Below are 72,089 nucleotides of genomic sequence, written 5' to 3'. Positions count from 1 at the left end.
AAGGTACAAACCCCTGGGTCCACCTTTAATGTTAAGAGAATCTAAGTAAAACATGGAGAATCTATTGAAAGAACTAAAATATTTGTGTCCCCCACAGTGTGCCTGGAAAAAAGCTCACTTTTCCCTGAAATGCAGTTGTTTCTGGAATGCAATGCTGGAGAAAAGAGCACGGATACACACAGTGAAGCCAAGTCTATGTGAAACTGCGTAGATAACTTGTGATTACCCGAGTTCTGGACAAATCAGGCCTAAAGTCTGGATCAGTTTAAAAATATGTAAGGATATTTTTGGATAAAATATGGCAAAGATCTTGATTCTATAACTTACTTGAAGAATTGGCTAGCAGCCCTCAAACCTCATGATGCATTGATTCAGTGTTTCGTATGGATGAAAAAAATATGAGATGCAATAGATAAACAATTCTCTCTCCTGTCATTAGCATTGGTATGTTGAGAACAAGGACAAATGCTACAAATGCTGCAGAAGCAGGGAGAAATAGTGACAGTAGCTTCTATCGACACAGTAATGCTAATAACAGCAGTGAAGTTGTGGTCTCCCACACTGCTGTGTGTGCTAGACAGGCCCATGGGGGAGCCTGAGTAGCTACTTGAGTCACTAGACTACCCTGAAAATTGTGCTGCATCATCTTCACTGCTGCTAGCCAGCTATATTGGGTATATCTGTCTTTACTGTAGCCACACATCTTGCTACAATACTTTTGGGAGTCTCCAAGTCAAGTACTGAGGTCCTTTGCTTAAAATGTGAAATCTGCTGCTTGAAGTACAAATGGCACCTTAAAAGAGATGGCCAAGTAAACAATCAGTCAGCATCCCTTGAAAAATACAGACAAACCCATAAAAGTTTACCAGCATGGTTATGAAGATGGGGTACAGGAGGTCCCACTGGCTTCGGTCCCACTGGCTTCAGTCCCACTGACTGCATGAGACTGTCCAAGAACCACCTGTATTGGAGCTGGCATGTCTCTTTGAAATGACTAACTAAGTTTTTGCTCCAACAAAAAGTACAACTCCAGAATTTCCTCAGCCAACTTACGCTGCTTTTTACACAGCTAAACAACACTTGATAGTTCACTACAAGATTTCCGTTGAGACACCACTGAGGCTGTGATCTACGATCAATATTATTGACTGTTGCCTGGTTTCTGGCCCATGGCTAGGGTCCGTGGAAAGAAGGAAGACCCGGTGGGCAAAAGCTGTCATAAAAAGCCTATAATTTTTAAGCATTGTCAAAAGCAAAGGGTCTGAAAGCAACAAAGATATTCCTATGCTTCTTTTCTTGCCACCCTGTTGCAATAAACCGAAGCCCAGATGACCCATGGCTATCACAACTGTCTGGAGTTGTGGGGCTCCTGCAGTCTGGGGCACTCATTTCAGGGCCTGAGGCAGGAGTATATGTCAGTGCCAAATCAAAACTGGCCAGACATTGCCTTAGGCAGTGGTTCCTGCTTTGGACCAGGGACTAACACCAGGATCTTCCACTTTCCTGAGTGTCCCACACTCCCATACAACTGTGGGTCTGGGTCTCAATCCGGCTTGCTGGACATGTGTTGCACGTGCTCCCATGGGAAAAAAAAGTTCAAGTCTCCCCCCTTGGTTTACTTATTTAACACTAAGTGAAATCTCAAGAAAGACTGTCTTTTATCCCTGCAGCTACCTCGAGGTTAGGACATGCCTGCCATATGGCGGACTGAAGAGCCATCCAAGTATTTTGAGTACCATCTAATCGCTTTTAATCAGCAACTAAAAGCCAACATCAAAAGGTCTTCCTTTGAAACAGGCAACTTTGAAATCACAAATCATTTCCTACCCAGACTGAGGTCGAAGACTGCAGAGCTAGAAATTGGACTTTTTTCTCGATTGAGTTACTGTGGCACTATGCAAGCTCTAAGCAGTCGAGTTTTCTCTCAAGGTGCCTGTGCAGAGGGATCCCGACCAAGCTGTAACAGTACACACAGGCACAGAAGTTAGCAATGTGTCAGCCATTAATACTGCTTAAACCTCAGATTTACAGAAGGATTTTCTCTGTGCTTCAGTGCCAAGATTCACTGGATTCCTCTTGTGTAACCGATTATAACAGGAGTTGCTGACAGCTCTATCAGACAGATAAGGGTACTTGAAACTTTTCTGCATTATTTCTAAGGTCAAAAAGATCTTAAAATATGTACTGCTCACCCACATAGAGGATGAGGTCTTTGTATTTGAAAGGACTGTAGACTGCCGATCACCTCCCAGGGGACAGTCACAAAGCCTCATAAGGGATGCAGCTCCTTGTGAAGTTTCAGAGGTGGCATTAACTGCCAACAGAAGACATCCCAAACTCCAGATACTGCCAGCTGCCAGAACCCTTTCATCTCACCTTTAAAAAAAACAGCCGCAGTGTCATTTTGCAGAAAGGCAAAAACTACTGCCATGAGCAAACTTGTTCAGACCCAGTTTGGCATCTTGTCTGTGTGGCTGTAAAGCACAGATCATCTGCAGTAGCAATTAAAGTTGGAGGAGGAGGAAGAGGTCAACGGACCAGTCGATAATCAGTGCTCCTTTCCCCCACAGCTGGCACACAACCCTTCTGCAGCTTGTTGTTTAATTAAGGTTTGGACTTTTCTGTAGTGCACTTCTGCCATCTAGAGTCTTTCTTGCCCTTCTGCAACTCTCCTCTACCAGGAAGGATTTTTTCCCTTTTATATCCCAAACATCACTAATCAGGTATCAAACCTCTGATTAAAGGATGACAAGGCTAAGACTGACATCACATATGACTAAACTAGAATTAAGAATAGGTTGGAAATGGGAAAGAGGTGTCTTGTGGATCATAGCTTTGGTGGACTGCAAATTTTATTACACAATTGTATTTCATAATAATCTCTCTGATATCTCTCTGATATTTTTTAATGTTCTCTGAGACTGGAAAAGAACAATCTTTATGTTTATCACCATCGCCCACAAAATAATTTGACTTATAATGAAGGTTGATCCTGTGTGTAATACAAACCTTTTACAAACTGCATTGCTGGAACACTGCAGTTAAGCATCCCTAAGCACATAAAAGTACAGAGATTTACACAACGAATCCCTCCACCCATCCCTTCACACAGCAGTCCACCCCACGTGGTTAACTCTGACCCCCAAGACATACTTAGAACATCTTTCAACATCCCCAGCTCTTGATGCAAGTCTCAAATAACTTGCAAGAGGGCAGACAGTCCCACTATCTCAGCTACATACTGCCATGTAAGCTGTAAGCACCCCTGATATGCTCAGCTGTCATATTTAAAAGCCAGAGTCTCTTCTTCCTCTCCGGGTAAGGAACTACCCACTGCTCCATCAGGAGAGAGGATACACAGGAGAAAACAGACATGGGAGAGTTGAGCATGGCAGGGTGAAAGCCCGGAAGTGGGATGCAAATAGGATTTAGGATATATGTGTGCACCGCAGTGTGAAGGCTGTCTCAAGGTTGCCTTGAACACCAGACTCTCCACTGCTTTAATGGCAAGCAGGAAAGCTTAGCTCTCAGCTAAGGGCTGTCCTGTATGGTGTTTGTGTGCCAAGTACAACTGGCGGGATGTTGTCAACCATATCCAGAGAGCTCATGTTCAGGCTACGCATGAGATAGCTGCATGGTCTAAAGGCAAGCGGACCATGAGCCAATATGCTCATAGATGCTCTTGTGCATCCATCAGATCCATCCACCCATCAAATGCAATGCAGTATATTCACTCAAATGTCATCCGCCTCAGCCTAAAATACAACCACCAAATCCATGTTCAACAGCTGCCACTCACTTAAAGCCTGAAAGTTCCCCAGGAAGGTCTGGACCTGCCTGCAGCTCTGTGTCTGCAAACCTCCTGCTCCTGCTGAAGCCCTGCTTGAACCTCAAAGCTGTTGTGGAGCAAGGTCCAAGTTCCCTCAGCATCCACAGCCGACAGCTGTGTTTGGCAAATACCTAACGCACAACAACAGGATCAGCCTGCAAACAACATACGGTTGCAGATTTGTTTTCTTAATAGAATGGGTGAAGGCAATTGTTTGAATTTTTAATATAGTGTTGGTTTAACACAAACTGCATGGTGAGAGGAGAAGGCTTGGGAAGCCATGTCAGCCCATCGCGCATCTTCCTGGGGGCACGCTCTGAGCACTGAAGAATGAAACCCCTCAGCAACTGCACTTTGAAAGTGAGCTCTGTTCTGCTTTTGAAGGAAGAGAAGCCCATGTTCACTCTTGGGAGCAATTTCTGGGGCCTGGACACCAGCGTGCCTCCTCCCATGGCTCCGACGGGGCAGATTTCAGGAACATCCCTCTGTTACCAGTTCCTGCTGGCTTGTTCTGCGGTCCTCCCTGCTCTGCATACATCCCTTTCCATAAATTTTCAATAACTGTACAGGATTTACATACCTTAATACTGAACGTTGGTTTCAACTCCAAAGGCTACGTACGTCCCAATCACCTACCATCCAGGATTTGTTGATCCAGATGAAGTCTTTCGTGGCCTGAAGGAAGACTCTGAGCCTTTTACCTGTTTCTGCTGCCCAAGAAACCAGATATAGTCATCAGGCATAAGCAGTGCCCTAACATTGGAAAGAGCTCAGAGGAAAACACAGGAGAGAGGAGGACGGGGGTGGCAGAGCCCAAATCACCAGCATGCTCCCACGGCTCTGCAAGAGGTAGTATCATCATACATCAGCCCTAACACAGCTCATGTTGGGGAAAAACCACAAGTGCCAGAGAAAGACTTTGCTGGTTTTTGTGTGACAGCAGAAGCCAGAAAGGTTTACCAGCACAAAGCGCATCCGTCGCAGCAGCCATGAGGAATGGAGTCCCTGAGATTTCCCTCTTTTGAAGACACCAGGGACTACTCCGGTGAGTGGTTAAACTCATCTATTTCATCAGCCTTCAAAGAATTTGCTGAGGTGCGGGGCTGCCTCACAATGCTCAGGGTCTGACCCCACTGAGCACTTTAAAGTTTTAGGAAAAATTGACTTACACCTTGGCCAGATAAGCACTTCAGCTCTTCTGCCAAGCAGGAATCCCACTGCTGGTGTCCTGGGAATAAAGGCCATTAACAAGCGGTAGAAACGTCCTGCAGAGAAACCTTTTTGTTCAGTGCTCACAGAGTAGCTAACGCAGTGGGATAGCAGCAGCACAAATCATCATTACTATCGTCCTGAAAGACAGAGGAAAAAATACCTAAAGAAACAAAACTGAAAAGGGAAGTTCACTTTCCAGGTCAGCATTTAAACTAGAGGCTGCACTCAAGTGTACTGTGATTTAACTGAGGGAAGTTTTTATCTTCTGTGTGTTATAAAGTACACAGCAAGATGTAACTAAACAGATATAACCCAAATACAAACTTATCCAGGGAAACAGGAGAAAGGCACTGTACCGGAAACAGCACCTGAAGACAATGAATTGCATTTCTGAAGACAATGAATTGGATTTCAAGACCTATATTCTGGTTTTCAAGTATTAATGTACTGAATTACACTATTGTCACTAGTATTGATTTGAATTGACTACTTTCAAGAAAGTGATTGATTCAAACCAGTAGTGGTGACAATGACATAATTCAATATGATAACATTTAAAATACCAAATATTAAAAAATACTGAAATCTAAGTCTATTGATTCCATTTGGTGGCTTATATAAAAATCTGTGCATGAGATCTGCGTAAACAGCACCAATAAAACCCAGCTGGAAAGTTCTAACTTGTCTGACTTCAGTCCAGCTTTAATTGCATTCCCAATCCTGTTGAAACATCATGTTCCTAGTCAGTCCCTTGGGCTGGGTTGCTCTTCCCTGTGCCTTCCACCAGTTTCACAGAATCACAGAATTGTTTTGGTTGGAAAGGACCTTTAAGAACACTGAGTCCAACCATTAACCTAATCCTACGAAGTCCTCCATACTGCGCCATTTTCAGTTGTACAAAGCAAAAGCCCTACCATGAGCGGCCATTTCTCATTCACTATCAAAATGCTAGCTTAGATTAGATTGTGTGAGATGTCTGTATGTTCAACCTACAACCCTTCTGCTATCAAGCCTTGGCAGCTACTGATGTCTCATCTGAGGTCTCATTCCCTTGAATAACTGCACCTGAGATAAACTAGATCCCTGCTTCTGCATATCTTTTTATTTCATGCCAGGTCCTGCCTGGAACAATGTTAGAGGTATAGTGAGGATTTGAAAATCCAAGGGAGGCTGGTCTCTGGGGTAAAGCACTGCCAGCACAGGAGTTAGAACAAAGCTCATGTCAAATAGAGTGGCATAAAGAAAAGTGAGCTGTGTTTGGTGCCGCTGCTTCTTTTTCACATTCCTCATCTCAGACCTAGTTATTCCTCCCGTGTTTGAAATCGGAGGACCAGGAAGCCATCACGTGAAAAAAGTCAAGAGCATCATCCTCCATGTGGCCAGTGCCATTGGTTGATCCAAATTCAACAGCCAAAGCAGATATTATGATTTAAATGAACCCTGTGCTCAGGAACAAATTGCACCAGAAAATATATTACAGGCCCTGCTCTTATTTGATGAACTGTATGTCTATTGATTTAAAAGTATATTTTTCTTTCTCATTATCACTTAAATGTATGGGATAGTGACTGATTCATGAAGCAGTAGGTATTGTTTCTTTTAAGTCTGATGATAATTACTTTTATTTAATGAATAAGGCCCAGGTTCAATAAAAGACCCATCTGGCTTCATGTAATAAATTGATTTTATGGGGCTGCTGTGAAGCGGAAGCCAAAGAGAGTTTTTATTTAATCTAGGCGCAAACACGATATATCACAACTCTCATTTTCAGCTTAATTTCATCTATTAATAAAACTCCATTTAATATCCTTGGATATTTTTCAAAAGGTTTGTCCTTTATCCTCTTTGTCGTAATTAGCACAGAGGGTAATTAGTTTTTACATAGGCGTTCTCCTTCATCTAGATACAAGTCATCTAAATTATTTTCATTTGCGTATGGAAATGAGAACACCACAGTTTTATTTCTCCTTCAGTCGCTCCCTGATGATTACCTTAATTGGAATTACTATTTCTATACCGCTGTTGTGGAGTTTAACTCCAGGCAACGCTGTGGCGGACAACAAGTCCGGTGCCTTTGGTGGATGGCAAATGAACTGGCTCTGCATGGACCTAAAGCCTCCAGATGCCACGTCAAACACCCATGACAAGACAACCTAATGAAGTTCAACAAAGGCAAGTGTAGGGTCCTGCACTTAGGGAGGAATAACCCCATGCACCAGTACAGGCTGGGGAAAAGCAGCTCTGTGGAGAAGGACCTGGGAGTTCTGGTGGACAAGAAGTTCACCATGAGCCAACAATGTGACCTTGTGGCCAAGAAGGCCAATGGTATCCTGGGGTGCATTAGGAAGAGTGTGGCCAGCAGGTCAAGGGAGGTTATCCTCCCCCTCTACACTGCCCTAGTGAGGCCACACCTGGAGTACTGTGTGCAGTTCTGGGCCCCCCAGTTCAAGAAAGATAAGGAACTACTGGAGAGAGTCCAGAAGAGGGCTACAGAGATGATCAGAGGACTGGAGCGTCTCTCTTATGAGGAGAGGCTGAGGGAGCTGGGTCTGTGTAGCCTGGAGAAGAGAAGACTGAGGGGGGATCTTATCAATACTTACAAATACCTTAGGGGCTGGTGTCAAGAGGATGGTGCCAGACTCTTCTCAGTGGTGCCCAGTGACAGGACAAGGGGCAATGGGCACAAACTGAAACATGGAAAGTTCCATCTGAATATGAGGAAAAACTTCTTTACTTTGAGGGTGACAGAGCACTGGAACAGGCAGGGAGGCTGTGGAGTCTCCTTCTCTGGAGAGATTCGAAACCTTCCTGGACGCGACCCTGTGCAATGTGCTCTAGGTGAACCTGCTTTGGCAGGGGGTTGGACTAGATGACCTCCAGAGCTCCCTTCCAACCCTAACCACTCTGTGATTCTGTGATTCTGTGACTTTGAAGACAACAGGACTCCCCTGACTCTGCCTGGACCCCCGTGAGCGGCCAGGGGTGTCACTGGGGAGGGAGCACAGCTCTGCACCCCTGCACGCTGCCTCGAGGGAGGCAGCTGGGGGCAACTTCCACGCCATGACGCCCAGACTGGTGTCCCACCACCAGCTGGTCCTCCTGGCTCCACAACGGGAAACCAGGAGCTCTGAGAAACAGCGATGGTTCTGCCTGCCTCAAAACCATTTCCATAGTAACCACAATCTTTTGGGTGCCCCAGCTCGCAGCACTGCAGCTGTAAACACACACAGGAGCAGATGATGAGGCGAAGCAGAAGCCCTTTGCCCAGCACAGGCTCACCTCCACCCCAGGGCTTACTTCTCATTCAAAGGACTTCCGAGGGAGGTGTCTATGTTGCTGCTAAAATGCTCTTTTTATTAATTTGCTGAGGAGGGTTGTTGTAAAAATGATAAAGTATATACATATATATTTGCAATTAATAGATTTTTATATAGTTTTACATGCAATATAGTGTCATATATAAATCTCTATTTGCATCTAATAAATATACATTTTCTAAAATGTCTTTTATTTAGGACAATATTTGCATGGAAATATAAAGTAATATAAATTAACATTACATTAATATTAAATTATAAATTACAATAATAAAAGAATTAAAAATATTTTCATATTTATTTCGTATAAAGAATATTTAAATTTTTATTCGTTTCTAAAACAAATGGGCTAAAAGGCATTCAGACCCCAAATTTATTCCTCTTTCCTTCTTTCAATACGAAATGAAAAATTCTGTTTCATCAAAAATGATGTGAAGAATTTTCAGATTTCAAAAATATTTTTCTTTCGTTGTGACTAGTTTTAATTCATTACTAATATTTCAGGGACGCTAACTCCTCAGACTGTTGTCAGTATAGTTTTACTGCTGCCTTGGCTTAATCTTCATGGCATTCTGCAATTGCGCTCTCAGACTCTCCAACAGAGCGGGAATCATAGAATCATAGAATGGTTTGGGTTGGAAGGGACCTTAAAGATCATCTGGTTCCAACCCTCCCTGCCATGGGCAGGGACACCCTTCCTCTAGACCAGGTTGCTCAAAGTCCCATCCAACCTGGCCTTGAACACTGCCAGGGAGGGGGCATCCACAGCTTCTCGGGGCAACCTGTTCCAGTGTCTCACTACCCTCACAGGAAAGAATTTCTTCCTAAGAAAGGTAGGTGTGTGGAATATAAAGAAAGGGAAGGTGTGAGGAATACAGGGAAGATGAAATGGAAAACATTAAACAATTTAGAAATTATTTTTCATTTTTTTAAAGAATAATTTGTTTTAAACAACATGAGATACTACATGTGTGGGATGCATGTTACCTGTCATTTCAGAATAAATATTATTGAATCTTAAATATTTCCAGGAGAGCTTACTCTCCCTCTTACTATAGAGCACATTGCCTAAGAATTATCACAATCATATTTTGTTGCTTTTTTAATTCTTGGACTCACATGTGATCTGTTAGGACTTTTAAAAGACCTGAGAGCTTATTCAAAGTATTTTGATTAATTACAAAGCAGCAAGTAACTTTCTGTTCCAGTTGAATAACGCAGACAATAAAATATTACTTAGTATGACTACATTTAATATCTACTTGTCATCTTTATGTCACAGACTCAGTGGCATCCTTCCTTTAATATTAAGGTCATCAGAAATATGCAGCTTGACCATTCTCACATCAGGAAAACCACTTTCAGAGTTAATGTAGTAAAACTGGGAGTGTAAGAAAAAAAAAAAAAGATAAAATGAAGCATAAAATGTAAAACCTGGGCAAGCACATTTATTCAGAAATCAGCTCTGGGTGTGTACCCAAGGACACATGTAAGAGAGGAAAAGACTTTCCGGCTGTTGGCTGCTATTAACCCTGCAGTATGGGACAAAATTATCTGTGATGCATCTCCAACATGTCCAACACATGGAAACCAAGTTATAAATGATTGAATCCCATGAACTTCACTGCTAAGGAGGCAGAAACGACCCAGATTCCAAATATTCCCATTTCAGATGTAACACTGGAGAGGGAAAAACATTTGTAAGCAGGTGCAAGCTCCATAAGGAAACCCACTGGGATAACAGCTCAGAACCACCCCTCAGAGCCAGACTGCACTTTGCAGACTTGTCTGCTACCATTTAAAACAAACAAAACCAAACAATCCTCCAAAACCCACCCTGGGTATCAAATATCTAAGCTGTGTAATCACCACAATATCCTCCTCTGGATTCCTGCACATTGCTTCAGGGATCAATTCAAAGCACAACATCTTCCATCCATCCAGTCTTGCAGGTTTCATCCTCTCAGACACTGGGACCCAGGGGTTGCCAGCTGCCAAAAGCACAGAGCCGAATACAGAATGAGATACCAGGGCTGAGAAGAAGGCAAGAGGGGGAGGAAGGTGAAAGAAACCTGTTTGCTGCAATTGTTCATAAAAGTAAAGCTCTTTAATGTTCATCTTCAGAACTAGAATAACTAGTGACATTGCCGACGGTGGCACGGTGCGGTAAGAACCAAGGAAGGAAGATACAGAGGGCTGAGGTTGCTACATTCCCTGCATCCTTGAGTAGAAACTGGTGCACTTGGAGTGCTGGTGTGTGAGGAAGAGTTCAACTGAAAACAGGCCCTGCCCCGTGATGAGACCTTGTTTTTCATCCCATCTCTGGTTTTGCCACAGGCATTACAATGGAGAAATGGAAACTTACGGCTACTGGGCAAGAGAAGCCAGTTGATAATTAAGCAGGTACTTTGTACTACAGTCCTTGGGCAAGGCCACTTTGCATGACCCAAGGTTTTGGTAAGGAGACCGTCGCAGATGGAATGATACACTTCGCTTGTAAGAGGGAAGTAGCAATATGTTTATTGATATAAAACAGTGATTTAACAAAGTTCAACAGCAAATGTGACAGTGGTTTAACAAGATTTGATGGCAAGGTGCACTTGATTACTTGCAGCATAGAGGACAGGGTCAGACAAAACTGTAAGGGAGACCCTCCTCTTGAGTCACGAGGTTCAGAAAGGACCTTGCTTTCTAAACTCCTCAGAGAGGGGTCTAGGTGCGGCTGGATCCAATCCTAGTCCCAGACTTGGTCAACGATTTATGTCTAAAGGATTATATATGCGCAATAATCCTTTATATCACTTAGCTAAGATTTCAAAGTTTAGCATGCTATTTATCACTTACCAAGAATCTGTTGTGGCAAAGAATGTCTCAACCTTGAGGAATAACCTTGAGAGGCATCTCTACTCAAGGGGAGATGCTGGCGTGCAGCCCACTGCCATGCAGGAGAGCTCAAAAGGCTCTTGGGCTCTTCACTTTTTATGGGGATAAGATGATTGACTCATAGCCATATTTGCATACTGACCACAGGTGCTAGTTTCTTCCAAATTGGGCTTGACTCAAGACATTGATCAGCACTGTGGTTAGGTGGGCACGTTGCTCAAATTAGCCCCTGGCTATTGTGTTGTTATCTGTCTTTCCCAAATCCACTTTGAGCTGGATGCAGCCATCATGACCAGACGCATCCATTGCGACCACCACGGGTGGTTATCGCTTGAGCAGGTTACAGGAGATAAAGCTCAGGTGGGGAGGGAGCACACCGTCACAGAGATACAACAGAAGATATTTTAAAAGAACGGGATGACTAAGGATCAATAGCTAGGACAGAGCTTAGGATAGAAAGCGGAGGATTACTTTTAGAGATACACTGTGGGCCTGGCATTTTAGTAGGAGGTTAACCTGGGGAAGTGGAAAGACTTGGAGTCCGGATAAAGAAGCAGATCTGAGATGGCATCATTAGTGTCAGGGGATTTCCAGAGATGAGGAGTTCACATAGGGGTGCTTGTTGGAGGGGGGGTGAAGAAGTTATCGTTTGGAGGGCAGTCAGGCTGGATATGCCTGAGAGTTCCTATCTGAGATGTCCCAGCCATTTGCACATGAAATCTAAAAATCGTTGTCTAATGAATTCTGTCATAGAGTAATATCATAAAAGCACAGGTAGGAGTTCTCACTGCCTAACTGTAGATGTCAATGGCAACCAGAGGATTAGTTTCCAGTGCTTTCATGTAGCTAATGCAGATGGGCTTCTCCTGAGGAATTCAGCAGAAACCCATGGCAGATGTTCTGATTTGCCTCTGCAGGAGCCTCTCTCACTACAGAGTGAAGCTGGATGAGTACCATAGAGTAGCTACCTATCTTTTAGACAGCAAATGTGGCTGAGATGAAGCAGACTTAAGCAAATACCTCAAGATGAATTGAGCATCAAGAATGTTCCGCAAGATATGGCTGGAAGAGTTAGAGACCAGCTTCCTACCTACCGCACCTACCTGAAGTCAGAAAATCTGAATAATCAGTACTGTTCCAGATGACAGCAGTGGGTCATCCTCTGTCAAATGTGCCATGTCTTAAACTCACAGGTTACTTCATAACTTTATCTTCAGACAATTTACTTTCTGATACTTCTAAAATGTCACAAGTTATTTCAATACATGACAAAATCTATCTTACTCAAAGCCAATCAAACATCCCCTAGTTCCATTTATCTTCATGGAACCCCCTTCACACAGGCACATCTCTGCACACTTCATAACAAAAATCACTTTCTGTGGTGGTATCTACTAATGAATCTTTTTTAATTGCTGACAGTGGGATAAGCAACATCAGTTTCTTCTATGAAGCCATGTCCAGCTGTTCCTCATTCTTCATAGCTGCTAAAGTAAATGGCAAGAACAGCAGCCACAATGATCTGACACACCAAGTTTAAGCTGATGTTCCAGGTAATTTTACTGTTGCAGCTAATTTGGTATTTTCTTGCTCGTGACTAACAGCTGGTGTTCCCTAGATTTTTGTGTGCTAACCTTACTGTGTGAAGGATGTTCTAGGCGGTCAGTCAGTGCCAAGGCAAGGGGTACTGTGCAGTTTCTAGGGGATATGTGCACGTACATGAATAGCTGGATCTGAAACCTTTAAGGCCCACCTCCCTTCCCAGCCTGTTGTTCCATATACCTAGCAAAAATACATATACATTTACCTTTACCTTTACATTCACACAGACATAGCAAAAATGCAATTGATTGCTGCTGTGCAGGATGAGTCTGTTAAAAGAAAAAAAGAAAAAAAAAAGAGCCGCACTTGGGTAAATCTAATGTCAAATTCATGTACTGTAATCCACGAATGGATCTGAGTTACTACATAACACAATAGTAATGTCCATAGCCTTTTAAAAATGATCTCGTTCCTTCTTCCCTCCTTTGGTAGTTCAATTATTTATCCCTCTGACCCAGCATTTTAATTTCCTGTGGTCTTCCCTTCTGTCTTTATGCTTTATGCAATTCTATTCCCAATTCTCCATGTTAACTTCAGTAATTACCATTCCCACTTCCCCAGTTTTCTGCCATATAGAATGTGGATTTTTCCATAGACAGACGAAAATATTAAAAAACTTGGAATACATTTCTTGCCCCCACTGCAAGGAAAAGCTAGTACAGTCACGCAAGTTTTAGAAATATAGAAAGAAAATTACTAAGAAGATTTTTCAATTATTTCAATATTGCTGAAGTAGCCTTCTCTCCTTTTTCTTAATCTCTTCTAATATATAGCCACATATAAAATAAGCATTTTGATGAACTTGGTACAAAATATTTTGCCTCTGCCAGAACATGATGTTTCAATATTTTTTCATTAAAAAATTGAGCAACCAATACATCTATTTAGCATTTTTATTTCCCCAAATCAGCATTTTCTGATAGGAATTATTGGCCAGTTCTAGTTACGTTTATCATTCCCCTGTTGGAGTGTTGTCAATAGCAACAGTAATTTATTCTCCTTTAGAAACTGTAACCAGAACCTGAATACCAGGTATTAAGCCTGACTTACCCATGACCCACCCTGTAAAGATGGAAAACATGGAGGTTTTGTAATTTTCCAGACCAAATCAAATCTCTTACAAGTTTTCTGCTCTGCTTGAGACCGATTACAAAGTTCAGAACAATTCTTGTTTTCCTCAGCTGTTTGCTTACTTAATTGGTGTCAAGTCAACTTTGTTTAAAACACGATCTTGACATCAGAGAGTGGGAGGCAGAGATTATACCTGGAGATTTGCTTTGTTTCGAGGCTTGCACATCTGTGTCTCATACTGACTTCAAATTAGGGAGGAAAATGTTTAGCTCTGAAAAGCCTTTTGTAGCTTGGGTCATGAAGAAGAATCACAGAATCATAGAACCATTGAGCTATTTTGGCTGGAAAGGACCTTTAAGATCATCGAGTCCAACCATTAACCCAGCACTGCCAAGTCCACCACTAAACCATGTCCCCAAGCACCACATCTACACATCTTTTAAATACCTCCAGGGATGGTGACTCTACCACTTCCCTGGGCAGCCTCTTCCAATGCTTGATAACCCTTTCGGGGAAGAAATTTTTTCCTGATATCCAATCTAAACCTCACCTGGCACAACCTGAGGCCAATTCTTCTCCTATCACTTGTTACCTGGGAGAAGAGACCAAGACCCACCTCACTACAGCCTCCTTTCAGGTAGCTGTAGAGAGTGATAAGGTCTCCCCTCAGCCTCCTTTTCTCCAGGCTAAACAACTCCAGTTCCCTCAGCCGCTCCTCATAAGACTTGTACTCTAGACCCTTCACCAGCTGTGTTGCCCTCCTCTGGACTCGCTCCAACACCTCAATGTCTTTCTTGTAATAAGGGGCCCAAAACTGAACACAGTATTCAAGGTGCGGCCTCACCAGTGCCGAGTACAGGGGGACGATCACTTCCCTTGCCCTGCTTGCCACACTACTTCTGACACAAGCCAGGATGCTGTTGGCCTTCTTGGCCACCTGGGCACACTGCTGGCTCATATTCAGCCAGCCATCGATCAACACCTCCAGGTCCTTTGCCACCAGGCAGCTTTCTAGCAACTCTTCCCCAAGCTACCAGGAGCTTGGGTATTGCTGTTATTAAAAAAAAAAAAAAAAAAAAAAAATTAAACTCAGAGGGTTTGGATTTCTTGACAGCAATGGCATTTTTCTTACATGCTGTTTTAGGGAATTTATTTTTATGAGGCTGTTCTCGGGCTGTCCGGCGCTTTGCAGCAGGGTCCCCCCGTCCTCTGCCGTCCCCTGCCAGGCAGGGCTGCCGGCACCAGGTGGCACTCCCGGCTCGCTCCGCTGCCGCCGGGCTGGCCTGGCTCCTGGGGACATCCCCGGAGGGGCCGCGGGGATTCTGCCCGGCTGCGAACAACATCTACATTCTGGAAAGGTGATCAGACAGGAGCCTGTGCTTCAGTTCGGGTCACTACCCTATTTGTATCTCGTGGTGAGGGCGTGAGGTACACAAAGCAGGTAACATGGAAAGACGTATCAGCGAATAGGACTTGAGAGTCATTATAGCTATTATTATTTCTCTTTGTGTTACTGTTAGAGGACCATCTTCTCTAGAGAAGAGAAAAGAGACACACTAACAATTTTCAGGTATGTAAAAAATCCTTAAAAAGAACAGGGGGGAAACATTGCCCTTCACATTCACTGAGAACTATACAAAATGTAATGGGCTTAAACTGACATAAGGGATATTTAGATTAGACAATAGACAAAATGCTGTAACAGACAGCAAAGCACTGGAAATGATTGCACAGGGTGGCTCTGGAGACCTCATCACACTGGTTTTCAGGAACAAGTGTGACTGGTTTAGGATGAAGAGCAGTGGAGGTAGGACTAGAGGACTTGTTAGGGTCCCTTCTAGTGCTGTTTTCTACGATTAGGTGAAATAAAGATTGTACTCAGGTACTCAAATAGCATCTTGCCCAATGGCATAGGCTGCACAAAGTCAGAAAAAATTCTCAATAAACACCTGGTAACTAGCTCGTCAGATACAAACATGCTAATTGAAAGCTAACTCAGGTATATCGATACTGAAGGCAACCACCCCTTCGGATTGCATCCCATTCACACCCTCAGATTTGACATTCAAAGGAGCAATCAGGGATAAAGAAGCAGCTCCTTCCTCTTGTAAAGAATTTCTCTCTTTCCCTTTGGAGACATTTCTTTTTAATACTTCAAAACATGTGTTTGCCTGGTTGGCTTGGTTTGTTTCTTCAAGCCCTTCAAGCCTGGAAACAGATGTTGTTGCATGTATTTGTAACAGTTTCCCACACTGTGGGCCATAAGGATAAAACTCACACTTGAACTAAGAAAGAAAAGAATCATAGTTCATGAACCATGTATTTGAACATTCCTACATACCACATATGTGAACATATTTCATATAACAACAAACATAGAAATAGTAAGATAATTTTCTGAGACTGATGAGGTAAAAGTATCTTCATTTTACTAGATGATCATGATGTTTCCGTATTGGAAAGAAATTCAGGATTAACTGAGACAATAGTAAAGCCCTTATTTTTGGCATTATTTAAAAGGGGCTGAGGGGTATACAGCCTCTTGAAACTTGGTAGAGCCTTTCAAATTGCAATCCTCACTAGCTTTTTCACACTGTTGGTGACTTTTATTAAATAAGAGCCTAAATTTGCTTTCACTGGAGAGTCTTCTCCCTTTTAATACAGTGACATTCCAGTGTGTAGGTCTTCCTCATGCAGAGACTTCCAGTTCCTGTGATGCGCCTTCTCTGTGTCTGCTGCTCTGTGGTACATGCAACTGCTCCCACATACCCCATGGAACGAACCTGTTGTTGAGTATTTCTGTTTGGGACTGTCTTCTCTTTAAAAATGACTGAATAGGAATTAGACAAAATGATACAATATGAATTTGCAAATAGCAAAATGAGTTCTAAGTTAAGGCATTGGGAATGCTGGTACTTCAAAATGCCTTCAAGACATTAACTAATCCACAACGATGTAAGTGACACAGGTAGAGACTCTGATTTACAAGTTGTAAACCCAAGGCTACTTGGATTAAAATAGTCACTCCAGGCTCAGTGTGCTCTGGTTACACTACATAGAGCTACACTGAGCACTAGCAATCACGCCTGTATCTGCCCGACTTTCATCTCTGCTCTCATTTTGGGAGCAGGTCAAACTCTCCATGGCAAAGTGGAAAAACCTCTGTTCCTCTTCATCATTTCTTTCCACACGAATATACGTACGCAAGGAAGCACAGGCTAAAACTGTCTCTTATTGAAGGTGCCAAGTCTCATACTATGTTTCAGTTTTACACATCAATTTTCTTCTGTGTGTGTCTCTAATTTCACCTGCATAAACTGATCACTATTATGGCTTACTAGGCTGGGAATCAGCTTGAGGTTGACTGGAAAGCCATAATAAAAAAAAATGAACGGCATTTAGTTTTATTATGAATAATAAATCTTTCATTAAAATTCCTCTCATCTCTCTCGGTTCCCTTCTGGATGGATTAAACACATCACCCATGTAGGTCACTGGTATGTTGTCTCTGATGTCTGAAGCAGGAAGAAATGGAATTGAGCAGTCCCAGGGAAGCACCTGACTACAGTAAAGTGGCAGATTACAGCCATCAAGGGATTTTCCCATCAGGTGCTATAACCAGACGTCTTGAAACTGGTTAATAAAAAGACTTGACAAGAAATCCACATTAGTATTTAGATTTTAGAGAAGCAAACGTACTTGCATGTATGCCTACAGCCATTTTAGTCTTAATTCTGAAGTTCCCACGTTCTGGTACAGCCTCCCTCACTAACGCTCCTGCATCTTTTACGGAATCCATCTCTCTTTCTCACCTTTTTTAACACTAGTCACTCCGATTATCACACAGATAAAACTATAACAATTTTATAACAGCCTAACAGTTAGGATTTTTAAGTATGCAATAGTTACTCATATTCATCACTGAATCAGTTTGTAAGGAGATGCCACATATTTTATTAGACCAGATGGTGCAGTTAAGGAAAAAGAAAAGCCTGGATACAATGTAAAAATTGAACTTTTCCCATTTGGAGCAATAAATGCATTAGTTTTACTTTTCAAATCACTTTGATCTTTAAATGTATTTTATCTTCAAATTCTGGACAAGTAAGAAAGTCAAAACTGACATTAAATTTCTTGTTTCAGTGCAAAGAAATGTGTCAGCTGACGAGAATGAAATATTCATGGAAATTTTTCTTAATTTGCTATTTTTATTCAGATTTTAAAAGAAAAATTAAAACCTGCAGTAATTCAGTTCCTGTACAGCTCTAGCCATGCTAATCCACCAGCAGGCAATTTACAGACAAAACCCACTAAAACTGAAAGGAAGCTGATTCTGCTTATGAGTCTTAAACTGTAAGTTCTATTTCAGTCTACCTTGAGACAGAGTTAAAGCGATCGATTGTTGTTACTTTTTAATTAAAGCAGTGAAAATTAAAACAAAGAATCAGCAAGAGAACTAAAGCTTGGCAAACAGATTTTCAAGCCTGTTTGTTTCACAAGGGCAGTGGAGGCTGCAGAGCAGTAGACAATAACAGTAGTAATAAAGTGATGAGCCGCATTCTGAAATGCAAAAGGCGAATCACTTTTATTGTTGGACAGCAAAGTGATAAGGACAAACAAGACATTCAATAGCACTAAACTTCTCTGAAAAGTTCGAAAGATCTGAAAATTGATGCGCACGAAGATTCAGGTAATATGAAACTGAGAATATTAAAAACAAACAAGAATAGAAGGTGGAGGAGCTTCAGCTGACATTTTCAGAAATGCATTTAGTACAGAAAAAGAGTCCCTTTGGACCAGAAAGTAACTAACACAACCTTTTAGAAAAAGAGTCAAGGGACCTGACAGGAAAATACAGAGCAGTCACATTCACAATCTACTTTCAGAGATCAAAAGGAAGAACAGTTAAAAAAGACAGACTTCTCTTGCCTTCAAATGCATCCTTTGTTAAGACTTCTTTGAAGATCCCTCTGGCATGCCACTCAAGAGAGATGCATCCCTTAGCTAAGACATCCTAGAGCACTTGATAACACAGCCCACCAGCAACGAATGTCTAATGTGGAAAAAAAAAAAGCATCAACAGATAAGGCAGAAAGTGGAACAATAAGAATAACAGGTTGTCATAAACGAATCCTTCGCCTGCTGAAAAGAATGCCTGCATACCTCAGAGATCAGCGTTAGAGCTGGCTCATTGCTTTGTCAACAAGTCAACAGAAAAAAACCTAAAGAACTGAAATTGTTTGTGTGCCTTGTACAATAGCAGAAGAAAATGTACATTAAGGCTAAAAAAAATAAAGTGTGTTAACACTGATTTACTCTCTGACATACCTCTGCAGGAAATGGTCTGCGAGGCGCATTCCACCTTCTACTGCCAGATAAATTACAAACAAACCCTAGTGACATCAGATAAAACAGCACAAACATTTGCAGATGTCTCTTCAGAACTCAGCTAAGGGAGGTAGCTTGTGGTTTTCTATTTTTAGGGACAGATTCTCAGCTGATGTAAGCTGGCACAGGTCTACAGAAGTCAAGATGCCAAAAGCACATGGTTAAGACTTTATTTTGAAGCACAACAGCAGTTCACACTGTGCAGTGTTAAAGCTTGAACAGGAGACTCAGCTGTTAAACCCAGCTCTCTGGAGATGCAGTCCAAGGACTTTAGCCACAGTCACCACAAAGGATGTCCTTAAAGCCATTAGTGTTAAATCTTTGCTGCTTTCATGGAGCCTTACATGACTCAGTTCCTCTTCAGTGCTATGTGCCCCTACTCCTGCATGTGTCCACTAATCTTTTACACATCATAGCAATCTAAACTAGACTATAAGTGGCTCAGTGTAGGGACCTCATCTCCTCATTTGTTAGTGAAGTGCCACATATACCTTTAGTACTATATAAATAAATAATAAGGCTAACAAGGCTGATTCTGTATACAGGGACTTAAAAGTCAGACAATCTTAACATCAATCTGCCACTTTATTAGCAGCCAGTGAAGCTTGCAGATTCCTGGCCTAATGTGCACACGCCAGCCAGTTTCAGTTGGCAGCTCAGCTGCAGGTGACAAAACATCTTTTCTGACTTGCATAAAAATACATGTGGAAGCAAAGAAAAACCCGAGAAAATAATATCCACTAGAAAGAAAAATGATACAGACCAACAAAGAGATTTAGAAACTGGGGGAGGGAGGGGTGTATAAAGCCTGTGATGATTCAAAAGCGCAGAAAGATGTTGGATCCAGTCATGCTGATGGTGATAGACTGGGCATTTGGCAATACACATTCTTGTTGTTCCAAGTTGCTTGCCTGAATTCTTCTTCCCATTGCTTTGTCTCTTTCATCTGAAATAATCTGTCAATACAGGGAGCATGGGAATGGAAACTGAATCCCTTACCTGACCAGGACTGAAAGTGCACGGCCGTGAGAGGGAAGGCAGGAGATGCAAGGGGTGTGTAAGCTTTTGCCAGGTGCATCTGTTAAATAACGCAAACATGTTAAACAATATAAACTGTGTCCTTTGTTTAGTACCAGATGAACTAAACTCAGAGATCCTGATTCAAACTGCAGAAAAATGTCAGACTAAGGTCAGAACTCTCAGAGGTGGCTCAGCTTTTAGAATTACCTGATTTGACGATCTCCGACTACTGGCATACAAAATGCTGGTATGTTTAGAGAGGAGCACCTGGCACTTCCTGAAAGAGATTTGAGGCTAGGTATATTCTAATTGAATCAAACCACATCGTTAGTCCCCTTAAGATACCCTTGAGACAGATTAAGCATTTTATGGGATGAGACGGGGAAAGTGAAACAAAGGCTGGACAAGGTATGGGAGACAACACTCATTGATAGAAACAAAATCCTCATGTCCCCATACTGAGTGAGGTAATTCAGGTCACTAGTCTCTGGGTCTCACCTATGCTAGAAGGTTGTATTGAGGCAGTTTTGTTGGCATATTGCTTTCTCTTTGTATGCCATGTGGACTCTGTAGTGTGAATTTCACTGTCTCCTTGATCACCTCTATGAAAATACTAGCTTTCATGTCAGAGTAGTGTAGAGTTACCTACACACTCTCCTCTTATGGTGCAAGAAAAGTGAAGAACCTACAATGGCTGTGAAGACCACAGTGGGCATCTTGAAGTTAAGACCCCATTTCAGTGATGAGCAGCAGAGTTTAAAAGAGCTGCCAGCAACACACTGTAAAGGGAATATTGCATTTAAGGACCTTCACTGGACTGAACCAGAGTACCCATGCATGTATCTATACTGCATATAGGGACCGTCAGCTGTTTTGTAAAGGGAAACATCTATGGTACAAGTAGTGAAAAGAACTGTTCCACAGAAAACAAAATTAAATGTAAGTAAATGGCAGGGCAGACAGTGCCAGAAAACATAAAATTCTATCAAAGAAAATGTTCCTGTATAAAAATCAAATCTTACTCAGATATGAATCCTGTTAACTTCAGTTGATGCAGGAGTATAAGTTTTTCCAGATGAAAGAAGGTTGCTGTAGACATTTCTGTAAATAGGTTCTATTTTATCACAAATGAACTTCAAATGGTTTTACAATTCTTTTCCTTTTCTTACTCTTTTACTGACACTTTATTTTTTGACATCTTCACTCTCCTTTCCCTTGCCTGCAATTCATCCTGAGAACAAAGACTAAATAGCAAAGTGACATTTTTCCTTTGGTATGACGGCCTTTCACCTTTGCGATCCTTTGGAGGACACCAAGTCTTGTGTTTAAATCACTAATCCCCTTTGGAGGAGGTCTTACTTTCTGGGTGGCTTCATCAGTCAGACACACAAAGTGACTGCTTCTCAATTTTTATTATTTTAAATGACACTCCCTTATCTGTCATTGTCACACGGCACAGTAGGCCATCTTTACAAGATGACGGAGACGGTCTGTTTTGTCAAATTCAGCTCTCTACTGCAATTAGAACTTGCTTGTCTGCTAACTAATCACACTTTGTCTGCCTCACAGCCACATTTTCACTTCTTCACTTTCCCTACAGCCTTCAGATTCATTTCAAACCTCCGAAATGGATATGATTTCTCAGGAATAAGCTCCAGAGCCACACTGATGACCCTCAGTTTTGCTTAGCAGGAGGCTTCCCTTCTTCCATCCTTCTTTGTCACCAAACATTCATCTTCAAAAATAAAGAACAGCACTGCACTCAAGACACTGGATTTTGGACATCTGCTTCCAATGTTTAACTATGCCACAGACATCTCCAGGAGGTTTGCCACAATCACGGGGAATGGGGTTTGCTTGCCCTGACTCAGCTGTCCAGTCTAAGCTCTTCTCTACAGTCAAGAGAGAAGCATCACCAGCAGCCCTGGGGACATCATCCTCTGCAGGTATCTTTCACTCTCCTTTGACAAATGGGAAAGTCTCGATAACAGCTTTCAGATGACTAATCTTCACAAGGAAGTCCTATCACTATACACTCTCCATCCCAGATCTCGAACATGATAATAACAACCATGCCCTTATTCCATCTGCTACCAGCTAACTCTGTTCAGGATATAAAATATTATAATGCTCTTATTCTGCATTTGAAGAGTGCCCAGTTAGATGAAAGAGGGATTATGTGTGCCTCCACTGCAGGAAGGGTTGCAACACCAGTCTAGCTCCTGTTAAACCTCAGGCTAAACAGAGGAGGACACAGCCATCCTCCAGTGGCAGGTGGAGAGCCCTGCCAGCAGTCGACCATATCCATCCATCCATTCTGTTAGCCGGTAGGAAGATTACTTGGCAATGATTTTCAATAGCCTTTCAATTTGCCTTATATTCGGCTTCTATTCTGCAAATATTTCATATTTGCTGAATTTGTTAGTATCACAGTACAGATTCAGCATTCAAATACATGCAATTGTTTCTCCTGCTAACTACATTCAGCTGTCACTCTGGTCACTTTTGCCTTCCAACCTCATACTTCCTCATCTTGACATATTAAGACCGTGAGCAGGAGAAAGACACAAAGCTCTGAATGTTTAGAGGCATCTGGAATTGAGCTTTTTTGATTCCAATGATTATGAAAATTGAGGTTACATATGAAATTCCCATCCACACCTGGTATCTGGTTTTGAATATCCAGAATTCAGAAATACCCATATAACACGTTATTAAGTTAGCTGAGTATTGTTTCCTAAAAGCAGATTCAAAATTGTTTGGATTTATCCACCATAGCTTAGAATTCTCCACTAGCTTTTGGTTCACCCTTTAAAATCAGGTAAGGAAGAAGGTTCCTCCAGTTCAGATCTTGCAACTTGTTAATGTCGCAAGGATCTGGAGCCCCAGACAGTGTGGCCTGAGCTGATCTCTATTCTTGATCCAGTGTTGAGAAGACCTACGAATCCAGAAGCAGCAATTATCCCTATAACAAAGTTTATGGCATCAAGAACAACATTAATGAAGAGAGGCTGCTGAAGTGATTCACTCACTTTTCGCCAGGAAGCCAATCTGTTCCTGGCTCTCATGCTCTTATGAAGGCTGTGTTCAAATTTAGGTCTTGCCTTATATGGTCAAATAAGGATCCTATCTGTGCCTAAGGAACATTTTGTCTGAAGTTATTTTCTACTTTTCCTTTCTTCTTCAGCTAAGGAACACTTTAGTTAAGTTCATTCTGAAAACGTTCTTCCCATTATAAACATACCCAGTATACATTGGCATCTTCTTGTGGTATATATCAGTGCACAGAACATTACCAGCAGTAGCACAATTCTTACAGACCAATTATACTGCTGACATTTACTAAATAACTAACAGACAAGACAAGACACGAGCTGCTATCGTTCTCCTAGTGTGAAGACAGATGGGCAAACAGTCTTGTTCAGACAATTCCCAGAATTTTAGTCAACCAGTTAAAATACATGAGGGGTCAGAAAGAACTATTTTCTTCATCTACATTTTGAATATGATAGTTTACAACACGAAGATGACTGGGCAGATGTATACGTTTGATATGGGTACACAGTTACATACGAACAGATACAGATATACACACACACACATATAACATGCAATACAGAATATGTAATATCAGCTTATATGGTTTATATGTTTTTATAAACGCACTCATAGATTTGTGTATTGGATACATTATTAAGGTGTGACGTTTAGCTGCATATAACTCATTTTAAATTTATTTATGTTGTCTGTTTCTTCAATTTTTCAGAAATCACTTATATGCTGAATGACTTTCTAACATCCCTTATTTAGAATGGTCGATACTAATCTGATTTGTGTGTCAACCTTACAGCACAAAGCACAGCAATTTCAATAATAAAATCAGTTATTATTTTGACAGCTCTCCAAAGTGTGATATTGGCCTGAGTTTGGTATGTCAATAACCTCAAAGCTAAGCACATGCTTAAGTACTTCCCTGGATCAAAGCCAAAAAAAAACAGCTGAGATGAGGGATTCATTAAAGGTAGACTTAGGAATCGTTAGTATGGAAATGGTCACTGAAGCTTTTTAAGTACATTACATAGAGAGACTGGATACAAACAAAGAGAAGACAAAAGACCCTAATAACTGCCCTTGTTGGATGTGACAGGAAGCTGAGGTCAGGAGAAGGATCTGCCAAAAGCATCCCAGTAAGAACCTGACTCTGTTCCCTCAGACCATGTGCAAAAGTAAGACTGCTACTGCTTTCCACTGACCTTAATACGGCCCTAAACAATGGGGAAAGGTGCCAAGCCGGGAAACGCAGGTGCAGTTCTGAGTATTGGGGACTGCATATGTGCTGGCATCCATCACTTATGTCCACATTAAGGAACTGCAAAAACATTCACATATTGATGGAAACAGAGGTTGGAATACCCTCAAAAAACAAAAGCATGGTGCGGATGCACAGCTGGAGCGATGCAACAGCATCACCTATTAGTCAATATAAACAATTTTGTATATGCACGGTACAAAAATATCAACACATTCTCTAAAGCAGTTTACCAGATTAATTAACCTCTGTTTGCATGCAGCATCATTTCAGTATTTTCAGTACAACAGCCGCCAGCACTGCCCTTAGCCTGGATTCCTGCTTCACGCTTAGAGTACCCATGTCCTTCCTGTTGTAAATTTACTGCACCACTGAGAAATCAAACGTGGGGTGAAGGATATGTACATAAAAAACTGGTGAAAACAATGGCAAATTGGATCAACTAAACCCCACTCTTCCCATAAGATCTTTACTATTCATAGGAAACACAAGATTTTGCTACTTAAATTCTAATGCTAAAGACCGAGGCACAGCAAACTACTGACTCCTAGTATATTTACTTTAGAAGGATGAAAGATTGTTAGTCCCTCTGGGATTAGGAGTCTGAGAGTCATTGTTATTTCAGACCTGATGTTTCGGCCATTAATGATTCAATGAAGCCTTTTCCCTGACTTCAGTAGCTGTAGTCCTGTCCCTAATGTCAGTTTTTCCCATTTAGCCTGCAGATTTGACGTGATTAACATCTGAAATATATTACTTGGGTTGGTGTTACTAAATTTAGCTGATATATTACAACTTTTAAACTCCATTGGTCATGGATGGCTGAACTATGGGGTTAAATAATTCTGAAGAATTTTAACCATAGACAAAAATATTTTTAAAATAAAAGAAATCAAAATTAGAGAAAGACTTTTCTCTATCATACTTTATTAGGATCCCACCAGTGGTTAGGTGTCCTGTAAAGAAGCCACAATTCTCCCACTACACTTGTGTTAGCTAGATAATACAGGAAGAATGTACTCTCAGTCTGGGTTTCACATAGTTATCCCGGCAAAGACATGCATCTTAGGAATGGGTCTTTATTTACTGTGAGCTGGACCAAGTTCATCAGTCCCACATTCTGAAGTCTCCCAAACCAAGACTTAAATTCTGCAGTTCGCATTTTGAATTTGTATGAATCAAACTAAGTTTCACCCTCATTAGTTTTCAGTCAGGATTGTCAGTTAATAAAATACAGGATGGCACAGATCCTCAGCTCATGTAAATTTGCCCTGCCATGTGATAGCTGGTTCTTTGACAACAGTGGAACCATGACAATTTCCATCAACCCCAATACATATTTTTTTCCTCCTGTTATCTACTTCCCTGAAGACATGAATCACCACTAGATACTGCCACTGCTGTCATATAGTGCCATATAGACAAAAGATAATTCACTTAGAAAAATGCACATTTCATGCTATCAGAGGATATGGATTTGAAAAATCAGTTCAACTTAAAAGACAAATGATGAAACACTGACTTGACCTTTGCACTGCAGTTTTCTTCTTTTCATGCTTGAGGATAAGCTTTTAATTCTCCTCATGCCTGCAGCTATTACTCAGCAGATATCAGCTGCTGAAGGACCTCTTCCCACGTCCTCTTAATACTGTGTGTTTGCTCTGTTGCTTCTGGCACTAATGGCAGCAGCATCCCTAAATACATTTCTATCATTAAATATTGAGACGAAGAGGAAAGATGGGATGGCAGAGTTGCATAGGCTGACAGAACAAAAAAAGACATGCACAGGTTGACAGAACAAAAAAGAATATTTGAAAGACATGTATTTACTGGTCCAAGGGAAGGATATTCCTATAGTGTGTGGAACACATACTGGTAAATTATAATCTTTCTAAATAGAACTAAAAAATCATTTAATCTCAGCTGCAGAAGAAGCAACAGGGCACAGATTTTATCTGTAAGCACTCTTTCTAGACCCAGACTTTCATGCTGTAAAGGCTGCAAAAAGGATTTCACAGGTTTTTCTGAATTAAAAAAATATAATCCTTTCCTGCATTGTTTATATATTTCTTTTTTTCTATACATTAATTTGGCACCTACACATGAGAAATAAAGACATATGGGCCTGAAGATCCTTATCTCAAGCAATGAGAGATAAGGATAATACCTCTAGAAATTAAAAATAAAAGAATTCTACAATAAACAACTGCTCCTTGCAGAATATCTTCTACTCTTCTAGATATATATTTCTTTCATCTTTTTTCTCTTACAGTGATGCATGGATTATTATTGCTACCAGCGTCATACCAAGAGAGCACACCCATTTTCATATCCGAGTCTTTCTTTTGTAGATAACCACATGGGTGGTATTTGCCAATGCTTTTTAAAAAGGCTTCTTTTAAAGGGTTAGTACTGGTTAGAATAACATTTTTTTAAAGGTCCCACTTCTTACTCCCAAAGCTACAATACTTGTTACATGTGCCAACACTGCCCTTATAGCATTAAAAGGGAAGAGTTTTCAAATGTCTAGTTGAACAATAAACAGTAAGCTTGAAGGGGTTTTGTTATCTTGGTTTGTTGTGGTTTTTTTTTTTGCTTGAGTAATCAAACTAATTAGTCAGCTTCCCCTTTTCATATTGCCACTTTCTAGTCTGGTTTACTTCAGGTTTTTTCTCTTATTACTGCCACAAAGCTGTGTGATATGTCATTCAGATAATGTTGGCCAGAAATTTTCCATCAAAAACTTTCATTTAATGAAAGGCTTCTATTCAGTTAAATGAAAACATCTGTAGCTACTCCTCACATCATATATCAAAAGATGAGCACTTTCAAACAGACACCTCCCCCCCTGCACATTTCAGATGTAAAAAAAATCAATGAAAAGCAAACAAAAATAGTTTTTGATTTTTAGCATGAAGTTTGTTTTTTTAAGACCTAAATTGATGGCCTTTTAATTTTTTTTTTTTAACAAGGTCTTTTAAAACCCAGATCAAACCTTCCTGCGTTACAGGAAGCAGGCAATTGCAGCTGAAGGTCCCCACGATGGTTGCTTTGAGCTGGAGGATGGAGGCATACTGCTGTAACACCTTGCTACAACAGTCACAGTATTCAGTGATGGAGCCAAGGCGATTTGTCAGCACCACCAGTGCAAATAAAAAGTGTCATGCCGCTCACTAATGTAGTAAGATTTCAGCTAGTTCTGCAGAGAAGCTGAAGATCCATTTGGAAGACTTGGTAGCAAGGCTTTACATGAATGGGACTTGTGCTTTTCTGTGTTTCCTTTTCTTTGAGAATTCATTGTATTGGTTCAAAAGAGTTGGATTATCTCAGAATCCTTTGCTACGGTACCATATAATTTTAAAGTATTCTGCCTCTCTACCCTTACAATTTGTCTGCCTGCATCCTTGCTCTTCACCTATCTGTAAAGACAGAAGCAGCCATGAGAGTTTTCCTAGTGTTGAGACAACTCTTCTGCGGTCCCTGTTAAAGCATTATCAACAGCAAGTCTATGGTAGCCCCTTTCAAAGGAACATCACTTTACTTCTCATCTGGAACAGCCTGATACAGTGGCAGAGATTGATATTTGAGCTCAGCATGGCTGATGCTCCATTCTTCCTTTTAGTCACTGTTATTTTCAGTAAAAGCATTGCTACTAGCTGTGGTCAAGCGTCTACTCACACATGACTGAATGTATGCCGTTCCCATCCAAAGCAGGAATTCTCCAAATTCTCCAAGCATTACCATGTTCGGAGACCCTCATGCTGTCACACCGCATCTGACAGTATGCTCACTCTGCTAACAAGCCTTTTCGAGTTGTAACCTCAGAACACCCTTAGATCTCAGATCACTAATTACCATCTTAATTCCAGGAAAAGCCTTCTTCCAGATACTGACAAACTTGTGAAACTGAAATAACACCAGGCTTCTCACTCACTTCACACAGCTCATGAAGATAGCACTTGCTCATGCCACATTTCATGTTAAAAAAGCCCCTATAACAATTAAAAAAACCTAATAACTCCACCAAATTCCACTATCCTCTTAAAAATTACATGGATTATATGATTATGAGGTTTCTTCTTTAGTAGCTCTTTTCTTCCATCCCATTTTGCATTTCAAAGATACTGGTCATAAGAACAAAGAAAAAACTGCAATTATTATGGATATACTCGCTGACAAGACTGCGTTGCAAAAAGAAGAGTAGACTACCCTGGTCAGCTAGCATTCTACCACCAACAGTCTGGGAGTTAACATGAGACAGCCATTATTCCCAGTAGGCAGCATGTGTGCTGCTACCCTTTGTTCAAGTTCAAGAGAGCCAAATTCAGCTCTGGGGCCCCCAACAGAAGAAGGACATGGAGCTGTTGGAGCGAGTCCAGAGGAGGGCCATGAAGATGATCAGAGGGCTGGAGCACCTCTCCTATGAAGACAGGCTGAGAGAGTTGGGGTTGTTCAGCCTGGAGAAGAGAAGGCTCCAGGGAGACCTTCTAGCAGCCTTCCAGTACCTGAAGGGGGCCTACAGGAAAGCAGGAGAGGGACTTCTTACAAGGGCATGTAGTGATAGGATGAGGGGTAATGGTTTTAAACTGAAAGAGGGTAGATTTAGATTAGATATTAGGAAGAAATTCTTTACTGTGAGGGTGGTAAGACACTGGAAAAGGCTGCCCAGAGAAGCTGTGGATGGCCCCTCCCTGGCAGTGTTCAAGGCCAGGTTGGATGAGGCTTTGAGCAACCTGGTCTAGTGGAAAGGTGTGCCTGCCCATGTCAGGTGGGTAGGAACTAGATGATCCTGAAGATCCCTTCCAACCCAAACCTTTCTATGATTCTATGAAATAGTATGCATATGGGCTGTTCCATGCTACCTGGCCTTGCACATAGAGAACAGCCTGATGAACATTTAATTTATTAGTACAGTTGCAGCCATATAGAGTCTACTGAACATCTGTCTCACACACATACCCTTTAAGTTACAAAACACTTTCCAACACTCCATAACAAAATTAGGTTACGCAATGTTCAAGAAAAAAAGCCTAAAATCTAATGTGCAATTAGTACAATCAGGCAAGATGATGAGTTTTGCCATCATCCCAGCCTGCACTAGCTGGGAATGTGGTCAGTAAAAATGGCCAGATGTTGTATATAGATTCCAGGTTATAATGAGAAATATACTGCGTCTAGTAATTGTGATATACATATAGAAGGTTATATAGGAGCAGGACAGAAAACTCTGGGGAAATAGAGGACATCCTCCATTCTGTAATGTATTGCTTGTAATATTGCACAGAGGGAATGTGGCCAGAAGTTTTGCATAAATAATGTCAATGAGTCAATCCAGGAACTCCACAATAATGCATCAGCCTAGAAGGATGATTTGTATTCAAACACCTGCCTCCAGCTATGCTTTCTTCCTAGCTGTTATTCCATTCCCTAGTTCACATGGTCTTATATCATTGGGAAGACACAAGTGGCATTTGACTTGCATTGAGAGATGATGGCTTTTGTGGACAGGATCTACACTATATATCTTTCATGCCCTTATAACTTTTCCTACATTACCGTCTATACTGCTGATGACTTTCATAGTGAATTAGGACACTCCGACCTCCTTATACAGAAACTACTAGGTCCCTTTTTATCGATCTTCTTTGCTGTGAAATAACGCAGTCTCTGAATTGTAAACCATCCAGGGCAAGGATTGTTTTCCTCTGCATTCACACAACAGAATGAGGTTATACTCTCGCCTGGAGTCTGCTGCTGCTACCATAACGTATCTGATACTACTAAATAATGTATGTCCGCTTCTGTTTAAATCATTCTAAAGCTACCAATAAGAAAACAAGATGAGCAAAATGCACCTTGGGATGAATAGGTTACAAGAATGACTGTCCAAATGAGGGAGTAAAGGAGACAGAATGAATCAATGAATGGTTACACGCCTAGGGAAGCTACTGACCAGAATGCAAAAAACTCCAGCATTTGTAGCACCAGAAGGGCTGATCATAGGACCTTGTTAATACCTGTTTTACATGCCATCTGTGTTTGCGTGGAATATCTGATTCACATGCAGGAAGGGTTGTGGAGCCTGTAAATAAGAAAGGAGACTAGAGAATCTAAATTGATTGACGCTGAATAAATAACAATTAATTTTGCTCATAAGAATGAAGTTAAGGTGAAAGAAAACATCATTTGCCACAGATATAAGAAACAATGAAGCTTACAATACTTCCAGAATACAGACATTCTTTGCCATCAGCTGACAGGTGGCCAGTGCCCCCCAAATGACAGTGGGGTAGGCTTGTTCCTGTAAAGTCAAAGAGAAAGTTTTCACCTGCTTCTAGACGTTTATAGTCAGAGAGAGAAATAAAACATTAATAGAGGCAGATGAAGAGAGAAACTCCAGGCTGCTGTGCCTTTCAGGGTCCAGGACAAAAAGCCACGTACTACAGAGCACAGCATGGATCCCCTCACACAACTAGGACATGTTTTGGGAAAGAAAAGAGCACAGGATCTCTCTCTCTCTCTCCTACTATGGAGTCACAGGAATATCATCTGTCAACACCTTAATGAAAACTGTGCCTCCAACTGTGGAGCGACAGTGGGAAACTGCATACCAGCAATGACCCCTGAAGGGAAAACCCACCCTTGCATTCCTGCTTATAATGCTAATAGCATTAAATCACAGGGCAGACGAGATTTTCTCCAGTATTAACTACTGTGCTGTCCAGCACAAAGTCATTTGTCACCAACGTATTTACAGCATTGGTGTAACACCTGCACAAATATAATTAGTCCCTCCATCTCTGTCCCACTGGGTACCAGTTGCTGCTTTGGTGGTCTCTTTGGATATGTTTCTGTCCTCTACTGGCCAGAGGTCAAGTTTTCCAGAAGCTAGTTGCCTGTATAAATTACAGTGCATATATTTTACATCTCATTGTAACGTTTTCTTTTGCCAGCATCCGCTTCTTTGCAAATGTTCCATTTCCAAGCCTTTTTTGTGCAAGCCCCAGGAGAAGCCATCAGACAAGCATGCTGAAAATTTATCCACAAGCATCATTAATGCAAATCTGGCTGATGAAGACATACAGTTTATATAGACTGCAATTTGGAATGCCTCCTTGTCCAAACAGCTAGTCCCACAAGATAGCATTTGCTCAGGAAAAACAGGACCAGGGGAAATATCTGAATGTCCAGTCCAAGAAGTCACAGACTGCCCACAGCTATTTTGGGACAAGAAGAAAAACTTGGTACCATTGTGTCTGAATAATTTTCGGTGTCAGCTTTTAGAGCACCACTACAGCTGGAGGCTGCAGGAGAGAGCTGGGTAGTGAGCGACCAAAAGGAGACATGGTAGGTCTGCTTCTCGGCTTGGGTCTAAAGTCACAATGCTGAGATTATGTTAGGGCTCCAAGATGTCTCTTTGGAGACAAGTAACTGAATGACTGCAAAAGCAGGAAGATGGTAGGGATGGACTCTGCATTGGGATACCCTGGAAAAAGCACAGGGACTGCCTGTTATTCCTTTCTTTTTCTTCTGTCACAATTACAGGGAAAGTACAGACTGCTGGGCACAATGGCCCACCATGTAAAACATGGGGAAGGATGTTTCAACAATCATCATGCCAGAAAGCACTGAACGTGAAACTAGGTTTTTTCTTTTTAAAGAACATGAAATGGGCCAAGGACAACTTTTCTGAGCTGAAGGTCAAAAAGCAAACTTTAGAGAAGTAGAGAATTGATGACAAAACATACCTGTCAAGATCAAGAAATGGGTGTGCAGGACTCACTGCAAAATGAGAACCAAAGAGTGACATCATGCTTTAAGCCCTCCAAATGTACATTGGACTATCACATTTTACCTGACTTACCATCGTCTGATAATGCTTGTAAAATTTACCATGTTTTCATATTATGGGAAATGCACATAACTCTGAGTTACGGAGGTAAGGCAGGTGCTGACAGTATCTGTACTATAAGAGGACACCTGCTCCAGTGCTGTTTGGATCAGTCTATGACAAACAGCAGGACTGTGCTTCCACAGGCTGCCTTTGCTTTCTTTCATTAAACTGCCTTTACCTTGACCCAAAAGTTTTTTGTCTTATTTTCTCCCCGTCTTGCTGAGGAGGGGGAGTGAGAGCGTGCCTTGGTGGGCACCTGACAGCCATCCCACCACATAAGGCCATCCTGAAATTCCAAGTTTTACAGATAATTTTTTCTGACCACCCCATGAACATGCAGAGGATGGGCTGTGGTAAACCATTGAAGTTGGTAACTACCTACATGAAACCCAGTAGCCATGATGCTTATCCTGCTTCTCTGAGCCCCAGCAGAAGGTGTCAATAACACATAGCAAGCACAGACAACTTTGCTCATGGGTATACAGAAGATGAAGGAGAACAGAAGCAAGCAGGGAGGCTAAACTCCTTCCATCTTGCTCTCTTGCTGTCCTTCTGCCACCTGCAGCAGCAAAGGGCTGTGTGCCAGAACCACATAATGGCAGAGAGGTTGTAACTTCTCAACCCCCAGCTTCCCCTCAGTCCAGAAAACAGCTGTATCCAGCCTCTACTGAGCCAAGACAAGGAGTACTGCCCTTTGCTCTGATGCTCTGAGCTCCCATCCTATCTAGCACTACCATGGATGATCCTGCTTCCCTCTACCGTGGATGATCCTGCTTCCCTCTAAATGGCTGCCTTCATTGTTCATGAAAATTCCCGTTTGGGTGGGGAGAACAATATTGCTGCAAAAAACCCCCACACTACACACAAAAACCCAAACCCACAATCTGCCTCACCTAATCACAGTCCTTAAATGTTTCCTCTGGCCTATAAATCTAATTAATTTGTGCTGAATTAAACTCCACTCAGCTTTACTGTCTGTGTTGGCCACATACTAAAAAAGTTATGTGCCATGCTGTTATCTATCACAGCTTGGTAACAGTAAAATTGTGCTTTCTCTCAGTAAATTTGCAGATGACACCAAGCTGGGTGGCAGTGTCGATCTGCTGGAGGGTAGGAAGGCCCTACAGAAGGATTTGGACAGGTTAGATAGATGGGCCGAGACCAACGGCATGAGGTTCAGCAAGAACAAGTGCCAGGTCTTACACTTTGGTCACAACAACCCCATGCAGTGCTACAGGCTGGGGGAAGAGTGGTTAGAAACCGGCCCGGCAGAAAGAGACCTGGGGGTGCTGATCGACAGCCGGCTAAACATGAGCCAGCAGTGTGCCCAGGTGGCCAAGAAGGCCAATGGCATCCTGGCCTCTATTAGGAATAGTGTAGCCAGCCGGTCTAGGGAAGTGATCGTCCCTCTCTACTCGGCACTGGTGAGGCCGCACCTTGAGTACTGTGTCCAGTTCTGGGCCCCACACTTCAAGAAAGATGTTGAGGTGTTGGAGCGAGTTCAGAGGAGAGCGACCAAGCTGGTGAAGGGTCTGGAGGGTCTGACCTACGAGGAACGGCTGAGGGAGCTGGGGTTGTTTAGCCTGGAGAAGAGGAGGCTCCAAGGTGACCTTATTGCAGTCTACAACTACCTGAAGGGAGGTTGTAGTGGAGCGTGAGTCGGCCTCTTCTCCCAGGCAACTAGCGATAGGACAAGAGGGCACGCCTCAAGACTTGCCAGGGGAGGTTCAGGCTGGACATTAGGAAGAATTTCTTCTCAGAAAGGGTCATTAGACATTGGAACGGGCTGCCCAGGGAGGTGGTGGCGTCACCATCTCTGGATGTGTTTAAGGAAAGACTGAACATGGCACTTAGTGCCATGGTCTAGTTGACATGGTGGTATCAGGGCAATTGTTGGACTCGATGATCCCTGAGGTCTCTTCCAACCTGATCGATTCTGTGATTTTGTGATTCTGTCTGTTTATTGTTGGCAAAGGTTCCACAAAGTCCTGTTATTTCTCCTTGAATCCACACATAAACACTAAATGGGACAGGACTGAGAATGAAAGTCCTTTCCTGGTTAACACATTTCCCCTAAGCCCATCTGTCACCCTCAGAGCAGTATCAAAGCACTGCTGCTAAGGAATACCGTGAGGAGACCTGGGAGAGAGTACGCTCTCCCTCATTCAAGGAAAACAGAGGATGATCCAGGAATTCCATCAGTTCTGTTTATTTTTAAATAGAATGATTCATATTGCCTTGCAAGTATATCAAGTGATTTACAGAAAATTGTTTAAACAAGAGCAACAATTATCCCCTTGTCTCACTACTAAGGATTTTTGCTTTCCTGATAGAATAGAGCCACACCACGTTTGAAGTTGCTTGGGGTATATGAGTGAGAACCTCTTAAAATATTAAAAAAAAATAAGCCATTATTATTGTGAAAATGCTAATAACTGAAGTAGTTACTCTTTAGAGTCCTAATTTCAAATACGGGTTAAAGTTGATTGGACTAGTATATTATGTGTACATATATTCACTTTATTATTTTTTGGTAGCTTCTCTACAACCCAATAACAATGGCTGCAGCATCCTAAGACACCGGTTGAACTGATGCCACAGAAATTGAAATGGATGTGAAAGAGGAACTGTCAGATCTGAACACCTTCCAGATGAAAACACTTGGCCCAAACTGAAGACAATGGCTGCTTAACAGATTGCTTTCAAAAAGCAAAATATATATTCATCTTTTTCTCATTCAACCAAAAAAACTTTCCTTATCTGAAAGGAGAAGATTCCTTTGACTAGGAGTGAAAAATCAGATTTAGATGGTTCCACAGATTGGCAATGAAGAACATTAGGCCTCCTAGCAACATTCCTCAGCACCCTTCGCATGCAGACTTGGCTCTGTATTCCAACTGCCTTCTATACGTGGCAGTCATATACTTCAGGATATGACTGTATATGGAGTCTGTGTCTGTCAGCCCTGAGTAGTAGGTGGTCTGAATCGCTCATTACTCTCATGCCATCGGATTTGGGGCAGCAAGTTAAGCAGTGTGAACAGAGCTCCCAGACATGCAATCAGAAGAAAAAAAAAACATTATCTTTTGTGCTCAACTCTTGAACAGTTCTTGCATCATTTCCTTTACGTACAGTGAACTGAGATGCAAGCCCTCACACAAGCCCCTAGAAATTCTCAGGGGGCTGCTCTTCCTAAGCGAAACACCATGGGACGTTCTTTTGCCATCTGAAAATAGCCCCTTCTTATTTTTATAAACAATTTTTTCTACCCCTTTAAGAAATCACTTCGGTATCTTTCATGCAAAGATCTTTGTCAAATGCTTTGTAATTATTTGTATTTTGCCTTGGCTAAAGCAGTGTGCTAGAGAGAATTTAGCCAGGCAGCAAAAAGCTTCAATTTAGGGATGGGGGTTGTGTTTCCCCTCATTAATCTGCTTCTGAGGTAAAAAATGTTTTCTGCAGGAAAATGCCTCCGACAGCAAGTTTATATGGTTCTGTCCCTGAATGTTCCTTGACTGCTTTCTTCTTTCTTTAACAAAGGCTGTAAATCATGCGTCAAACTTCTGATTTATTTTTACAGCATTACAAATGCAATGCATTTCATACAAAAGATCATTCACAACATCAGTTTTAATATAGCACAACTACTTTAAGACTGTACCTCCTAAGAATTTGTAAGAAGCCGCAGGTATATAAATGCCTTCATCTGCATTTTCAGGTACTTAGGGTTGAAATCACTCAAACACAGTCCTAGGTATGACATCAACTGCAAAAAGTGAAACTTTTGATGCTTACTGATTTTTGCACATGAAGAATTTTTTCATTATACAAAGAGTAAGCACTAACTACTGTATAGACAATTCATATCTATCAGCCCTCACAGACCCTGCCTCATTTCTTTTTAAGGGTGTTTCTTTTTCCTCACACAGAAGGCCTTGTCTGTGCTTTGAAACTGCACCAATTCAATTGTGTTAGTGTAGTACAAGCACACAGGTTAGACAGAAGTGTTTTACACCCACGCAAATACTGTGATACAGGAAGGCCAAAGTGTAAGGCTTTTCCATACTAACAAAAATCTACCTATGCAAGAAGTAGTAGTACTACAGCTATAAATGCATATTAATACAGTTGTGGATGTGTATACCCACATATACACACGTAACTTGCAAAACACATACTCAGCAATTTAGCAGCATTATCTGTCAAAAATGGCATGTCCAAATTCTCACCTTCATTACAGGGGTGGGGTGACTTATGTTAACGTGCAAAGATTTTGACCTAACTTTCCAACTTCAAGAAACTGTTTGCAGGGATCCAGGCTGTCACCTCTAGATGCCGACTTGCCCGTAAACCCTCACTTATAGAATCATATAACAGTTTTGGTTGGAAAAAACCTTTAAGATCATCAAGTCCAACTGTTAACCCAGCACTGCCAAGTCCACCACTAAACCATGTCCCTAAGCACCACATCTACATGTCTTTTAAGCACCTCCAGGGACGGTGATTCCATCACTTCCCTGGGCAGCCTGTTCCACTGCTTGATAACCCTTTCCGTGAAGAAATTTTTCCTGATATCCAATCTAAACCTCCCCTGGTGCAACTTGAGGCCGTTTCCTCTCGTCCTATCACTTGTTACTTGATTCACCAAAGCCAGAAAAACGGCCCAGCTCCCGAACAAGGCCTTCAACGGAGAGCCCGTGCGCGGCGGACAGAGGGACGGCGCCCAGCCTGAGAGGGCTGCAGGCCGAGGCAGGTTTCCCCGGCGGAACCGCAGCAGAGGATGGCGCCTCGGCGCCGCCTCCTCCCCTCGCCTCCCCTCGCCTCCCCTCGGCGCCCCGAGCGGGGTCGCGCCCGCCGCTCCCCTCAGCGTCAGCACCCACCCTCCCTTCAGGTCCCCCTTCCCTGACACCCTGCCCCGCCCCGGCGGCGGCGTGACGTCACTTCCACCTGGGGTCGCCCGCGTCTCCGAGTGCTTCCGGCTGCGCGTTTCCAGGGTAACGCGGCGCCCGGCTCCCCCGTGAGTAACGGCCGCCGCCCAGGGGCCCGGCCCGCCGCCTCCCATGTCGGCGGCGCGGTGTCGCGGCGCTGCCGGTACCAACCGGGCGTCCCCAGGGAAGGGCTGCGGGGCCCGGGGGCGGCCCCTCCTCGCCCCCCCCGTCTGCCGAGATCTGCCCCGCTGCGGTCTGGGGGTGGGGGGAGCGGCGAACGTGTCGCGCCCCGTCCCAGTAACTCCGCGTGGCTCCTCGGGCGGCCGTGCTAGCCGGGGAGGCACGGGTGGGCCTGCTCGTCCGGGAAGGGCCTGCAGCCCCGGAGGGGCGGCGGGGCTCTTGGGAGTCCCGGGGCACCGCCCGTCCCCAGGCCTCCGGGGTGGGTAAGCGGTGCCTCAAGGGTGTCCGGTGCCCGCGGCGGAGAGAGGGGCCGCTGGGAAGGTGCCGGAGCCCAGCAGGAGGGCGGCGATTTTCGCGTGGTGGAGCTGGGCAAAAGACCCTTTCGTGTTCCCTTGAGATGGATGGAGGCGGGGGCCTGCTGGTGCCCGCCCTGAGGGGGGAAGGTGTGTAAGGAGCACCCCCCGCTCCGCTGCCCGGCAGAGCTGCGGTGGTGAAGGGAGCGGTGCCCAAACCAAAGGGCACAGCACTGAGACGTCTGTTATCAGTTAAACAGTTTTATCTTGGATGGGACCACATATGGGGAAAAGGAATGGTATAGCCACCATGCTTAAGTTTGTTTGTTATGATAAACTCAAACAAGTACTTAATCATTCTATCGTAAATTCTCTGTGCAGCTGGACTCAGTGGGACTGGTTAACGTCAAGAGATGTCAACTCCCCCCCTCGCTGGGGCAGGCATGCCGCCAGGTGCTTTCTCAGGGACACAGGCTCAAGCAGCTAGGGAGGTAAACACAGCTTCTCTCTGTCGGATTGGCCAAGAGACTGTGCAGGACATTGTATTTCGAACCATGGAAATCTTCCAGTTACTGAGGAACATGCAGGTGAGAAAAAACTTTTTCTTTTTATGGTCCTCAACTTCCCATGCTTTTACCACCAACTGCCAGTATATGTAGGCACAAGAGATAGCTTAGGGCATTTAAATATATAACTCAATCAAACTGCTTTGAAAAAGGGGATTGATTGGAGAAGTGACTACTACTCTTAATATATTTCCTTACTCCTGTACATTAAGTGAAGATGGAGAACATTCGGAAATGGTGAATTGTTGTTGCCCCCACAATAAATATACTCTAAATACACTTATTGTCTGTGTTTTCCTTTATGAATAGTGAAGTCTCTTTATATGCGTTTCTCTGTTCTTGTTAACATCTGGGGAGTAATTTTAAAGGAATTTTCACTGCTCTTTTTCTGTAATATTTTCCACCTAGAACTTTTTGACATTTCATTTTGTTATTAAAGTGGACATAATCCTTATTTGTGGCTACTTACCGAGAAAACATACAAACGTTTGTTGTGTTTCTCTGTTGAGGGCAGAAGATAAATAATCACGCCCATTCCCTCTGTATTCTCATGACTCTGGCAGTTTCATTGTGTAATTATCTTAGGTATATGTACTTAGAGTTTGCTAACTGTGAATTCGCTTTGGTCATGTCTCTGAATTGTGACCTGGGTTGAGACACAAAGTCTCAAAGTCTAATACTCATTACAGATAACAAGTGTCATGCTTAAGCATTTTGAAGACACTGAAAAGAGTTACAGAGGGATTGACAATGACCGAAGTGTAGAATACCTGAAGCTGTTTGACAGCGGTGATTTGGCATATCAGATAAGCAGATAAAATACAGAATTTTGCTGATAAAATAGAAATTTCAATGACTTCTGTGGGGATAGCGTGATTGTCTTATTTTAGAATGTACAAAAACCCCTCTGATTTATTTTAGTTTATTAATAAAGGAAATTTAGTGTAATATTTTTAACATTTTGGGGTTTTGGTTCTCTAAGTTACCGAATGGTGTTACTTATCATACTGGAACATATCAAGACAGACTGGGAAAGCTGCAGGAACATCTCCGTCAGCTATCGATACTCTTCAGAAAACTGAGACTAGTCTATGACAAATGCAATGAAAACTGTGCTGGGCTCGATCCTGTTCCCATAGAAGTAAGTACCTTTATTCATCTATAAATTATGAATCAGAATAACCACTATCTGCTTAGCATATTCTCCATTCTCCTGAGTTGCAGGAGACTCTTAACAAGTTTTAAATGAGACTGGAATTGTTCAGTGGACTGAATTCTGTTTATTATTTGGAGCTTGTTGGAAGATTTTGAAACTTTCACGTTAACATCAACAATTCTTACCGATTGAGAGGGACCCAATTTTGCAATCAAACTTCATTTAAAATGTTAACGTTTTTCCTCAGGCTTCTTGGTAGATTCACCAGTTTGCTTCCATTAGGAAAGAGAGAGTCAAAACAGTCAGGGCAAGTTTTTTTTTAAAGAGGTTGTTATAGTGGGAAAAAGTCTGCTTTAAGCTCTCACCTGCCAGCCTGGCTCCTGGAGTGATATGCATTATTCCTTTGCCCTGGCCATCAGTCTGTGCCTCCATAGTTCCCTTTTGCAGCTACCCTTAACCTGCTGAGCCAATATGAACCAAATCTGAGTGTGCAGTGGTGATGGAAAAGTGAACAGCACAAGACTTGCAGGAAGTAGGATTGGCCAAAGTTTTTCCTAATAAAAATGCTATTCCTAATGAAATCAAAACTTCGTTTTTCCCCCTCATAAGTTAAGTTGTTTCTAATTCCTAGTAATACTCTTAAAGCCTGTTTTGTGTTATGATTTGAGTTACTACAGCTCTATATTAACCAGAACTGTGAAGTTCTTTAATTACTGACCTCTGGATTCTCTGGCAACTCTATTAATGGACTTCTGATTGTCCATTGAGTTTTAATCATTTAAGCATTATATTTTGTCTTTGAATCTCTTCACTGAATAGGAATAAAGAAATGAAGGAGTCCATTCTGTACAGTCCATTCTAGACTACTAATCTACTTCTGTCAGCAGTCACTGCCATGTCTTTCAGAGAAAGGTATTCGGAAACCTTAGAGCAAGCGAGGGAGTAAGATGTAAGATAACTTCCCAATTAAAAAAATATTTTTTTTTTCTTGGTTTGTTGACTTGTGTGCAATAGCTCAATACTTGTGTCCAATCTAAAAGCTTTTGACATGTCTTGTTTTCACATACGGTTGGGATGAGGTGGGGTTGGTCTTTTTTTTTTTTCTCCCCCACAGTTTTTTCCTTTACCAGGATGAAAAAGAGAATGTGAGTAGTCCTGTTAAGCTTTTTTAATGCAAGGTCTCACTGATACTGTACACACAGCAGAGTTTTGTGTCAATAGTTGGAATTCTTTTTTCTTTTATCTACTTAGTCTTGTCTGCTCTGAAGTTAATAGAATGCCTGCCTCTTCATGTTTTATTAGTTAGGGTGAATGAGAATGGCACACTGTTTCTCTTGGATCAGTTTTCTTAAATTCTTATTTCAGCTTTTCAATAATAGTCTCAATCATATTATTTAATGACTGACATTCTAACCGTATCTTTAAAGAATATCAACAAATCTCTTTTTTTAAACAGTCAAGAGAAGTCAGTAACTACTAATATTTCTACTACTATATATCAATTATTATTGATATGAATGTTTTTGGTTTTTTGTTAATGTGTACTAGGTATGTGTACTATGTGTAATGTGTTCTATGTGTAATAGGTATTCTTATCAACTTTCTGTTAACCAACATAGCAAAGCATGAGATAATTGTGAAGCAGATCTGGCTACAGAGTTCTCTAATTCATTAAACTTCCTCCTTCATTTGTGCTAGGTGTATTCTTTGCTTCTCTTTTTTTTTTTTTTCTACTAGCTTTTCTGAAAGATGGGAGGTTTTCAAAGGAAATGTCTGCTTTGAGTGGTACATCATTTTTCCATCAGAGAGAGAAGGAGTTTTTTCCAAGAGTGTTTAGCAGACACACTACTTCTTTATGGTATGCAAGTGTAATAAGATGTTAACCTTTACTACATTTTCATGGCAGAGTTTAGTGTGGTAGTTTTTTCCCTTTTGATAAACTTAATAAGAATGGCCTACAAAAATTTTTGTATAGAAGGAAATCAAATTTTCAGTGGGTTAAATCAAAGTAAGTTTTCCATCAGAATGCTGAAGGATGCTGCTGAATGCTTTGTGTCAGAAATAGTGCAGCCAGCAGGACTAGGGAAGTGATCATCCCCCTGTATTCGGCGCTGCTGAGGCTGCACCTCGAATACTGTGTTCAGTTTTGGGCCCCTCACTACATGAAAGACACTGAGCTGCTGGAGCGAGTCCAAAGAAGGGCAACAATGCTGGTGAAGGGTCTAGAGCACAAGTCTTATGAGGAGCAGCTGAGGGAACTGGGGTTGTTTAGCCTGGTGAAAAGGAGGCTGAGGGGAGACCTTATTGCTGTCTACAACTACCTGAAAAGAGGTTGTAGCGAGGCAGGCGTTGGTCTCTTCTCCCAAGTAACAAATAATAGGACAAGAGGAAACGGCCTCAAGTTGTGCCAGGTGAGGTTTAGATTGGATATCAGGAAAAATTTCTTCACCGAAAAGGATTGTCAAACATTGGAAGAGGCTGCCCAGGGAAGTTGTGGAATCACCATCCCTGGAGGTTTTTAAAAGAGGTGTAGATGTGGTGCTTAGGGACATGGTTTAGTGGTGGACCTGTCTGTGCTAGATTAAAGGTTGGACTCAATGATCTTAAAGGTCTTTTCCAACCTAAATGATTCTATGATAATATTACACCCCAACCTAAGTAACAAGTTAATATGCATGCAGTGATCAACTTGCTCCCAGACTTTTAAACTAATGTCTTCTTGCTCATTTGCATCAATTACTAGTCCTTTGTTTGTCTGTAATGTGTATGTGAACAAGGATATAATTTTGCTATCAACTTTAGATTTTCTCAGTTCAGGACAGAAAAATCAGAAATAAACTGTAGACTTTGTGGATGTATGTTATATGTAAAATGTTACAGCTTATAATTGGTTTTGAATAAGATGTTAGTAGCTTGGGAGTGTTCTGACACAAAGGCATGTATTTGTTTTGTATCTAGTATATTTACTGATTTTTTTTATTTTTTTTTTTTTTAGGAAGGGAACATGCATTAATATTCATTTAGAAATTCTTTATCAAAGATTTTTGGCTCTGTAGAAGCTTACAAAAAAGATAGTACACTATATGCCTGAGGAAATCACAGTGGGAAATTCTGATGGAAAAACTCCTTTTAGGTAACTGTGGGCCTGGTCTTAAGAATAGCCAAACAGAGGCCCACTAAAACAGCAAGTCATAATTAGGATATTAACCAAGTAGCTATGTGTCACAGTTTAAAGCTGGGCCAGCTATTAACCAGGTGGCAGATGCTCTCTGTTAACCCTCTCCCCCCCACCTAAGGGAAAGGGAAAAGGGAGAGAGACTTATGGGTTGGAAAGTTAAAACAGTTTTAATAAACTATAATAATGAAAAAGAATATAATAACAATAATAATAGAAATAACCAAATATATACAAATATGTACAAAACCAAGATCAAGAGCTTGGAAATCCTCCTCAGGCAGAGTTGCTCCCCCCAGCACAGGCAGAGGGGAAAATGCAGTAGCTCCCCCTGCCATCACACCTGCAGGCTTTTAACTGGAGAATTGGTAAAGCTGGTACCAATCAGTGGAAGACAGGAGGGCCCCTCCCTCCTGGGCCCCACCTCCAGGAGGCAGTGGGTTAGTGATAAATAGGAAAGTGAGAATGACGTGTATGGGATGGAATACCTCGTTGGTCAGTCTTGGGTCACCTGCCCTGTCTGCTCCTCCCTGCAGGTGCAACCCCCCTTCGGCTCTTCACTCATAAGCAGTGAGGAATTTAGCAGTGACCTTGGTTTCTTTAAGACTAATTGGCCTGGTTTGGGCCAAACCAGGATACTATGTAAAGCCAGTCATAATTAGGTTTAGTGTATCACCAAAATACTTTATAATAATGATAATTTCATGTTTGTGGTATTTCATAATGTGGAATAGTAAATTTTAAAATCACAGTCTACGGAGTTCAAGAATACAAGGATTACCTGTGGTAAACATCTTAAAATGTAAAGACTGGGTTCTGCCTGCAGTTGTGAAATTGCTTAGGTGTAGGCATGGTGTTATGTGGGATTGTGTCTTTTTGAAGCACATCATTTTCCTGGAGAACTGACTGAGATCATTGCAAGGCCTTTTGGTTTGAGGTGATGAAGTAAGCCTGTCTCCACTTCCTCTTGGCAAGTTTGAACCTTTGGAGAAAATGGTAGTACCTTATGTATCTCCTGTATTTGGTTTCTTTTTTTCTTCGTTTTTTTTTTTTTTTTAGCTCATGTTTCTTGTCTTCACAGCAACTTATTCCATATGTTGAAGAAGATGGCTCCAAGCATGATGATCGTGGTGCTGCGAGTCAGCTTCGTTTTGCTAGTGAAGAGAGAAGGGAAATCATGGAAGTAAATAAGGTAACAAAGTTGATAGTAATTTGTGTAAAACTCACTTTGTCATTACAATGATTAAATTTCTAAATGCAGCATGTGTGATGACTACAGTCAAACTTCGTAATAAATACTTCTTGCATGTAACTATAGAGAATTACCTTTTAGTAAGCAATTTTTTTTTATCTGAACCTCTGGCTGTAGAGTTTAGGTTTCCTGGCAATTTTAACTCGTGCCTCTTTTTAAACTGATATATATTCTTCTGAATATAGTGTATTATGTTTATGCTTAATGCACTAAATATCAGATATATCAGCAGTACAGATTGAGGTGAGGTGCCTGTTGAACTTAATTCTCTTCAAAACTTACCTCAGGCATTAAAAATGGGTATTGAATATCAGATGTGTAAATTCTATCACAATGATGTGAGTTGGTAAAGGCTTTTCAGGGCTGATTTCTGTATTTTGACAGTTTGAGGAAGACCGTTCATTTTATTAAATGTAGCATTTATTGAATGCTTGACACATTCGGAAAAAAACATACTACGTATGATAAAGATGGTGTTAAATTTTCAGTTTGAGTGGTAGTATGCAATTGAGTACAATTACTAAAGATGGATTCAAACCTGAAAATTAATATGCTGTAGTAAATGCTAATATAATATTGAGATTAAAAAGACGTAGTTTTACCAGACCACAATTTTGAACATTGTTTCTTCAATCTGTAAAGTACAGAGATAGAATTAATTAAATATTTCTGTAGCTGTAATGTCTGTAAATGCTTGGTAAAAAGGAGGCATAATCTACAAAAATAATTGAACAAAGGAAATAAATGAGTAAAATATTTCTTTATGGAGACAATAATTGGTGGATTTTCAGCTTTTAAAATATTTCCGATATTTTGATTTGTCTTCAACAATCGGAGATGTACCAAATTTTTCATAACCCATTTATTCAGAAAAATGCATGCATGTTGTGCAGGAGAAAATGAGGATTACGTGAATTTAGAAAAAAGCGGTTGTCAGCTTTCCTGTTGTATTCTTTCTGTTCAGTGCTGATGTAGCAGGGTTGTATATATTATATTGTATGTAATGTTGTACTGTGAATTTATGCACATGTATTTGCAATTCTTAAGCGTTAATAAGCTTAACTGTCCGTATTTGCTGTGGTTTTGATAGTTTTATGACATGTTTTTGCCCTTGTTGTTGTACTTGTATGCTAATATGTTTTTAAGCCTCCTTGGTGTGATCTTGTGAAAAAAAATTCATAAATGTTTATGATGAGTTCTAAACCTTAAAAAGGTTGATGGTGTTACAGGCCCGTTGGTAGCAAATTGGTAATTAAGAATGTACCCAGACATTCACTTAAATCTGGTCTGAAATCCTGTATTTATACTTCAGTGCCTAGACCTAGTTACCAGATTTTCCACAGTAAATCTTCAGAAGATAGTTGAACTTTCTCTAGTATTTTTGTGGACCTATATTTACTAACTCCTGCAAAAGAAATTTAAACTTTTTGGTTTTGAAAGTGCACTGAATTTTTTCTCTTGCCTCTCTCCAGCTATATAAGCACAACCACTACCACTTTCAAAGCTCAGATTTTAATACATTACAGAATAGGAAATGCTTTGAGGTTTTAATGACTAGAAATAAAGAAAATCCTATTTTTGCAAAGAAAAATCACTAGAATCTGGTTAATTGGTCTAATTTCTGACACTGGCTGCTGGGCTCAGATAGCCCTCTCTGGTTCTTAGCTCTCAGTCCTGACAGCTTTTCAGTCTTCTGTAGTATGTAACGTCCATCTTCAACTCAATTTTGCTTAATTTATTTTAGCAAAATTTCAGTAATACAAAATGTTGATATAAATGCTCTGACAGAGAAACCAACACGACAGGTGAAGAAGCTTTGTATATTCTTGACCCACTATCTTTTCTTCCCTCAGCTGGTTGTCCTGCTCTCATCTAGTCCTTTTTGCTGTGATAGGCAGTATTTTTTCAGTACCAAAAAAAGCACTATTGCAATAACCCAATATTTTGACACTATTGAGACATTTCAGTTCTGAGACTCCTTCAATATTGGACTTACCTTTAGGTCAGAAAGTTTAATGTGCTCACCTTGTCTAAGAAGTACTTGTCCATTAATTTAAAATATAGATGAGTTCACAAGGTAATGAATTTCTGTCCTAGCAATTCGGTAATAGATAGCAATTGTAGGTTTAAATAAAACCTATTAAGCTTAAAAACAAAAGGGATTTTTGCCAGCATTAAGAAGAGTACACCATTATTATAAAACAACCAAACAAACCATTTATCAAGCACTGACTACCTCTACCTTTTGTACAAAACAGTTCTCTCCTGCAGTTCCCAAAAATGTTGTTTATTCCTTTTATCTGTATTTGCTTTCTGGTGTTGTAAACTGTTGAGGTGGTTGACTCTTTTCTGGAATAAATAATTTACTGTTCCAGAATCAGTTTAGCATTTGCATTGGCCTACTAATACAAGTCCTGATCCAGTTTTCACTAAATATAATTACTATTTGCAAAAATTGGAGGGTGTTACCAAAATTTCCTTGCTTGTCTTCATTTTTTTTTTGAGTCTTTAATGTTCTGTCTACAGGGTTTTTACCTTCTAAGTGTAGCACGATCTGTAATATTTTCAAGATGTCAGGCTCACCTTGGGTCTATGGTCTTGTAGTACATTTGACAGGACTTAGAACAGAAAATATCAAACCACAGACTGAGAACACTTCAATCTGTGTTGCTGCCTTATCAGCAGTTTTCTTTACTGCTTGTTTTTAGAAATGGAGCAAGTACAGCTTTGGATTTTTAGATGCTGTAGGTCTGGTTTCAAATGAATCACTTAGGAAAACCATCGCATAATTAGTAGTCTTAATACATTTGTGTGAAAATGAAATGATGTGAAATAGCATGAGGACATTCCAGGGGACCCTTCAGAAAAGAATCGTGTTTGATATTCTTAATTAATCTTTGCTAACTGGTTAACAGTGATCTTGCAAAGAGAGGAAAAGGCAATCTACATGACAGGCTTTTAAGTTAAGCTGTTATGAGCTTAGCTCTGAGCTTTTTTGATAACAAAACCACTGTGCACTACAGCTGATGTCGTTTAGGGAAGTAGTCCTTAAAATGACAGAAATTTGCAGTTAGTCTTTGTCTTTGGAGAACTTTACCTGAAAGGTACTTTTGACTATGCTGAAAACCTGCATTCCTTTTAAACTTTCACACTATTTGCATGTATTTTTAATTTGTTTTGCATTTGTAGAGTCCTCTTTCACCCAAAATGTGAGTGTGCACCAAGGAACACTTTAACAAGAGGGGAAGAATTGTTTATTTGGACACCTTCTCAGCAGATTAATCTGCACTGGGCGTAGTTCCATCCTGTTTTGGGTACCCAAACTGGCTCTCTGCAGTGGTAGAATCATAGAGGAATTTAGGCTCAGTAGGAGGTCTGGCAACTATCTGATTCAACCCCCGGCTCAAAGCAGGGCCAACTATCAAAGTTAGATCCAGTTGCTCAGGCTCATATCCAGTAGCATTTTGAATATCTGCAAGCATGGAAAATCTACCCTTTCTGGGCCCTTCTTAAGTGTTTGTCAGCCTTCACTGTGAAAAGTTTTCCTAATGTTACATTGGAATTTTCTTTGTAACTTGTGTCCCCTGCCCCTCCTCCTTTTGCTGTGTACATTCAAGAAGAGTCCAGCTTTGTCTTTTCTATTGCCTTCATTAGGTAGCTGAAGACAGCATTGCAATCCTGCCTCAGGCTTCTCTGCTTGAGACTGAACAAATTTAGCTCTAATCATCTTGGTGGCCTTCCACCACACGTTCTCTAGTATGTTAGTCTTTTGTATTGAGCCCAAAATTGGACAATCATTCTCCAGAGCCAAATAGAGGAAAATAACAATTTCACTTGACCTGATACTTTTGGAACTCTTGCTAATATAGCGCAGTGTGCAGTTAGTCTTCATTGTTGCAAAAAGATCCACTGCTGACTCATGTTCAGCTTGTCGGAAAGTTTTGAAAAGGTCCTCAGGTCCTTTTCTGCAAATCTGCCTTCTGTTCAGTCAGCCCTCTGCCTGTGCTGTTGTATGAGTTTATTCTGTTTTCAGATGTAGGATGTTGCTTTAATTGAAGATCCTGAGATAGGTGTTGGCCTGCCTTTCCCACCTGTTGAGGTCTGTCTGAGTTGCCTGAATATATTGACCTCTTCCCCCAATTTGGTATTGTCCACAAATATGATGTTTTGATATGGTGATTAGCTCATTAAGTGTGGATAAGTCATTAATAAATATATTAAGAAGATTGACCTAGTATCAATCTTGAGAAACACCAAGAGTGACCAGCTGCTACTTGGTCTTAATACTGCTGATCACAACATTTAGAATCCAGTAGTCTAGCCAGTGTTCTATCAATCCTATAATCCACCTATCCAAACCACATCTCTCCAGTTTGGCTACAAGGATACTGTGAGAGACTGTGTTAAAAGCCTGACTAATATGAAGGTAAAGAAAATCCCCTGCTCTCCCCTTGGCCACACAGCCAGTCATTTCTCAATAGAAAGCTATCATGTTGGTCAGGCACAACACATCTTCGGTAAATCCAAGATGACTGTTCCCAGTCACCTTAGCATTCCTGTGTCTGACATGACTTCCAGATGGATTTGCTGCATAGTCTTTCTGGGGTCTGGGGTTCGGCTGACCAGCCTGTAGTTTCCATAGTTTTCTGGATCTCCCTCCTTGCCTTTCTTGAAGATGAGTTGAGATGTTTCCTTTTTCATCAGGAGCCTCTCCCCATCTCCAATAGAAAATTATGTAGAGTGATCTTGTCATCAGCCAGTTCTCTCAGCACTCAGATGCATTTTATTCCATATAATGAAATATTTCCTTTTCAGTTTCATATAAACTGTTTCATGCGAAGTTTTTCATGTAGCTTCCTATATCAAAACAATATAATAGTTACAAAGTTGAGAAAAGTTAGGAAACGCCAAGCTTAAAGCTGTCCCTGCAATCCCAGTTGTCCCCTTTTTGTCCTCATCGAAATGCGTATTATACAACCTTTATTACATTATCACACTTGGTTCCTCTTCTTCCCCCTTGTCCTCCCCCCCCCCCCCCCCCCCCCCCCCCCCCCCCCCCCCCCCCCCCCCCCCCCCCCCCCCCCTTTCTTTTCTGGAAGAGTCCTTGAGCGATTCTGCTTTTGCTGCAGACTAGGCAGTATTTAGATTGAATCAGTATTGTGATAAATAAGATTATAAGAATCCTGGTTTGTGTATTGTGTAACCTGCATAAGGGTTTTGAATGAGCAGGGAATCTGGGAATGAGAAGGAAGGGTGTAATGTGAGTAGTAAGTAAGTAACTGAAGGCTGCTCTTGAGAACTGGATTTTGTGGTCTCTGTCACAAAATGTCTGTGGTAGCTGTTCATTCTTCCCCTTACAGTTGGTGATAGCTGTCCTTTGAATATGTGTGAAGCTGTTAAAATATGAAGTTTAGTGATGGATTTGAACCTTAGATGTCTCTGGACAAAGTTAGTAGGCACTCCAGTTTTATCCATAGTGTTTGCCATCTATAACTGAGGCTCATACATCTGTGTGATTTTCGTGTTAAGAATGGGGATGTAACGCTGAGGGGTGTGGTGGAGAAGCACCTTGGGGAATGGATAATTCCATTACAAGCTACATAGCTTAGAGAATACTCAGTAAATAAGACCTCAGACTTAATCATTGAATGATAAATGATTGGTATGAAGCAAACACCCACCTATTTTAATGAACACACTTACTCTTCTTTGAACAACAGAGCAGTGAATACATGCAATTGCTGTCTGGTTCAGTATGTGAAAAGCACTGAGCATGCAGTGGAGCACAGGCTGTCACTGGTGCCTCTGCTTGTTTAGGAACGAGAGTTACTCGTGCAGAAGGAGCAGTTTTCCTTTCACCTGTCAAGTGAGGAGGGAGGCAGAAAACCCAGTCTTTCATTTCCAGTAAGAATAGAATCACAGAATCACAGAATCAACCAGGTTGGAAGAGACCTCAGGGATCATCAAGTCCAACCGCTGCCCCTACACCACGCTGTCAACTAGACCATGGCACTAAGTGCCATGTCCAGTCTTTTCTTAAACACATCCAGAGATGGTGACGCCACCACCTCCCTGGGCAGCCCATTCCAATGCCTAATGACCCTTTCTGTAAAGAAATTCTTCCTGATGTCCAACCTGAACCTCCCCTGGCGAAGCTTGAGGCTGTGCCCTCTTGTCCTATCGCTAGTTGCCTGGGAGAAGAGGCCAACTCCCACTTCACTACAACCTCCCTTCAGGTAGGTGTAGACTGCAATAAGGTCACCTCGGAGCCTCCTCTTCTCCAGGCTAAACAACCCCAGCTCCCTCAGCCGTTCCTCGTAGGTCAGACCCTCCAGACCCTTCACCAGCTTGGTCGCCCTCCTCTGGACTCGCTCCAACACCTCAACATCTTTCTTGAAGTGCGGGGCCCAGAACTGAACACAGTACTCAAGGTGCGGCCTCACCAGTGCCGAGTAGAGAGGGACGATCACTTCCCTAGACCGGCTGGCTACACTATTCCTAATAGAGGCCAGGATGCCATTGGCCTTCTTGGCCACCTGGGCACACTGCTGGCTCATGGTTAGCCGGCTGTCGATCAGCACCCCCAGGTCTCTTTCTGCCGGGCCGCTTTCTAACCACTCTTCCCCCAGCCTGTAGAGCTGCATGGGGTTGTTGTGGCCCAAGTGTAAGACCCGGCACTTGTTCTTGCTGAACCTCATGCCATTGGTCTCGGCCCATCTATCTAACCTGTCCAAATCCCTCTGAAGGGCCTTCCTACCCTCCAGCAGATCGACACTGCCACCCAGCTTGGTGTCATCTGCAAATTTACTGAGGGTGCACTCAATCCCTACGACTAGATCATCTATAAAGATATTGAACAGCACCGGCCCCAGAACTGAGCCCTGGGGAACACCGCTAGTGACCGGCCGCCAGTTGGACTTTGCCCCCTTCATAGAACAGTTACGCCTGTGAATGACATCAGGAAAAGCTGCATTTATTGAACAATGTGTATGCTAATGTTTAATTGCACAGCAGCATGTTAGTGACGAATACTTTTTATCCATTTGAAAAGATGTTATAAAAATATGGATATATGAATGTATTATGATGGAAAGTGGACCTTGGTATCAATTGAGTAGCCATAAGTTAGAACATTACCTGGCAGCTTTAAGAGAGTTTGAGCAAAGTGTTAAGGCTTTTTTTCTATCTTTTTTTTTTTCTTGCTGTGTGCGTATAACATGTAAATCTCTTTTTTTTTTTTCCTTCACTTTTATAGTCAAGAGAATGTTCTTCTACCTTCTTACTTCAGAGATTTCATTATGAAGGACTCACTTAAAAAAAGAACAGTGTAAATTGCTAGGGCAGGCTGTACTTTTTCTTGCCTATCACAAATACTGTGCTTCTGTAGAAGTTTCTTGGATTTGACATACATGGAAAGGCAAGAGGCCCTTGCCACCTTCATAAGACTTTCATCACTTCCTACAGCAATTTAATGGTCAGAAGGAGTAACATGCTCATGAAAAAGATGATGATGCAAGTTCTCTCTGTAGGAGAGTCATAATCAACAAAGCAAACATAATTGTTTTAATTTGGCTGACATTTATGCAAGTAAAGGTATTATTAATATTTAATGCTTTATTAAAGCTTAGATGTACTTCTGGCCTGTATTGTTGCAGGTCTTGAACAGAGCAGGTGAAAACTGTAGCTGGCACAGCATTCGGGAGAATGGTCTTTTATATAAGATTTTCAAAATGGAAACACCTTTTTTTTTTCTTAAGCAGAAGTGCCTGTACAACATAGGCAAGTACTTTTGATGTTTTTACAGGCATCAGTTGGAATATAATCCTACTCTTCCACAGTGTTTACAGTTATCTTTGCCTGAAGAAGGGACTTGTAACAAATGGGCTGAGTGCAGCATAATGACTCATAGTGATGTTTAGGTTTTAAAATGTGAAAGATAGATGAGCTTAAGATGAGGAGAGAGACGGGAACAGTGTGCGAAGGAAAGTTCTGATACATCTCTGATAGAAGGTTGTGCATTGGTCTAGACAGCACTGATGTCAAATGAAAGTGAACCAAAAATGAGTTTAAGTCAAAAACTGATTTCAGTCAAAGTTGAAAGTACTGTGTCCTACTGAACCCCAATCTTTATGAAACAAGTTGTCATGATTTAAAGCTGGGCTGGCTATTAAACAGATGACAGATGCTCTCTGTTAACCCTTTCTTTCCCCCAGAAGGGTGGATTTTGTGCTTCTTTACATGTTCTCATAAATGTCCTACCTGACCTAAGCCTACTAAGGTCTCATTGGTTACTGGAAGGTGCAGTCCGTGCCAACTCCATTGCGCTGGCCATAGTACTTGCAGTGTCAATCAAAATGTATAGTTACTCACACTGAAAATTAATATCACCAAAGAAGACCCGTTAGGATCAGTTTTCAGTCAGATCACTTTTCTGACAGAGAGGGACTAGCAGAAACATGCCTGTCAGCTATAAGGTGAATTTAGATCTTTTAAACTGCCTCATATAAGATAGCACAGGAAATTATCTTAAAACAGATAAAGTCAGAAGCTGTAGCATGTATGTAGGATGAAATACCTTTTCTTGTTTCATACAACTGTTAATCCTGGTAAGCAGTTCAGAGTTCAACTAAGTCATTTCAGTAGAAGGAGGAAAGAGTGGGAGACAACTTGCAAGCAATCTGTTCAAACAAAAATTTGTCATTGCTGCAGAAGCTGCTTCCAGAACTTGCTTGTTTCCCAAGAAAGCTATTTCACCTATCTTTCCAAGGTTAGACCTGAGTTGAGATGTTCTTACTGGCTCAGCAAAATCTTAAGCAGAGGCCAGCACTGCCAGTGGTGCAGAACATATTAATTATGTAGTACTTTGTGGTGTAGACCACTGCCTGTCAAAGATCGGTAGCAAAGATCACTATATGCATTTCAATTAGGAGACCATGTTCTCTGAACCACATTTTTTCCCCTCTTTTTATTCTTTTTTCAACTTAGCAGTCCAGAGATGGTGCTTCATCTTAGATGTTGTTTTCTGTCTCTGGAAAAAGTAGAATAGAAGAGCTAAGAAAATAGCTCTTCACTGAAGACAAGGATCTAAAATTATCCTCAGATAAATAAAGTAACAATTTTATCCTTCTTGTCTTTAGAGATGCTTTGAAAACAAATGAAATCCAATTTTAAGGTTCCCTTGTCTAGCATCAAGTAAAGATCAAGCAATTTACAGTTTCATAACACTTGCACAAGAAATGAAAACAGTCTTACAGAATGAGTCTTTTGGGAGTAACTTACGTAAAATTCATGTGAGCATACCTACATAGCAGTATTTAACTGCAATTAGACATGGATGGAGAGAGAACACAATCTGCATATCAGAGGTTAATGGTTCTTTCTATCTGTGACTGGAATAACCATCACTAACTGTTCAGCCTTGGTGTCTATTGATGAAGGCTTTAAAAGATCATAAAATGGCATGCCCTCAGTATCAGCGAGTGACAGCTTGCATTAAACTAGTAGTTTTGATGTAACATTCATTGATATCTCTAAGATTGAATGTTGAGGATGGCAAACAGAAATATGTTTAAAAATGCCACAGGTATGAACATACTTGTTTATCTCATCCCTCTTGTGCTTTCTCAAGCATCAAGATCTTATATTATGAGCTTTTGTAGGGACACACTTGCAATTCTGTCATTTGGATGCTGTGGTAACTACACGCTTCTCAGTTTTCTCTCCTGTTTTTAAGAGCTGGATCTCTGCTGTATATCGTGAAGTCTTAGATTAGCAACTGGAAAAGAAAGAAGCATTAGATAAGTGCACAAAGTTAGCTTTAAAATACTTTTTAGTCTGTCAAATGCTTGATTAGAAATTCCAAATAAGTGCACATGGACTGTCCTACTTCTGTTTTTACATGCTTCTCAGGAGTCTGGAAGCAAGTGTTGTCTCTGCTTCCATGGAATGTGTCCAGCAAAGCCTGTGTTCAGGAATATTTCCATTACTCAAAGTACTATGTTCCCCATGTAATCTAAGCCTAATTACCATATTACTTCAGACCGTTTTTAGACGTCTGAAGTGAATAGACTTCCTTTTTTTTTCTCTGGACTTCTTTCCCAGCTGACCAGCTGGGCAACCTAAAAATAATTTGTATGTTGTCCACATCAAAATTCAGGAGACTGATTTTCAGGATATTCCTTCTTTTGTTGCTTCTTTTTATCACTGTTCCAGTTACTTTGGTCATATTACTGATCTGAGTTATCCTTTTAATGTATTGCCATTTATGTAGTGCGAATAACAAAGTTATGTCAAACCTGAAACCTTTGGATAGTTTGTCCTCTTTTGATGGTAGCAAGTCTTTCCTGTGCTTTCACTTTACTTGGAACTCTGCACTTCCCTAGTGAGTAAGTAGTTTGATCTCTAATGTGGGAAGGTTGTCGTCTTGTCCAACTGGAATGAAATAAAGGACTTAGGTTGTTGTTAACAATACACAGTAACTTAGTTCTTGACAGCTTTGATTTGAGCAGGAAAAAGAATAAAACTGACAATAAATGTGTCTTATTGTGAAACATGAAAGGTTAGGGAGACTGTGCAGTGTCTTAATGCACTGATCTTTTTTCTGTAAAGACACAATTTTTAAGTTCTGGTTTCACACACAAATAAAAGCAAGTTTGCTGCTTTTCTGTTCCTTCAGATGCTTCTGCAGTTCACAAAAATGAATACACAATTTTAAAGAATTCAGCACGATTGGGAATATCTGTTTCAAGACAGGATCCCTTAGCACATCAGGGCTGACCTACATAGACAGAAGGGCTGGAAAAGCTTGTTTGGCTTCACCTGTACCTTGTGCTTTTTTCAAACTTCTACTGTTAATCCCTCATTTTTCTGTGCACCCAAGTTATACAACATATTCACATAAATTTACCTGTTCCCTGAACTCTTTTGGTCCAAATTACCAATTCTTTCTTCCTACACAAAGTCCCATCGTTTGGACTTTGGAAAGAGAGGATCAATCCCCACAAGCCTCCATTTTTTGAAGGGATCAAGTGTTTTGATAAAAAGACTGCTGTGAAAAGAAACAGCATTCCCCCTCTAGTGATGGTCCTTAACTTTTGAGGCTTTCTTGTATTTTTAGAACGTGCTTTAAAGAGGATATATGATTCCAGTAATACTGCTCACAGACAACTGAGAAAAAGATCCATATAGCATTTCATAACACTGTAACTGTTGTTGAATTTCTGAGTGCGCTATTTGAATTGATCACAAAAAAACTTCTAATAAACTCTTCCCACAGAAACTGAAACAGAAGAATCAGCAGCTGAAGCAGATCATGGATCAGTTACGGAATCTCATTTGGGACATAAATGCCATGTTGGCAATGCGGAACTGAACAAGGAAAATCAAAATTTGTAACTGGAAAAGTTACAAATTTGTTTGAACATACTTAATTTCTCTAAGAAGTAACATGTTTTCCCACAACCATATTGCAGTAATGTTTGAACAGTCTTCAAGATTAAAATGTTGATTTTTTTTTTGTAATAACTTAAATGGTGTTGGCTTTGTTTTTATAGAAGATTCGTCCTACAGGTTTTAGCTGAGTGATTCACTTAGGCTGAATATAATGCAACCTAAGTAACTTACAGTAATAATTTGGAATGCTATGCAAATGGGGGTTTTTATAAATGAAGTGTTTCTGCATTTTTTTATGATACAATTAACACTGAACAAAAGCACGTGTTTGCATGCCATTCTGCAGTGCAAACCACCTCTACAGACAGGAAGAGCTGCAATACGGAAGAGTCACTCTAGTAAGCTGCAGGACCAAAATAAGTGATCGGATAGTACAATGCAATATGTTTCCTCATTATGGGAACATATACTACAGGCTTCTACACCATATAAGTTCATCTTATTCCATATCCTATCACTGGATATATGTTGTATTAGGTAATCAGAGCAAAATTCAAAAGCTGCATAAAATTACCCCTATATCCTTACAGATATAATTACGTCTCTTTAAGTGAAGACTACATATATATATCCTCAACATTAACTTCTGTAACTACATGTTATACTTTCTTGAGTACTGCTCCAGCTATTGAATGGTGTAGTATTCCTATAGCATTATGTATGGTTGGAATACTTTGTTTTGTTTACCAGAATGCACTGAATAAATGCCTCATTAATCTTTTCCCTATGACTGCCAGTCCTAGAAGACTTTGGAGTATATGAGCAGTTCATTATTTTGAATTAATCATCAACCTTCATCTTTCTTTGTTCTGCCTCTGGTATTCCTCACAATTTTCATTAGCCCTGAAAATGTTCTTAATAATTTTTGTTATCCACAGATGCTGCCAGTGGACTATGTGTCTCTTTTTCCAGATGAAAGAATATGTAAAATAATACTGTTTCAATACAGATCTGTAGGGCACTCTAGTGTTAATATTTGTCAAGTTGAAAACTGACCATCCTTACAGTTTGCTTCTTGTGTATTACTTTTAACTCTCATTCCATGCCCAGTCAGATTCCTTAATAATTTTGCGTAAAAGATTTGCTCAGAACCTTCTGAAGAGTCCAGGTAAATGGTATCTTTTTAAAAGACATCCTTTTTACAATATGGGTATTTGATACTGAATTCTCATTGATTTGAGATGCATGGTTTAAAATGATATACTGATTTGTTGTTCTACCAGTCTTTTTTTTATTTTGTTTTGTAGTAATTTCAACCCATTTGCCTACTCCTTGAGGTGAAAAATCACTGGCTTGTAATAGACCTGATCACACCTGGTCAACGATATATGACTTTCCCCTGAAATTAGGTGCAACATAGTTACCTTTTATTTCTCCTTTTGAAGGCTTTAAATCTAATAGATGAATGGATGCCCAGTCTTATAATTGCAAATAGAGTTAGAAAATGTTCATTTTGATTAGTTTACCCAGTGTTGAAAGTGATATGTAACTATGACAATACCTAGATGTGAGCAGATGTCAAAACAAATAAGGTTGCTTTCTTTTCTCCCGTATTACAAATGGAAGAGGGGATAGGTCACTCAGTGGCAAAGCTGGAAGCAGGACTGTTCGTTTCTCATTTCGATTGACCACTATGGCAGACTTGTTGGTCGTTGGTCAGGAATAATGGTTGATTTCTGCAGCTGTGAAAGACATTACTATTTTGTATTATAAGTGAAGACAAAACAGATCAAAATTTTGAAGAAAGCTGTTGAAAAGGAGACGAAGACTGCAAGTGGAGATCTTGTTGTTTACTTAAGATGCAGGCACATTTTTGTATCTGCAAGGTGTAGTGGCACATTTCTGTTTAGTGTATGTATAAGCATGTATCCAGCCTAGAAGTAGTATTTGAAGTGGATTTTGAAATGGTACCAAGATCTTAATTGTGAGTCTAAAATTCTCAGTACTTAGTATTTTGTTCTATTTTTAGAACAATTATGGAAAATGGAGATTAGTCTAGACTTTACTGCCTGTATACTATGTATTCTTACTAAATGTCTTTAAAGTTTGTTGACTTTTTTATTGCATATAAGCTGTGCAGAAGTAACCTAAAATGTGAATAAGAATGCAAATATTGCAAGTAGATGTCTGGCCAATACAATATTCAGCTTACTCTGTGCAGCTGCTAGCAGTAGCCAAGGTTTATACTACAATTTTTCATCTGGGAGAGAGGAGAAAACACTTTAAACCACTACCAGACTAGATAGCGCAGTAGCTAAATTGCAAAGTGCAGACATTGACAGAGTTGTAAATTATCACAGTAAATACTGTCAAAACAGGAACTTTGCAAGGTGTTGGATCAAAACCTTTGGCTTACACAGATGAAAGTAAGGGTAGTGAACATAATTCATATGCTACCACATCCATGAATAAGTGTAGGATTTGGCCAAGAAGATGACAGTTTTAAGAAAAGTGGCAATTCCTTAGCTGTGAAACACTTTTAAAGGAATTACTGGGCATCAACATGTGCTGAAATTTCATACTTTAGTTAATGCTAACTGAACTTTAACTGCTGTCTAATGAAATGGCACCAAATGAAGTATTTACAAATACCAGCAAGGCAATACCAACACAGATGTTTCAATGTTTTGTTTATATATCATTGACTATTTCTGTATTTATGATTAGACAGAAGCTGCTTAAACACACTGACAGTCCCAGGAGCAGATACCAGAACCTAAGATGGTTCCATTTTTGGAATATAAAAATATTTGAGAGGGTTGGAGTTCTTAGGGCTCTATTTTGCCCAGAGACGACTTGGGGCAGTGGAGCTACGATGCTGCATACTTTGTAGCACGTTTGTGGGAACACCCCACGTTAACACATACTCTCAAAATGAAACCATTAATCCAGCACCTTTGTAGACTATATAACAGATTTTGAATGTTCGGTTCAGTGTCACTACACAGAAGATGCCTGCTAGGCATTATGCAAAGGTCCAAGGTTTTTCTTACATGAAAAGACAAGAGTGTGGGAACAGATTTATGCCACATTCAGAAAAGATGCAAGGAGTTTATCTTTCCTCTTGTCTTCCATAGAGGCAGCAAGGCCTCATCCAAAGTACTCTAATGAACCCTGACCGTTTTTGTTGTCCTGTAGAAAAAAACCTGCTCTGATTATAGTATTTCTTACTGATGGAGAAATTGGAACTTGTGCACAAGTGCTACTTAAATTAATCACTGTAAAGAATGGATTTAGGTGGAGTAGGACAAGGATTCTGCTCTCATAGGAACCAAGATTTCATTGGTGTGCAAGATGGCTGCACAAGCCAAAAAGACTACAGCTGAAGGATGACTGATAAGTACTGTGGAAAACAGGACACTCCGGATGTAGATTTGAATATCTGAAGTTAAGAAAAAACATCAAAAAAAAAAAAGGTACAGTGACACCCAAGGACACTGTGAGTGAACTGAGGTTTACAGGGGATGGATTAGTTTAATTATTTTGTGCTAACAAAGGAAATGGGGAATTATAAAGGAATTTACAAATACATCAGTGCAGAAAAAAAATATTTGGGGAAGAAAGTGAGCAGTTTGCTCACTCTCCTCATTTAATAGTAAGGAAGACTGATAGGGTAGAGCATCAAGGCTTTAAAAGAGAAGGTTTTTTTGCTGAGTTGGAAGGTTACTCTATTTTTATACATAAAAATAACAAGCTTGCTGATATGTATTGCAGGATATTAATGATAGTGACAAAAAATGTGTACCAATGCTAGGTTTTATTTAGGAAAATGTAATGGATAACTGGAGTGTAAGAGGTAAATAAATGTAATATAGTGAAACTTCTGTCTTGTCTCATCTAACTTCTGTGTAAATTTTAAGGATTTTTCCTACATTGCATAAGGGACTCATTCTGGCATCTGTTACAACACTACACAACAAATAACACTACTAAAAGCTATTGTTTGTATTGATGTGAATGTAGTCAGAAGCAGAATACATGTTTTACAGCACTTCTCACTGGACTAGGTCCGGTAAAGACCGTAGGCATATTTGAGGCAGAGACACGTTTTCAGGCACGCACTTAACTCTGGGAGCGTCTCAGCTCCTTGTAAGCCTTCGTGTTTGACTTGCAAGCTCCCTAATCGCTTAGAGTTCTGCTTCTGCACATGTTCCCAGCAGCCGACGATACCCGATAATCACTGCTGAGGCTGTACAAACTCTGTGATTTTTATGCCCAAATCTTATAGAAGGCCTGATGTGCTAGGCCCTCTTTGGCCCCTCATGCTCTCACTTTCCCTTCTCAGCTGACTGCCCCTACTACAAACCAATAGAGTAATGTTCTTGATTAGAATGGAAAATGAGTGGCTGAAAGGAATGAATTACATACATATCTCTGATAAAATCCTTTCCTAGGTCTGTGTGTGCTTTGTCACGAAATCTTGCTTGAAAAATAAATTCAGATTTGCCTAAACAGGAAGAAAGATATGTGATTTTAAACTTGTCTGAGTAGCAATGGATAGCAATGCAGTTGTTTTTATAGCCATGTAGAGGTTTTAGTGGTATTTACAGTCCTGGAGAGGGGGAAGAGGGTCATGAAGACAGTCCATTACTGAAATACATTGTTGAAGTGGGAAGACTTTCAAACAATAAGGGGAAAATATAAAGAAATATAACAGCAACAATCAAAACTTAGGTGAGCACGAACTGGCCATAAATAGAGGCAAGGAAAGAGGATTTGGGAAAACACATTTTAAATGTGCGTTAAAGAGATAATTGGGATGCAGTGAGAGAGAGAAAGCTGCTGTAGTTTTGGGGTTCATGACCAAATATTGCATAGTAGGGACTATAAGTGTGAGAGCTCTTGCTCTGAGACCAGTATTTCTCATACAATAATTCTGCATGAAATACTGCATTAGTTTTGGGGTCAGCATGTTACTAACACAGTGAAAGAGAAGAATATTGACGTGCTTCCATATGAATAATCATTAGAATAGCTTGTGGAAGCAAAAATGAGGCTCAAATGTAGAAATTCTTGGGTAGATGCAAAAGGGAGGATATTAGGGTGATTTGGAGTGGCTGTAGCACAGAACAGTGAAAGAAGGTAAGCAATAACTTATTTCACCAAACAGCAATGTAGAGGGTGGGTGGGGGAAACCTCTTAATGCTACGATATGAAATTCAAATTTCCCTAGGAGTTTATAAGATGTCTCTTGGGTTACTTGGAAATTTTAAAACTAAACAGCACAAAAAGATCCTGTCTTGCATTGGTGGAGCAAGAGGTGGGCTTAACTGACCTTACGGGTTTTTCCCTCTTTAGATTTTACAGTTGTAAAGCATCTGTTTCTCGGATGACTGTTTGTCAGATGATGGGCTCCTGAGAGCATCTGGACTAGATGCCACCTGCAAGTATTAAACAGGCTTTCACACAGCTTCTTTGTGACGATTTGTTGCTGAAATTCCTCTTCAGGTTAACATGCCTTTGTGGAATTTCTATTAGAGGAATCAGAGCAGAAAAGGAAATGAAGCAGTACCTTGTTTCTCCCTCTCTCCCCACCCCACATCCCCAGCCTCCCCCCCTTAGGTTTAGTTCATTTCCTAGTGAAGAGCTGCTCTGTGATCTTGCTGCAAAGCTGAAGTAGCTGATACCTGATTACTGTCTGTTGACTCAGTAGAACTTAGGAAGCCATTTACCGAAGTGAAAGGTGACGCTATTTGTCCCCCCTTCCCTAGCTGACAGTGAAAGCAGCTGCAGTGCATGCTGCCTTGCAGTGTGAGCTCGTGTCACAGTCTGCAAGGAGAGAGCACATCTGTTCCAGCACAGTCCAGAGGGGTCATCCAAATGTGTAAAATGTGATTGTATTTTGCTTCAGATATCAAGGAAAATTAGAAATTGTTATGTAAACCACATGCTACTTTTATAGCATTTGCATATGTTACATATATTTTTATTCAGTGTGGGAGGTTTTAATTACTTTCTGGAAAACAAGAACTTTTTTTAAAGGTCTTGAATACTCTGAGCAACCACATCTAAAATGCCCTCCAGCAGTCTCAGAAGACGGAAGTAAGGGATGGAAATAGAATTTAGGCATTGCACTTTCTCACAGAGAAGAAAATGGGTTTTTATGTGTGTTTAATTACTATTGCCACAGTCCCAATTTCTCATCATAATCATTTGGTAGCTCAGATTTTATAAAAACTATGAGCCCCACTGTACCATTTTGAAAGTAATAAGCAGATTCACAGTAGTTAAGCCAAATACAATTAGGTTTATTTATTTTACAGTTCTGTGAAGTTGCAGAGGCCACTATAATTTAAATTAGCTTTACAAGGCCTGAGTGGAGTTGCAATTAATTCATGCCAAGAGTATACGGCTTTCAGATTTGAGCTTTTGAACGTGAGTCAAACGATTCAGCCAGCTTTCCTGCTGAACAAAAAAGCAAGCAGAGAAATCCTTCAGTTGTGCAAACATGTCACAAACAGGAGTAAGGAAAACACGTGGAAATTTCAGACCACTGACTCTCTGAAATACAGTTATGGAGCAGATTATGGACTGTACTACTACCATTTTTCTACACATAAGCATGGCACCTGACAAAAAAAAAAGTTGTTACAGGGACAGAGCCCAGACTGGTAGTGTAAGGCCAGCAACGTTCACCCTCACGCGTGTGCACTGGCTGTGCTCAGGTTTGAGGCACAAGTATTTATTCCTGAAGTCAATTGCTTCCGTGTGCTGTGTGTGTAAAATATCAGAAGCCCCTTGTATTATGGTCTGTGTACTTTTTAAAAGGCCTTTCACTGACACATAGTAAAGTCAAGTCTCTGGTGATCAACCCTATACAGGTGTGCCAATAAAGATCTCTATTTGTATGGGTGGAGATGTACAAAACTGATGTGTATCTCTGCCCCTGAAGAGCAGGGTAGATAAACAGGAGGGACTAATGACAGAAATAGAGAGCAAAGAGTTGCTTCCCCCAGGACTGAAGGGTTTGCTTTCCCTTTGTTTCACATATTTTTGTTTGTCAACTTTTTATTTGAATATGTGAAAAAGTGTCTCCTTTCAGTGCATGCAGGTTTCCATTTCCAGCTCCAAGACCATTTGCATTTGAAGTTTGGATTCAGGCTGTTGAAAGGCAGGAATTGTCTGTGGTGTGCAAATGTGACTGCCCAGGAGAGGGGTGATACATCATCTCCAGGGTTTTTGTCGAGGTCTTATATTTTAACAGTGTCAGCCTTCCCAGTCTGTTGCGAGCACAATTTACACCCCTTCTGTCTCCTAAGAGGAAAGGAAATAGAGGCGACAGAGATGTTCCCAGAGGAGTGACTAATCTTTACCCTTCAGGAGTGTTCAAGGATAGCCACCTCTACTAATCATTAAATAGTTGTTTTTAAAACAAGAAAAAAAAATGCAAAGCAGTTAATCCCATTTCCCAAATGTTCTGCAGTGCACATCATTATCTATTCAGCTTCTCGTAGGCATTACCAGAGAGAAATTAGGTCCAGCAATGAATGGTCAGTATGATGCTGTCAGGAACACACACTTCAATTTTAAATTTAAAATGGAGTCTGTTGTCTGCCTGTGTCAGCTATTAACTTATACTGTCATTGTCACAAAGCCATCAGTCTCTGTCTGTCCCAAACCCTTTTTCTGTGTAGAGTCAGCCCATCTTCCTTATTTCCTACACATGCAGGTTTTAAATCATCTTGTAAACCTTGTACTTCACCAAAGGTTTAAGGCTGCAAGACTTGGCAGGCAGTTTTTTTTATTTTTTATCCCCCCCTCCCCCACCCCACCAATATCCACTACCAGATGCCAGATTGCAGTTACTCTCTGGACTGGATCATGCCAGAAACGGGAAAAGAGAAAAGAAACCCTAAAGCTGATATGAAACGGATGAAAGCCTCGTTCCACTGAAGCCAATGGCAAATGCAGTAGAACTTAATTTCCAAGTAATCGCTATCAAAATTGTTTCAGAGAGACAGTGCACAAAGTGGCCTTTGTAGGTTGGATCTTGTACATTTTAGAGATGATCTCTGCTTGTGTAGCATCAAAGCGTCTTGAGAGCATCAGAAACGCCCCAGTTTAATGTGGGGGAGTTTGTTACCAGAACATTTTAAGCATTTAATTGAAAGAGTATTCCGTTCTGGATTTTGCTTCTCTTCTGGGTCTAACAACATCTAAGAACATCAGCTTTTAAGGCCCATAAATTTCCTCAAAATTTCCAGAAGGGCACAGCTTAGGGAGCATATGTATGATTTATAAAGGATAGCTGTGATAGGAAGAGTTCCTTGAATAAAGCTCATGTTCTGATCTTCATTTTATTCTATAAACATGAATCCTTCAAGCAAGAGTCTTTTTTAATAGCTACAGAGAAGTTTCTGCCTCTTGGGTCCTTGACAGAAAGTTGCTTCCTTAACCTGCATCTCACTGGAAAAACTGTAAAGGGACCAATTGGTTAAATACAGTAACTGTGATGTTGTATTGCGTCAGTACATAACACAGCCAGTAACAAAACCTGGCTAATTCTGGCCATTTGCACGTGCAACTACTTTGTTGTTCAAGTTGTTGAAGTGTTGGGCTCTTGGAACCTCAGCGCTTCAAGAGCTGTATTGCCTCTTTGAGTGCCATGTCCAACAACTAAGGTGACACAAATACTTGTTACAAATCTTATGTTCAAATCCCATCTCTCTCTGCTGTATTATTGTAACGCAGCCTAGGTTTTGCTCACAGGAAATCCCAGGCTTGCTCAGTCTTGAAGTAGCTGAGCTGCTGTGATCCTTAGATAGCATCTAAGTGTTGGCAAAACTCCCGTACTGACCCTTTTGTCACCTCTCACTCTGGGAGCTGGGGCTAGTAGGCATTTTTAATTGAGGCACAAGAGACTGCACAAGGAGATGCAACACACGTCCCACTGGCGATTAAAGCACTTCCTTGAAAGACCCAAATTCAGACCTTTGGTGGCACATCAGGCTCAGCTTGAGACAGAGGAATGCAGCAGCATGAGTCAGGCCTGAAAGGAGCCAACTTTATGTCTGGAAGGTGCTCTGTCATACGCAAGTGGTTTTTTTTGCATACATAGAAGCCTCACTGCAGAGAGAGAAAGCAAACATGTATTTCATGAAAATTGAAAGATGACACAGAGTATGTGTATAATTTATATTTGTTGGAAGATACAGCTCCTGAGTACAAATCAAATAGCTGCATCCAGAAAAGGGAAGAGTAAAAAATATTACACAATGAGAACCAAGCAAGTACTCCCCTTAGCTACAGCAACAAAGGACAAAGGATGAAGAGAGAGGTAGTATCGTGTAAGGAGGCCCACTGAAGCAAGGTGTAGTGGGTATTTTCACCATCAGGCTTTGTCTCCAGCTACACTGAACTGCTTCTCTGGTCGAGGAATGGTTCAGATGTGTTGGTCCTTAAACCTATGTTACAGCTCAAACAGCAGCAGGGGCTTTTCCTCCAGCCTTTGGAACATCCATTAGCATTGCATTTGATCCTCTAATGCTGCTTCTGTGACGACAGTGAATTTGCAGTTATGGGCTTGAGCATGAGACAGGGTTGCAATACCTTCTCACCAGATCTTGCAAAATTGCCAGATAATACTCCATTAGAGAAAATATACCACACACCCTGTTCCTTTTGCTCTCTTCACACACTTGTAAATGATGCATAAGAAGCAGAGTCCTAGAACTTCTTCTCACTACAAACACACCTGTAAACTACCAGCTGCACACATAAAATCGCAAACCTAAGCTCCCATTATTCACATTTTGTATGGCTGGAAAGACCATCCTTTTGTGATGGCAATAAGCATTCTTGGCTAAGCCACTAGATCTGTGAAGCTTCTTGCCTGACGGGACTCCAATAGCCGGGTGAGATCCTCCACTACTCCTTGGAAGGATGAGCTTGCAGTGTCGCTTGTCTTCTAGGACTTCTCTAAATAAGGAAGAAGACAGATAGGACCAAATATGAGAAGACACTTTATGGAGAGCAAAAATGTCCTGGGCTTAGCATCAGCCAGCCAGTTAGGGATACAGGAGTTCTCAGGAAAACCTGATCTTCACTCCGACTATTTTTGTACCTAGGAAAGGTCTCTGATTTGAAAAATGTAACACCTCTCCATGGGTAAAATAAGGAAGGTAATAAGACTTAGTTGCAGACCTCTTCATTTTGTTAGTTATTGATATCTAGAAGTAGGTTGGCACTGTAGGTAGGCATGAAGAATGCTGCTGCCTCCAGAGGCTCTTAACCAATGAATTGTAAAGACAAGTCTGGAGCTCATCAGGGGCCAGAATGCGATATCCTGTGTAGTTTTGGCAATACTTGGCCTGATCTGAATGGCAATGTTGTATTGGAGCAGGGAGGGCTGTGGGAGCACCGATCAATGAGGAAGGTGTGCTTTGAGAAAGGATATATGAAAACAGAGGCACCTTCCTTTCTAAACTGCATAAAAGAAGCATTCAGTTGTTGAGGATGGTCTGGAGCATGGAGAAGATTGATAAAGACATCACTGAGGTGTGATGTACTGGCTGAGTGGAAACAGGAGCAGGAAATATTGCAGTTGATGCTATAGGTCAGAGCAGTGTTCTGGGGAGCCTTGAAGGGAAGCGCAAGTAGCTGAAATTTAATGCAGGAGGCCAAAGGAAAATGATGGAAGAATTCAGAGGTGCCGCTGTTGAGGCAGATGATTTACTGAGGCATTTGAAATAGGTTGCAAAGTAAAAAGATGAAAATGAAGAGGAGGCCCTAGTAGTCTTGAGGAGAAATGATCAGAGCATGACCACAATTTTTGTCACATGGCTGATAAGGATGAACCTTAGAGAAGTTGCATGTGGTGAAATGATGTAATGTGGCAAATGTCTGGCTCTTGTCTCAAGCTGGGAGAGATGAGTCTCAGGAGATTTAATTAACATGTAGGACTCCATGTAGGAAATTGCTAAGTGTTGCTATGCCCAGAAGTTTCAAAAAGAAATTCTGCAAGAGTTGCAATCTATGCTCGCTGTCCAGGTGAATGTTCAGATGTATTGTCTCCCTATGGATAGCAAGCCCTAGAGAGATCAAGTCCTTGTTTCCTGTATCTCCAGAGGGTTTGCTCTGGATGATGTTTGAAACATAGCTCAATAAACGTTTATGGAGAGGTAAAGTATAAATTCTATGTTGATTTCATATTGACTTGTTATACAAAAGCAACTGTTCCAAAAATGTTTTCACATATTCATTCATCTCCCTTTAGAGAATGCAGTGTGCCAGTTTCTGAGAGAGAACAAAATTGTCATGTGTTATTTTTAGATGCAAGCAATTTGTGGTTAATGTTACTCTGCCAAAACAGGGTACCAAACTCCTGGTTTCAAAACCAGGCAAGTTTATTGGATAGCTATAAAACTCAGTGTGAAGGAAAGAGGAGAAATTTTCACCTAACTCAAATAATCTGACAGGTACTGCCAGCCTACAAATAAGACTGAAGCTGGTGTAGCTCAGCAAGAGAAGATGAAGAATATTAATGTACTGCAATGTCTATATGTGGATGCAAGGAGCATGGAGAATAAGCAGCAGGCACTAGAAGAGATACTAAACAATGAAGTATATGAACTAGTGGGCACAGCGGAGGCAAGGTGGGCTGATTCCTGTCAATGCTTTGAATGTCAGTGTCACGGTTTAAAGCTGGGCCAGCTATTAAACCTGTGGCAGACGCTCTCTGTTAACCCCCGCCTGCCGCAAAAGGAAAGGGAAAGGGAAAAGGGAGAGAGACTTCCGGGTTGGAAAGTTAAAACAGTTTTAATAAACTATAATAATGGAAAAGAGTATAATAACAATAATAGAAATAATCAAATATATACAAAACTAAGATCGAGCTCCCCCCGATGTCGGCCACGTCACCCCTGGCACTGCGGGGCAGGCCCCGGGAAGGCCCAGGCTGGGCCCAGCGACGGACGGGAACTGGACTCGGGAATGCAGGGATCGTGATCGGGGGCAGCAGGAAAACGGACAGAGTCCTCTTTGGACACCGGCCAAAGGCTCAAGCTGCAGAAGTAGCCCAAAGCAGCAAAAGCAGCAAGCAGGCAGAGGCCCCCAAAAAACAGCAGAAGGGCCGAGACCCCTATGATCCCCCTGCTTTATACTGAGAATGACGTGTATGGGATGGAATACCTTCATTTGTCAATTTTGGGTCACCTGCCCTGTCCGCTCCTCCCTGCAGGTGCAACCCCCCCTTCGGCTCTTCACTCATAAGCAGTGAGGAATTGAGCAGTGACCTTGGTTTCTCTAAGAACAAGTACAGCAAGAGCCTTTCTGCATAACATCCCTACTGGTGCCTCAGTGATAACTACAAACTTTGAGCGTTATCAGTCCTAGAAGCAGAGACTGTCTGCAAAACATGCAGTTAGTTTCAGAAAGGGCAGTTACTTAGAGGAGACTTAGCTGAAAGTAAAAATTACTGAAAGGAAAATTGGCCTGGTTTAGGCCAAACCAGGACAGTCAGTAAAGAGGGAGATGGTCTGCACAACGGGGCAGAGGGGCAGTGGCAGGATGCAGCTGTGTTTTCTCACTGGTGTGGTGCATGAAATGGGCTCAAATGATGTTCTGTTTTCTTGAAGAAACTTAAAACTGGTGGATCAGAAGAAAAAATTAACATGACGGATCCAGCGCAGCTTTTTTTGTTCAGGAGCTCTTGGAAACTCACAAAGTCCTAAACAAACTGGATGCTTGTGATAAATGACAGTTCAAGCATTTTTAGTTAAATGAACACTCACAATTCCTTAGTAAAGCTACAAAACACTGGATGCTCTGTTTGAATGTTGGGTGTATTCATATGAAGCTTCCTAATTGCAATAATTAGTACCAGTCTCGGGACAGGCCACCCACTTCTCTTTCCCACTTTGATGTCAGCTGCTGAAGGGAAGAATGTAAACAGAAGCCGGACTGTAAACACAAACACTTACTGAGGTCTTTGGTCCCAGTAACAGCCCAAACATATAAGAAAGAACTATCCTATGAAATATGAAACCATAAAAAAGACATTTTAGCCAGCCCCCAGGCATAGGCAGTTTGACCATTTATTGGTTTACACTTCTCTTGCACACAGTGTTGATCACTGAAATCCCGCATTCATTAGCTGAACTCCAGTGCTTGGAGCTGGCTGGCTTTGGGTGAAGCAGACTCAGCTTTCCAGTGGCACTGGGAGCCACAGCTGACACAAACTGGCCAAGGGGATATCACAGAATCACAGAATGTTAGGGATTGGAAGGGACCTCGAAAGATCATCTAGTCCAATCCCCCTGCCGGAGCAGGATTGCCTAGACCATATCACACAGGAATGCGTCCAGGCGGGTTTTGAATGTCTCCAGAGAAGGAGACTCCACAACCTCTCTGGGCAGCCTGTTCCAGTGTTCGGTCACCCTCACCGTAAAGAAGTTTTTCCTCATATTTATGTGGAACCTCCTGTGTTCCAGCTTGCACCCATTGCACCTTGTCCCGTCAAGGGATGTCACTGAGAAGAGCCTGGCTCCATCCTCATGACACTTGCCCTTTACATATTTATAAACATTAAATCATTTTCATGGCTCTGCGCTGGACTCTCTCTAGCAGTTCCCTGTCCTTCTTGAACTGAGGGGCCCAGAACTGGACACAATATTCCAGATGCGGCCTCACCAGGGCAGAGTAGAGGGGGAGGAGAACCTCTCTCGACCTGCTAACCACATCCCTTCTAATACACCCCAGGATGCCATTGGCCTTCTTGGCCACAAGGGCACACTGCTGGCTCATGGTCATCCTGTTGTCCACTAGGACCCCCAGGTCCCTTTCCCCTACGCTGCTCTCCAACAGGTCTGCCCCCAACTTGTACTGGTACATGGGGTTGTTCTTGCCCAGATGCAGGACTCTACACTTGCCCTTCTTATATTTCATTAAATTTCTCCCCGCCCAACTCTCCAGCCTGTCCAGGTCTCTCTGAATGGCTGCGCAGCCTTCCGGTGTGTCAGCCACTCCTCCCAGTTTTGTGTCATCAGCGAACTTGCTGACAGCGCACTCTATTCCCTCATCCAAGTCATTAATGAATATATTGAATAGAACTGGTCCCAGTACCGACCCTTGAGGGACTCTGCTAGACACAGGCCTCCAACTGGACTCTGTCCCATTGACCACCACTCTCTGGCTTCTTTCCTTCAGCCAGTTCACAATCCACCTCACTACCTGATCATCCAGACCACACTTCCTCAGTTTAGCTGCGAGGATGCTGTGGGAGACCGTGTCAAACGCTTTACTGAAATCGAGATAGACCACATCCACAGCTTTACCATCATCTATCCACCGGGTTACGTCCTCATAAAAGGCTATCAAGTTGGTTAAGCATGACTTCCCCTTGGTGAAGCCATGCTGAGTGCCCCTAATGATCCCCCTATCCTTGATGTGCCTAGAGACAGCATCAAGAACAAGTTGTTCCATCACCTTTCCGGGGATGGAGGTGAGGCTGACCGGTCTATAGTTACTCGGGTCCTCCTTCTTGCCCTTTTTGAAGACTGGAGTGACACTCGCTTTCCTCCAGTCCTCAGGCACCTCTCCCGTTGCCCACGACTTAGCAAAGATGATGGAGAGTGGCCTAGCAATGACTTCTGCCAGCTCCCGCAGATGCATCCCATCAGGGCCCATGGATTTATGGACGTCCAGGTTGCTTAATTGGTCCCTGACCCAGCCCTCATCTACCAAGACAGATTCCTCCTCTATCCTGACTTCTTCTGGGGCCGCAGGGGTCCGGGGCTCCTCAGGACAGCCTCCAGCAGTGTTAAAGAAAATTGGCAGAGTCCGGGTCTCTAGGTTTGCTGGTTTTATTAACAACTCAGAGTTGGACCACCACCGCAGTGAATGGTACCTGACTCAAATTCACTACCGGTTTATATAGAAACTAATAGTCAATTACATCATAAACATTTCATAAGCTTCTGTTAATAATCCACTAGCTATTTCAATTCCTCTTTCTTCCTTCATCAAGAGTCCACAAAAGTCCATTCTTTTCTATTGTTTAGCTGATCTTTATGTTCTGGTTCCGCTCCGACTCCGGCCGACACCCCGTCCTCGATGTTCTTGCTGTGATCGGCGTCCTTAATGTTCTTGCCGTGATCAGCATCCCGTCCTGATCCAGGTTGATCAGAGTCCAGTTCCCACCGCCAGTGTCTCCTAAACATTCAACCTTAAAAACAACTGAAGTTATGTTTAAAACCTTATCTATACTAATTTTTATTTCTAAGTGTCCTATATTTCTTTTAAGGTAAAGAAAAGGTTAACCATACATCCCCTTTACTAAAATCATCAGAAGGTAATACTTCTAGGCCTACTCCTGCTTAGCTACTCATTAAGCTTTGATTGATGATTTCTTCAGTCCTAGGTCAGGATTACACAAGGAGCTTTGAGAACAATATTCATGCATTGTGAAAGCCCACCTGTGTTTATTCAGATAGACTTATATTAATTATTCTATTCACTATTCTATTTCACCCCTATTGATTCTTGTCTCTCTAACTCATAAGAACTTTTACATTAATTATGTGAAAATTTCTATAACAATTCCCTCCTTTTGTTTTTTATTGCATCCCTGCAATTATTTGTATCTCCATGATGATTCTATTTTTGAAGCAAAGGAAGAAAAACATCTCACACAGCACTGTCCCAACACTAGTACAATCACAAGGACAATAATTATAAGCAAGACAATTACAATCAGCTTCTTTATCCATAAGGCCAAGTCTGGGAACCAAGATGTGAGCCAAGAGAGTGTTTCAGTAAATCCCCATGAGGTGTCGTCCCTTTCTACCTTTTGCATCACAGAACTCACTTCCCAAATTTTGTGCACATCTGTGAGTAGTTCTCCTGATCGGTCTGTGTACATACAGCAACTATCATTTAAAACTGTACACACTCCTCCTTGTGAGGCTAATATCATATCTAGAGCCATTCTAGTTTGAATTGTGATTTTAGAGAGCTCTGTAATTTCCTTTTGCAATGTCAGAAATCCGTGCATTGAGGCATTGGCTAATTTTTCTATCATCTCCCCAGATATATTTATTATTGTTTTTTTTCCAAATTGATAAATAATTCCTCTGGGCTCAATCTTTGGATAGCTACATGTAAAAATGAGTTCCCCAGTCTTTGTCTCAATTGCTATAAAGAAGCCTGCAGATCACCAAGAATAATTCTTATAAAGCACACGAGAGGCATTGGTATTGAAATCTTGGTAACGAATAGCAATCTTACACAAGGTGAAACAGCAACATTTACAGATGGAAAAAAAAAAAAAAAGGAACAAACTAAATATTTCATCTTTCCTCGGGTTCCTTGCGGACATGAGAATGATGGATCCAGGTTTCTTTCCCTGCAACTTTGACAGCATAAAAAGAGAAGTTAAAAGTACAACATAGGGTCCTTCCCATTTTGGTTCAAATCTATTTTTCCTCTTAAAGTTTTTTATCAATACTTTGTTTCCTGGTTGAATATTATGTACTTGTATCTCAGGAGATCCACCTTGATACCAATAGGCATGCTTTCGCATTTCAAAGAAAGAATTTTGTAAGTATAGTATATATTGTGTCACTC

General features: G+C 41.3%; 1 protein-coding gene across 1 annotated transcript; it reads left to right on the top strand.

Annotated features, from left to right (window-relative positions):
• Positions 1-37,461: 37,461 nt before the first annotated feature.
• Positions 37,462-59,318, top strand: MED30 (mediator complex subunit 30). Its single transcript, XM_068396504.1, has 5 exons — positions 37,462-37,542; positions 38,308-38,513; positions 39,475-39,633; positions 43,905-44,015; positions 55,351-59,318. The coding sequence occupies exons 2-5, from the start codon at positions 38,340-38,342 to the stop codon at positions 55,444-55,446; spliced, it is 540 nt and encodes a 179-aa protein (XP_068252605.1). The 5' UTR covers positions 37,462-37,542; positions 38,308-38,339; the 3' UTR covers positions 55,447-59,318.
• The last annotated feature ends 12,771 nt before the right edge of the window (positions 59,319-72,089 follow it).

This window comes from Nyctibius grandis, chromosome 3 (assembly GCF_013368605.1).
Source record: "Nyctibius grandis isolate bNycGra1 chromosome 3, bNycGra1.pri, whole genome shotgun sequence".
In the NCBI taxonomy this organism is placed as follows: domain Eukaryota; kingdom Metazoa; phylum Chordata; class Aves; order Nyctibiiformes; family Nyctibiidae; genus Nyctibius; species Nyctibius grandis.
The sequence above is the reverse complement of the archived record's forward strand: the minus strand, read 5'-3'. Positions and strand labels throughout refer to the sequence as shown.

What these genes read in the sequence shown, in the direction of transcription:
- MED30 (XM_068396504.1), top strand. Translation starts at nt 38,340, where the DNA reads ATGTCAACTCCCCCCCTCGCTGGGGCAGGCATGCCGCCAGGTGCTTTC. An exon ending in AGTTACTGAGGAACATGCAG is followed by an intron (nt 38,514 to 39,474) that starts GTGAGAAAAAAC and finishes TGGTTCTCTAAG; the next exon opens with TTACCGAATGGTGTTACTTA. An exon ending in AAATCATGGAAGTAAATAAG is followed by an intron (nt 44,016 to 55,350) that starts GTAACAAAGTTG and finishes CTCTTCCCACAG; the next exon opens with AAACTGAAACAGAAGAATCA.